At 43.1% G+C, this 55,953-nt stretch overlaps 1 long non-coding RNA gene and 3 pseudogenes across 1 annotated transcript; 3 read left to right on the top strand and 1 right to left on the bottom strand.

The window, feature by feature from the left end:
• The first annotated feature begins 7,480 nt into the window (after positions 1-7,480).
• LOC102397774 lies at positions 7,481-9,356 on the top strand (annotated as a pseudogene).
• Positions 9,357-28,143: 18,787 nt separating this feature from the next.
• On the bottom strand, positions 28,144-30,773 carry LOC102397449 (annotated as a pseudogene).
• A 449-nt stretch (positions 30,774-31,222) lies between these two features.
• LOC123329074 lies at positions 31,223-34,278 on the top strand. The gene is made up of 3 exons (XR_006544216.2): positions 31,223-31,384; positions 32,445-32,491; positions 32,826-34,278. It is a non-coding gene; the product is annotated as an uncharacterized LOC123329074 (long non-coding RNA).
• Positions 34,279-39,990: 5,712 nt separating this feature from the next.
• Positions 39,991-43,682, top strand: LOC123464864 (annotated as a pseudogene).
• Positions 43,683-55,953: the final 12,271 nt, after the last annotated feature.

Raw genomic sequence — 55,953 nt, forward strand, 5'->3', positions numbered from 1 at the left:
TCCAGAGCCTTCTCCCCCTCCTCAGGTGCCCCCCTACTCCACCCACAGATACCTGAAGCTCTGACTCTCAGTTTAACCCCAGAGGGTGGATGTACAGTCTCTGGAGGATTCTGACCAAGGGCAGGGGAGGAAGTTCACCTCCCCCCCATCACAAGAGGGTTATCTTTCAGAGGCTCCGGGCACAAGAGCCTGGCACCTGTCCCCATGGGAAGCAGCATGGAGCTACCACAGTGGGTGATCTGTCCCCAAGTTTGGACTTCTGGCTGAGAGAAATGCAGGGATGAGGTTAAAGACCGGGACACGACTTAGCAACTGAACAACAACAGATGGTTACCAAGAGGGAAAGGCAGGGAGGGATAAATTGAAAAATTGGGATTGACATATACACACTTCTGCTGCTGCTGCTGCTAAGTCGCTTCAGTCGTGTCCAACTCTGTGCGACCCCATAGGCGGCAGCCCACCAGGCTCCCCCGTCCCTGGGATTCTCCAGGCAAGAATACTGGAGTGGGTTGCCATTTCCTTCTCCAATGCATGAAAGTGAAAAGTGAAAGTGAAGTCGCTCAGTCGTGTCTGACCCTTAGCATGGACTGCAGCCTACCAGGCTCCTCCGTCCATGGGATTTTCCAGGCAAGAGTACTGGAGTGGGGTGCCATTGCCTTCTCCGATATACTACTATATTTAAATAAATAACTAATAAGGACCTACTGTATAGCACAGGGAACTCTACTCAATACTCTGTAATGACCTATCTGGGAAAATAATCTAAAAAAAAGAGTAGCTATATGTATTTGTATAACTGATTCACTTTACTATACAGCAGAAACTAACAACATTTTAAATCAACTATACTCCAATAAAAATGTTTTAATAAAATAAGATATTAAATAAATAAAAAACTTAAAAGAAAAAAAGCTTATGGGTCTAGAGATGGGAAGTGATCCTAGATTACCCTGTTGGACCCAGTGTAATCACAGGGGTTCCTGTAGTGAAGGAAGCAGTAGTGTCAGGAGTTACAAAAGGAGATGTAATGACAGAGGTCAGAGTCAGAGGGAGATTTAAAGACATGACAAGGTGGGCTTTGAAACAGGGGGAAGGGGCTATGAGTCAGGACATGCAGGTGGCCTCTAGAAGCTGGGGCATGCAAGAAAACAGCTTTTTCTCCTGTCACCTCCAGAAGGAATGCAGCCCTGCCAACCTCTTTTGGATTTTTGATCCAGAACTAGGAGAGAATACATTTCTGATATTTTAAGCTGCTGAGTTTGGGGTGACTTGTTAGAGCAGGAAAAGGAAGCTCATACAGACTGTGATACAGGGATGTCAGAGGCACAGTGTGCGGGCTTCCATTCCTGTATCAGCTCTGGTTGTTCAGTCGCCGAGTCATGTCCGACTCCTTGTGACCCTATGGACTGCACCATGCCAGGCTTCTCTGTTTTCACCATCTCCTGGAATTTGCTCAAATTCATGTCCTCTGAGTCAGTGATGCTATTTAACCATCTCATCCTCTGCCACCCTCTTCTTTTGCCTTCAGTCTTTCCCAGCATCAGGGTCTTCATCACTAATATATCCCAGAACTCTTTTTCCAAGTGGATTGAAGCCGTGGATTCTTCACTACCCAGCCCTCCAGGTAGTCAATACCTAATGACCCCGATTGGATTGCAAGAGTGGGTCAGATTCTTGGTTCTAAGTAACAAAACCCACTCTGGCTAATTTAAACAGAAGAGAAATTTACTAAATGATATTGGGTGGCTCACAACCTCTCTGGGGAGGTCAGAACATTGAGCTTAGAGGCCACACAACAGGAATGATGCCTGAGTTATGCTTCTGGGCAACCCCCTATGTGACCGACACTGGTCACACACCCAGTCCAGCAACTGGGGCATCCTATCCACTGGGCCTTTGAGAATGGGATGCTCCTTTTCCACATCAACAGAGTGAACTCCACACCTGGCTGGCTCTCCTAGCACAGCTTCTCCATCTATGTCTGCAAATGATTCGATCACTTTCCTCCCTACTCAGTATAGTCCAGGGGCCAGCAGCATCAGCATTGCCTGGGTGATTCAGATGCACAGCAAAGGTTGAGAAGCTGTAGTCTGAGAGCATCTGTCCTGGTGTGAGACAACTCAGTGGCATAGTCCCCGCCCTGCAATGTCATCAGAGTACTGTCCCTCCTCACCGAGAAACACAACACTCAGAACATAGGACTCAGGTGCTAAACAGGCAAAGGTAATGAGAGGAGGTGAGGAAAGTTAAGGGCACTTAATTCTATGATTGAAGAAAATAGTATAACTCCAAAGTGCTAAGGCTGATTTTTTTCAACCAAAAATATAGAGAGATTTTGTCTGTATACCATGGAGGGCTTTAATTCATCATATCTTGTCCTTTAACCAGAAGAATTGGGAACAACATGGATCTTTTGTTTTTCTACCCTCAGAAAACTGCTTTTTATGCTTAATTTGACTCAGTTGCTACAATTGTCAACTAACCATAGGGAAATGGACTTGGAGAAGCAAAATTTTACCCTAAGTTTCCAAAAGAGATTTCAGCAGAGAGCAAAGAAAGAATGTTCTTTTTAAAAAAGTGAGTGAAAGTGAAGTCACTCAGTCGTGTCCGACTCTTTGTGACCCCATCGACTGTAGCCTACCAGGCTTCTCCGTCCATGGGATTTTCCAGACAAGAGTACCAGAGTGGGTTGCCATTTCCTTCTTCAAGGTCTTTTTAAAAACCACACACAAAAAAAGTATCTCGATCTGTTCCTTGCACTGAAGTGTTCAGAAAACAAAATAACTCACTCTCTATTCATAAGATCTTGAAATTCAAGAGAGTAAGAGGAAGAGGTTTGTGTTTCATTGTTTTGATTGTTCTTACTTTACCACTTTTATACCGAATTTTAATACAGAAGAATTTATAGTTGGGTTTTTTTTGTTGCTTTTTGTTTATTTTTTGAAGTATAGTTGGTTTGTAATATTGTATTAGTTTCAGGTGTACAGCAAAGTGATTCAATTATATATTTTTTCAGATTATTTTCCAGTATAGGTCATTATAAGATATTGAAGATCGTTTGATGTGCTACATAGTAAATCCATGTTGCTTATCCATTTTAGGTATAATGCTATGCTATGCTATGCTAAGTCACTTCAGTCGTGTCCGACTCTGTGCGACCCCATAGACGGCAGCCCACCAGGCTCCCCCGTCCCTGGGATTCTCCAGGCAAGAACACTGGAGTGGGCTGCCATTTCCTTCTCCAATGCATGAAAGTGAAAAGTGAAAGTGAAGTCGCTCAGTCATGTCCGACTCTTAGCGACCCCACGGATTGCAGCCTAACAGGCTCCTCCATCCATGGGATTTTTAGTATCTGTTAATCTGTATCTGTATCTGTTGATCTGTATCTGTATACAGTATCTGTATCTATATCTGTATCCAGTATCAGTATCTGTATCTGTATACAGTATCTGTATCTGTTGATCTCATACTCCTAATTTATCCCTCCCTGCTCCCTTTATGCTTTGGTAACCATAAGTTTGTTTTTTTGTTTGTGAATCTGTTTCTGTTTTGTAGAGTCATTTGTATTATTTTTTAGATTCTACATTTAGGAAATATCTTATAATATTTGTCTCTCTCTTACCGACTGACTTCACTTAGTATGATGATCTCTAGGTCTAGTCACATTCTGCAAATGATAATATTTTGTTCCTTTTGATGGCTGAGTGATATTCTGTTGTATATAAACATCTTCTTAAGCCAGTCATCTGTTGTTGGGCACTTGGATTGTTTCCATGTTTTTACTATTGTAAATAGTGTTGCTATGAACACTAGGGTGAGTGTATATTTTCAAATTAGAGTTTTCATCTTTTCCAGATACATGCCCAGGCGGGAGTGAGATTGCTGGATCATACTGTCACTCTATTTTTAGTTTTTTAAGGATCCTCCACTTTGTTTTCCATAGAGTTGGCTGGTTCAGTTTACATTTTCACCTACAGCTATTGGTTTTGTTTGTTTGTTTTAGAATTTGAAACATGAGAAAGTCAGAAAATGGAGGGTTTTGTGATCCAAAAGTTAAACACAGCCTCGATGAGCATATTTTTTACTGTCACATAGAGATAGAAAGTAGATTAGCAGTTGTTAGAGACTGAGGGAAGTAGCAAACGAGGAGTGACTGCTAATGGGGATGAAGTGATAAAAATGTCCTGGAATTAGATAGTGGTGTTGGCTGGGCAACTTCGTGAAGATGCCAAACAAACAAACAAAAACCCACTGAATTGTATATTTCAAAATCATGAATTTTCTGGTACCTATAGCTCAATTTTAAAAAGGTAAAGCAAAATTTACAGGCATAAAAATATTAGGAACCTTGAATATAAGTAAAAATAAATCTTAGGGGATTCCCTGACATTCCAATGGTTGAGATACTGCACTTCCACTGCAGGGGCTGTGGGTTCAATCCCTGATGAGGAAACTAAGGTCCCATATGCTGTGTGGTATGGACAAAAACAAAATAAAAATAAAATAAATAAGTAAATCTTAAAAGCAGTTGTGTAATAAAAGTTTCTTCAAGTCATGGGATTCAAATATTTGGACAAATATATGATATTGCTTATGCATGGAATCTAAAAAAATGGGTGCAAATGAACTTATTTACAAAATAGAAGTAGAGTCACAGAAGTAGAAAACAAACTACAGTTTAAGTTTAAAAGTAGCTGTGTCTGTGCTACTCCCCCAGGAAAGCGGAGAGTAGAGCTTAGAGGAGACCAAATCAACACTCTCTAGGCATGAGGGTGCCGGGTCCCTCCTGCTCACTCTCAACAATGCTCATAAACAGAGAACAGAAGCAGAGAAAGATGGTCAGTGCTCAGCCCAGGCCAAACACAGAGCAGGGCAAAAATCTAGTAGTCTGATCTTTACAGGTAAGATGCTGCTGCTGCTGCTAAGTCGCTGCAGTCGTGCCCGACTCTGTGCGACCCCATAGATGGCAGCCCACCAGGCTCCCCCGTCCCTGGGATTCTCCAGGCAAGAACACTGGAGCGGGTTGCCATTTCCTTCTCCAATGCATGAAAGTGAAAAGTGAAAGTGAAGTCACTCAGTCATGTCCGACCCTTCGCGACACCATGAACTGCAGCCCACCAGGCTCCTCCGTCCATGGGATTCTCCAGGCAAGAGTACTGGAGTGGGGTGCCATTGCCTTCTCCCACAGGTAAGATGAAGGCCCCTGAAATCACAGACAGGACAGTATAAATACACCTCTGGATGTGACCTTGGGGGTGAGGAAGAGAAACCTCCACAAAGATTAGGACTGTGTTTTCTGCAAGCTGGAACATGAGAGGCTTAGCATCAGAAATGAAGTCACTTTGCTGAAAATCAGTAGAAGTATTTCTCATGCCCCTCAGTTCACAGAATGAGATACACACTCAGCTGCATTTCTTTTTATTTTAGTAGAAACTGAAAATGATGAGACTATCCACAATCACTGGAAATGCACGAGAGTGTTCTTCTCCCAACACCCTCTGCTGAATTTGATATCTTTTCCACCCTTGTCAATCTGAAGTTTGATTTGCATTTCTTGGATTCCCCAGAAGACTGAATATCTTTTCATTAGTTTATTAGCCACTTGCACTTCCTCTTCAGTGAATTCCTATCCCTGTTTTTTGCCCTGTGTTCTAAGAGGTAAATCATCTCTTTCTTATTAATGTGAGAGTATTCTTTGTATTGAAGAGACAGTAATCTTTGCCTATGGAAAGTCTTTTCTTCCTGTTTGTCTTCTGACTTTGGTGACATTTTCACACTTAATTACTGGTTGCCTTTTTTTTTTTCTTTAAAAAAAAAAAACCCACTTTTTATTTTGTGTTGAGATATAGCCGATTAACAATGTTGTGATATTTTCAGGTGGACAGCAAAGGGATGCAGTCATCTATGTACATGTAGCCTTTCTCCTCCAAACTCCTCTCCCATCCAGTTTGCCACATGTGACTGAGCAGTTCCTTGTACTTTACAGTAGGTCCTTGTTGGTTATCCATTTAAAATATAGCAGTGGGTACCTGTCCATCCCAAATTCCCTAACTATCCCTTCCCCCATCTGGTTGTCTATCTTAAGACCTCTCCACCCCCACAGTTTCATAAGTATTCTAAGTTATCTTCTATTTCATATGCACATTTCTTCTATCTAATACACACACAGTCACACTCACATACATAGTTAGCTGATAGTTGGATAATCAGAACATCAGTCTATCTGTAATTGATATGCAGGTACTGGGCCAGGAGGGCCGGGGAAGCAGACTCATTGTATCCAGAGTTTACATCATCCTCCTGTCCAGCATCACATCTGACATGAACTAAGTATCAGTCAGCTGCTAAATTCTGCCTTCTATTGGGTTGGCCACAAAGTTCATTCAGGTTTTTCCATTAGATGTACAGAAAACCTGAATGAACTTTTTGGCCAACCAATACATTTTCCATCTCTGGTCTTCCTGTTACTTAAGAAGGAAGCAGAGGTGTTCCCTGAGCTGTCCCAATCCATCACGCTCACATCTCCAGAACCCACCACCCAAGCATCTCTGTCCACTCCTTCCATGGCCCTGTGGCCACCTCCTTGCTTCAGGCCACCATCATCTCACTGTGAATCTCTGCAGCCCTGGCCCCCCAGGCTCCTGACTCCTCCTCTCCTGAGGCAGTCCCCATCAGGCAATGAGGAATCTTTCTAAATTGCAAACCCCACCTCCTCTCTTCCACAGCCCCCTGTTGGCTTCTGGATACAGTCAAAAACTCCCACACTCAGCTGAGACTGCCCTTCAGGATCCTGGCCTTTCTCTACTTACGAAAAGCAAAAAACTGCAGGCTCACTTCTCAAATTATGTCTCCTGGCTCCACACTCTGGCCAGAGAAAACTAAAGTCCTTCAGAAGCACCAAGCTTTCTTTTCCAGAGATCTCAACCTTCTTGGCTATGTCCTCCCTCACCTGCTAAAAAGTGAAGACACACCTATCCACCTCCTGCCTCTGGGTGATTCTGATTCAGGAGGTCAGATGCGATCCCCGTGACCACATCCTACAGGCGACTTCTTCATCCAGGGTGCAGAAACACTGCTTTTAGCCTGCAGGCTGTAAGCATGTTATTCCCTCTGCCAGGAATCCTCTTCTACCTCCTTCAACCCCAGCCCCCGCCTCACCACTGGGCATCCCCTCTGTTCTTTGAAGTCATAGCTGAGAGGCTTCTTCCTCCAGGAACTTCCCTTGACCTCTCAGGTGAGGGGGTCCCCTCTGAACTCCCCCAGCCCCTGGCATTCCCCGATTCAAGTATGTATCCCCCTATAATAAAACCACTGGATTTCTTCCACCCCAGTCTCTTCCACCCCAGACTCTGAGTTTGGAAGAAACAAGGATGTTCCTGCACGGGGTAGAAACTCGACACATGGTAGGCATTTAGTAAATGTTTGCTATAAAAAAAAAAAAAAAGAATGAGCAAATAAATGGATGAAAAGATGGCTGTGGCCCTTTTCAAGACAGGAACTGCTCAGCCCAGCCAATGGGGAGATGAGCAGTCTGGCCTGTAGAGGGCACCAGGCTGCTTTTGAATCTCCAGGTTCAGGCCCTGGGAGTCGGCACTGCTGTCAGTCAGAGAGGTGCCCAATGCTCACTGGTCATTTCGCAGCACTGAAGATTAAGTAGGAGGTGTTTGCCTCCAGCCAATGTATATAAACTGTGTGTTCACCCCTCACTCCTAACAGGTACCACATTCCATGACTTACAATGAAAACTGCCGTAACTGTACCAGCCATTGGCTGGGTTTCTGTTCCCAGATGGGGATGTGAGAGGGGAAAAGAGAGAGAGATGGAAGGAAGGTAAGAAGGGAGAGAGGGAAGAGTTTCTATTAAAACTGCTCATCTTGGAGAAGCAGAGGAAAGTACTCTGTATGTCTCCAAGCTGACTTTTTGCTCTCTCTCCCTATCGTTCTCTTTCTCTCTCTCCCTCTCTCCAACCTTTTATTCTGGGGAAGAACAAAATCTAAGAGTGCACTGGAAAAGCATCTAAAAGAAGGATATGGAAGGAATTTTTTTCTTTCCTGGAATCAGCAGCAACTGCAGCCTCGGGACCCTGCTGGAGCCCCTGCTCCGATCAGCCAGCCATCTGTGAGCAATGAATACTTTGTGCTATCTGCACTCTGCTCAACCATCACGCCTACCAGCTCAGAGCATCTTGCAGCCCCTAACTTCAGCAATCAGAGCATCAGCAGCTTCTGTGAACAGGTCTTCCTCAAGCCTGAGGTCTTCCTGGCCCTGGGCATCATCAGCCTTCTGGAAAATATCCTGGTCATCCTGGCTGTGGTCAGGAATGGCAAACTGCAATCCCTCATGTACATCTTTCTCTGCAGCCTGGCCATGGCTGACATGCTGGTGAGCGTGTCCAATGCCCTGGAGACTCTCATGATCCCCGTGGTCAACAGCGACTACCGGACCTTCAAGGACCAGTTCATCCAGCACATGGACGATGTCTTTGACTCCATGATCTGCATCTCCCTGGTGGCCCCCATCTGCAACCTCCTGGCCATTGCAGTCAACAGGTACACCACCATCTACATACTTCGCTACCACAGCATCATGACTGTGTTGTGGAAGGTGCTGGCCCTGATTGCGGCCATCTGGCTGGGCTGCAGGGTCTGCAGTGTGGTGTTTGTCATCTACTCCGAGAGCAAGATGGCCATCGTGTGCCTGATCACCATGTTCCTTGTCATGCTGCTGCTCATGGGCACCCTCTATGTGCACGTGCTCCTTTTCACCCTGCTTCACCTCGAGCACATCGCTGCACAGCTGCCTGCTGATGGGGTGGCCCATTGGCCAGCAGCACTTGTGTATGGAGGGGGCAATCGCCATCACCAGCCTGCTGGGGGTCTCCATCTTCTGCTGGGCCCCCTTCTTCCTCCACCTTGTCCTCATCATAACCTGCCCCACCAACCCCACTGCATCTGCTACACTGCCCACTCCAACTCCCACCTGGTCCTCATCATGTGCACCACCATCATCAACCTGGTGATCTATGCTTTCCGGAGCCTGGAGCTGCGCAACACCTTCAAGGAGATGCTCTGCAGCTGCAATGGCATGAATGTGGGATAAGACATGGGGCCATGGGAAGAGTACTCACTCTGGTCACCTTCGACCCTCCAGCCAGCCCAGGTGTTTAGCAGAAAGGGAGAAAACTACTTAAAAGACATAAAAAATGTGTTATTAGCCATGATCCTCTGTGTCTTTTGTTTTTAAGCCTGCAGAGAGCATTTTGAAAGAGAAACATGGATATAACAGGCTCTCTGAAAGGATGCCCATTGTGCGATTGTGTTAAGTCGCTTCAGTTGTGTCCGACTCTTTTGTGATCCTGTGGACTATAGCCCACCCGGCTTCTCTGTCCATGGGATTTTTCAGGCAAGAATACTGGAGTGGGTTGCCATTTCCTCCTCCAGGGGATCTTCCTGACCCAGGGATCTGACCTGTGTTTCCTGTGTCTCCTGCATTGCAGGCAGATTCTTTACCCACTTAACCATGGGTAAGTCACAAACTCTGATTTCTTGAATAGTCACTGGTAGGGGGGAGGACCTGTGGGGACCACTCGGGTGCTGTCTGAATTCATTTTCATGCATCCAGAGTCTGTGATGGTTCCCACTCACTCCTTCATGTTTCAGGTCAGACAGACTGAAGGATTTGCAGTAACAGTAAGAGTGGCTGGAATCTCCCTCAAGCAAACCTGTTACAGCTACCAACACCTAGCTGCTGGCTGCTCAAATGGTTTTGCCTTCATCTCTTAAGAGACTGAGTTTCTTGTCTATTACTCTATTTACAGTAACACAACTTCCTAAAAACAGCAACCTCTTTGTGGAAGAAGTAATACTATGCTGTTTGCCCCTCTTCTTGACTCCATCCGCGCCCCCCCGCCTCCCGCCAAATAGCATGGGAATGGAACCCACTTCTATTTTTGTGTTATTGTTTTTGTTGTTGTTGGGTTTATAATCATTCAACACAGGGCAGCTTGAAAGACTCTAATGAAAGAGAAACAAAGTGCTTTGGAGAATCAGAACATACCCATGTACAAATTATTTTGATATCTTGCTATTTTAAGGCATACATTTCCCTATTTCAAAAAGGCGATTTTTCTTATGATTCCTTTTCTGTCTTTAAAACAAGAGAGGGAATCATGGGTGAGAGGACATGTGTTTCAAGAAACTGCTGGACTGTAGTCTCAGGAAGTTAGACTCTGGGCTGCCTGTAGTTTTCTTGGAAGCTGTTTTGTTCATAAGAACTGAGTCTCTAGCACAGGTTTTCTATTTGCTGTGATCTATGAAGGAGGATGGTTTCTAATTCACAGTTCCTTTTGTTCGACATGGTGTTGAAGTTGGGTGACCCTGTTATCAAGGTCTGTACTGTATCAAGTAAAGTGATTCACTCCTGTGAACTCAGGGCAAGCTTTGCTGATGAACGCTGTCCAAAGCTGTGTGCTGCATGCATCCATCAGACCCCCTTCCACCCCAGGGGACTTTGGGCTGTACTTTCTGGATGTCCCCACATTCCCCTCTCCCATGAATTCTTACATTATGCTATGTCTTCAGTATACAGCTGTGCATTTTTCTTGTGCTGTAGTGTTTTGGGGTTTTTGTACTTTATCTGTGCTAATGTGAACAATATGATTTGTTTCTCGCTTTGGTTGTGATGTTTGGAAATAATGAAAGGCTTTTGTGGCTGATAAACGTGTGTCACATTGAACCATACCACCTGGAAGCATCCTCCTGGCTTCTGCTCGTGGCCATCGTTTGTGACATTGCAATTCTATGACTATTTTGTCAATGGTGCAAACATCCCATTGACCACACTGCTGATCTTTTCTAGGGTAATGCTTTTTAGCCAAACTACAAAACTCTCCCATTTAGTTTCCAAACATATGAGGCTGAAATTCCTGGGCCATTGCCACTCTGCACTACTGTAATCGAGGCACTAAATAATAGGTCTTTGCCACTCAGCAAATTAACGTGGAAAATGGGGAATTCAATTCTTTGAAAATGGTATTGACAGCCATAGGGATTATGATGCCTTTTTTCTATGTAAACAAGATAAAATAACATACTTTGCACTCTTTTATGTTAGTTTTCACATTAAAGTCTCCAACACAGGTGAGTCACCTCACAGATGAAGAAACTTCATCCCAGAGGGGTTATGTGACTGCCCCAAAATGCCCAGCTAAGTCAGGGTCACTGTATATTTTGTGCCCTGGTGCTGATGTCTTTTTGCACCAACATGATGCTGCCAACAGGTTTCCATAATCAAAACGGACCCAGATGCCATTTCTATGTACATTTTAGCTGAGAGCAGTGCTTCTGAACAGGAATGACTGCTGGAATCACCCTGGATCTTGTTCAAGTGCTGAAGCTCATTCAACGGGTTGGGAGTGGAGCCTAAGATTCTGAATTTCTTTTTTTATCCTTTATTTTTAATTGGAGTATAACTGCTATATGATGTTGTGTTAGTTTCTGCTGTACAACAACGTGAATCCGCTATAAGCATATTTATATCCTCCCTCTTGAGCCTCCCCCCATCCCCCCCATCCCAGCCCTCCAGGTCATCACAGAGCGCCATCCTTGTGCTAGACAGCAGCTTCCCACTAGCTATTGTACATGTGGTAGTGTATATACGTCAATGCTATTCTAGATTCTGAATTTCTGACTCTGACAAGCTCCCATAGGATATGGCTGCTCGTCTGGGGACCTCCTTTTAAATAGCAGGGACACAGAGCACTTATACGTGCACACAGTGCACAGCCAAAAATACACATCTGCATGCAGGGCTGACCCCATGCCAGGAACTGGGTCAAGTTCCTTGCAGGCACTCACTTCTTTGATCTCTGCATGACCTCTTGAGGCAAACACGAGGCTCATCCTTATTTTACAGATGAGGCATCTGAAACTCAGGAGTCTACAGAAACTCAGCTACAAGTGGAGAAGTGGAGATTCAAACTTGAGGCCAAGATGGCGGAGGAGTAGGACGGGGAGAACACTTTCTCCCCCACAAATTCATCAAAAGAGCATTTAAACATCGAGTAAATTCCACAAAACAACTTCTGAATGCCGGCAGAGGACATCAGGCACCCAGAAAAGCAACCCAACTCTTCGAAAGGAGGTAGGGAAAAATATAAAAGACAAAAAAAGAGACAAAAGAGGGAGGGACGGAGTTCCGTCCCGGTAAGGGAGTCTTAAAAAGAGAGGAGTTTCCAAACACCAGGAAACCTTCTCACTGCCGAATCTGTGCCGAACTTTGGAAGCACAGAGGGCAACATAAAAGGGAGAAAAAAAATAAATAAACAATTAAAAATCGCAGATTGTGAGCCCTACGGTAACTCCCCCAGCGGAGAAGCAGCGCAGACGCCTGCACATGGCAAGCGGGGGCTGGGCAGGGAAGCGCGGCGCGGGCTGTGTCCCTTAGAGTAAGAATCGGGCCGAATGTCCTGAGCACTATCTGAGCGAAATAATTTGGGCTAGCAAACCAGACTGTGGGATATCTACCACGCGAAAAGCCAGCCCTAACCTAAGACACCGCCAGGCCCGCGCACTGAACAAAGGACTGAACAGAGATAGCCGGCTGCAGACCTTCCCCCTCCGGTGACAGGCAGCCAGAGCCGGAAGGGGGCAATCGCAGCCCCAGAGAGACACTATCTATAAAACTGTAAGCAGGCTTCTTTGCTAACTAAAACTTCTTGGGGGTCTGGACGGTCAACATCTGCCTGAGAAGGTTCGCCGGTTTTACACCCAGATAACCGAGTGGTGGGGAGGCGATAAGTCGCAGCATTGGTGCTCGCCAAACACCTCATCACCTGAGTTGCTCAGACCTGGGAAGAGCACAAAACGCAGGCCCAACCGAGTCTGCACCTCTGAGGACTACCCGAGTGCCTGAACCTGAGCGGCTTGGACCTGGGAGCTCAGCCCAGGGCCAGCCTCTGATTGTTCCCGGCGGAACAACCTAGAGCCCGAGCAGTGTGGGCAGGGAGGCTACACGCACCGTGAGCGGGGGCAGACCCAGTGTGGCTGAGGCACTGCGAGCGCACGCCAGTGTTATCTGTTTGTAGCATCCCTCCCTCCCTCCCCACAGCGCGACTGAACAAGTGAGCCTAAAAAAAAAAAAAAAAAAAAAGTGTCCTCCACCGTCCCCTTTGTGTCAGGGCGGAAACCAGACACTGAAGAGACCAGCAAGCAGAAGAAGCTATAACAGAGGGAAAGGCCTTGGAAGCTACAGGCCATAGATTAAAACCCTGTGGTTACTACAGACTACATAGGAAGGGGCCTATAGATCTTGAGAAATATAAGTCGGACCAAGGAACTAGCCAAAAATGAACTGAACCCACAATACTCACAACAAAACCAGAGAAAGACCTAGATATATTTTTTTACTATTTTTATGATCAATCTTTCTTTCTTTTTTTTTTAAATTCTTAAAAAAAAAATTTAAGTCCTCTATTGTCCTTTAATTTTCACTTTTATAACTATTACTTTGCAAAAAAAAAAAGACCCTATTTTTTTTTCTTCTTCAGCAAACTTCATATATATATTTTATAATTTTTTGACCATGTTTTGTTTTTTTTTCTTTTTCTTCTTTTCTTTAACATTGTATTTTTGAAATTCCAAACTCTACTCTAGATTTTTAATTTTAGCCTTTTGGTATATGTTATCAATCTTGTACCTATAGTTTTTTTCATAATTTCTGTGACTTTTTTTTTCTCTGTTTCTTTCTCTTCTTCTTTTATATAACATCGTATATCTGCAATTCCAAACTCTACTCAAGATTTTTAATTTATGCTTTTTTGGTATTTGATATCAATTTTGTACCTGTATTTTCTTTATAATTTTTGCGACATTGTTTTTGTTGGTTTGTTTGTTTTCTCTCTTTATTTTTCTTCTTCTTTTTTTTAACATTGTATTTTTGAAATTCCAAACTCTACTCTAGATTTTTAATTTTTACTTTTTGGTATTAGTTATCAATTTTGTACCTGTAGTTTCTTTATAATTTTCGCGACCTTGTTTGTTTTTCTTTGTTCATTTTTTCTCTCTTTCTTTTCCTTCTTCTTTTCATTAACATCGCATTTTTGAAATTCCAAACTCTACTCTAGATTTTTAATTTTTGCTTTTATGTATTTGTTACCAATTTTGTACCTTTAAGAACCCAATCTTCAGGATGCATTTTTCACTAGGGAACGAGATTACTGGCTTGACTGCTCTCTCTCCCTTTGGACTCTCCGTTTTCTCCACCAGGTTGCCTGTATCTCCTCCCTAACCCCTCTCTACTCTACCCAACTCTGTGAATTTCTGTGTGTTCCGGACGGTGGAGAACACTTAGGGAACTGATTACTGGCTGGATCTGTCTCCCTCCTTTTCATTTCCCCCTTTTATCCTTCTGGCCACCTCTGTCTCCTGCCTCCTTCTTCTCTTCTCTGTATAACTCTGTGAACATCTCTGAGCGGTCCAGTTGTGGAGTGCACATAAGGAAGTGACTACTGGCTAGCCCACTCTCTCCACTATTGATTCTACCTCATCTCACTTGGGTCACCTCTAACTCCCTCCTCCCTCTTCTCTTCTCCATGTAATTCTGTGAACCTCTCTGAGTGACCCTCACAGTAGAGAAACTTTTCATCTTTAATGTAGATGTTTTATCAATGGTGCTGTATAGAAGGAGAAGTTTTGAAACTACTGTAAAAATAAGACCGATAACTGGAAGCAGGAGGCTTAAGTCCAAACCCTGACTCCAGGGAACTCCTGACTCCAAGGAACATTAATTGACAGGAGCTCATCAAATGCCTCCATACCGACACTGAAACCAAGCACCACACAAGGGCCAACAAGTTCCAGGGCAAGACATACCAAGCAAATTCTCCAGCAACAAAGGAACACAGCCCTGAGCTTCAAGATACAGGCTGCCCAAAGTCACCCCAAAACCATAGACATCTCATAACTCATTACTGGACATTTCATACACTCCAGAGAGAAGAAATACAGCTCCATCCACCAGAACATTGACACAAGCTTCCCTAACCAGGAAACCTTGACAAGCCACCTGTACAAACCCACACACAGCGAGGAAACGCCACAATAAAGAGAACTCCACAAACTGCCAGAATACAGAAAGGACACCCCAAACTCAGCAATTTAGACAAGATGAAAAGACAGAGGAATACCCAGCAGATAAAGGAACAGGATAAATGCCCACCAAACCAAACAAAAGAGGAAGAGATAGGGAATCTACCTGATAAAGAATTCCAAATAATGATAGTGAAATTGATCCAAAATCTTGAAATTAAAATGGAATCACAAATAAATAGCCTGGAGACAAGGATTGAGAAGATGCAAGAAAGGTTTAACAAGGACTTAGAAGAAATAAAAAAGAGTCAATATATAATGAATAATGCAATAAGTGAAATTAAAAACACTCTGGAGGCAACAAATAGTAGAATAACAGAGGCAGAAGATAGGATTAGTGAATTAGAAGATAGAATGGTAGAAATAAATGAATCAGAGAGGATAAAAGAAAAACGAATTAAAAGAAATGAGGACAATCTCAGAGACCTCCAGGACAATATTAAACGCTACAACATTTGAATCATAGGGGTCCCAGAAGAAGAAGACAAAAAGAAAGACCATGAGAAAATACTTGAGGAGATAATAGTTGAAAACTTCCCTAAAATGGGGAAGGAAATAATCACCCAAGTCCAAGAAACCCAGAGAGTCCCAAACAGGATAAACCCAAGGCGAAACACCCCAAGACACATATTAATCAAATTAACAAAGATCAACCACAAAGAACAAATATTAAAAGCAGCAAGGGAAAAACAACAAATAACACACAAGGGAATACCCATAAGGATAACAGCTGATCTTTCAATAGAAACTCTTCAAGCCAGGAGGGAATGGCAAGACATACTTAAAATGATGAAAGAAAATAACCTACAGCCCAGATTATTGTACCCAGCAAGGATCTCATTCAAATATGAAGGAGAAATCAAAAGCTTTTCAGACAAGCAAAAGCTGAGAGAATTCTGCACCACCAAACCAGCTCTCCAACAAATACTAAAGGATATTCTCTAGACAGGAAACACAAAAACAGTGTATAAATTCAAACCCAAAACAATAAAGTAAATGGCAACGGGCTCATACTTACCAGTAATTACCTTAAACATAAATGGGTTGAATGCCCCAACCAAAAGACAAAGACTGGCTGAATGGATACAAAAACAAGACCCCTACATATGTTGTCTACAAGAGACCCACCTCAAAACAGGGGACACATACAGACTGAAAGTGAAGGGCTAAAAAAGATTTTCCATGCAAATAGGGACCAAAAGAAAGCAGGAGTAGCAATACTCATATCAGATAAAATAGACTTTAAAACAAAGGCTGTGAAAAGAGACAAAGATGGTCACTACATAATGATCAAAGGATCAATCCAAGAAGAAGATATAACAATTATAAATATATATGCACCCAACACGGGAGCACCGCAGTATGTAAGACAAATGCTAACAAGTATGAAAGGAGAAATTAACAATAACACAATAATAGTGGGAGACTTTAATACCCCACTCACACCTATGGATAGATCAACTCAACAGAAAATTAACAAGGAAACACAAACTTTAAATGACACAATAGACCAGTTAGACCTAATTGATATCTATAGGACATTTCATCCCAAAACAATGAATTTCACCTTTTTCTCAAGTGCACATGGAACCTTCTCCAGGATAGATCACATCCTGGGCCATAAAGCTAGCCTTGGTAAATTCAAAAAAATAGAAATCATTCCAAGCATCTTTTCTGACCACAATACAGTAAGATTAGATCTCAATTACAAGAGAAAAACTATTAAAAATTCCAACATATGGAGGCTGAACAACACGCTGCTGAATAACCAACAAATCACAGAAGAAATCAAAAAAGAAATCAAAATTTGCATAGAAACGAATGAAAATGAAAACACAACAACCCAAACCTGTGGGACACGGTAAAAGCAGTCCTAAGGGGAAAGTTCATAGCAATACAGGCACACCTCAAGAAACAAGAAAAAAGCCAAATAAATAACCTAACTCTACACCTAAAGCAACTAGAAAAGGAAGAAATGAAGAACCCCAGGGTTAGTAGAAGGAAAGAAATCTTAAAACTTAGAGCAGAAATAAATGCAAAAGAAACAAAAGAGATCATAGCAAAAATCAACAAAACCAAAAGCTGGTTTTTTGAAAGGATAAATAAAATTGACAAACCATTAGCCAGACTCATCAAGAAACAAAGGGAGAAAAATCAAATCAATAAAATTAGAAATGAAAATGGAGAGATCACAACAGACAACACAGAAATACAAAGGATCATAAGAGACTACTATCAACAATTATATGCCAATAAAATGGACAACGTGGAAGAAATGGACAAATTCTTAGAAAAGTACGACTTTCCAAAACTCGACCAGGAAGAAATAGAAAATCTTAACAGACCCATCACAAGCACGGAAATTGAAACTGTAATCAAAAATCTTTGAGCAAACAAAAGCCCAGGCCCAGACGGCTTCACAGATGAATTCTACCAAAAATTTAGAGAAGAGCTAACACCTATCCTGCTCAAACTCTTCCAGAAAATTGCAGAGGATGGTAAACTTCCAAACTCATTCTATGAGGCCACCATCACCCTAATACCAAAACCTGACAAAGATCCCACAAAAAAAGAAAACTACAGGCCAATATCACTGATGAACATAGATGCAAAAATCCTTAACAAAATTCTAGCAATCAGAATCCAACAACACATTAAAAAGATCATACACCATGACCAAGTGGGCTTTATCCCAGGGATGCAAGGATTCTTCAATATCCGCAAATCAATCAACGTAATACACCACATTAACAAATTGAAAAATAAAAACCATATGATTATCTCAATAGATGCAGAGAAAGCCTTTGACAACATTCAACATCCATTTATGATAAAAACTCTCCAGAAAGCAGGAATAGAAGGAACATACCTCAACATAATAAAAGCTATATATGACAAACCCACAGCAAACATTATCCTCAATGGTGAAAAATTGAAAGCATTTCCTCTAAAGTCAGGAACAAGACAAGGGTGCCCACTTTCACCATTACTATTCAACATAGTTTTGGAAGTTTTGGCCACAGCAATCAGAGCAGAAAAAGAAATAAAAGGAATCCAAATTGGAAAAGAAGAAGTAAAGCTCTCACTATTTGCAGATGACATGATCCTCTACATAGAAAACCCTAAAGACTCCACCAGAAAATTACTAGAACTAATCAATGACTATAGTAAAGTTGCAGGATATAAAATCAACACACAGAAATCACTTGCATTCCTATACACTAATAATGAGAAAACAGAAAGAGAAATTAAGGAAACAATTCCATTCACCATTGCAACGGAAAGAATAAAATACTTAGGAATATATCTACCTAAAGAAACTAAAGACCTATATATAGAAAACTATAAAACACTGGTGAAAGAAATCAAAGAGGACACTAAGAGATGGAGAAATATACCATGTTCATGGATTGGAAGAATCAATATAGTGAAAATGAGTATACTACCCAAAGCAATCTATAGATTCAATGCAATCCCTATCAAGCTACCAACAGCATTCTTCACAGAGCTAGAACAAATAATTTCACAATTTGTATGGAAATACAAAAAACCTCGATTAGCCAAAGCGATCTTGAGAAAGAAGAATGGAACTGGAGGAATCAACCTACCTGACTTCAGGCTCTACTACAAAGCCACAGTCATCAAGACAGTATGGTACTGGCACAAAGACAGAAATATAGATCAATGGAACAAAATAGAAAGCCCAGAGATAAATCCATGCACATATGGACACCTTATCTTTGACAAAGGAGGCAAGAATATACAATGGATTAAAGACAATCTCTTTAACAAGTGGTGCTGGTAAAACTGGTCAACCACTTGTAAAAGAATGAAACTAGAACACTTTCTAACACCATACACAAAAATAAACTCAAAATGGATTAAAGATCTAAACGTAAGACCAGAAACTATAAAACTCCTAGAGGAGAACATAGGCAAAACACTCTCTGACATACATCACAGCAGGATCCTCTATGACCCACCTCCCAGAATATTGGAAATAAAAGCAAAAATAAACAAATGGGACCTAATTAACCTTAAAAGCTTCTGCACATCAAAGGAAACTATTAGCAAGGTGAAAAGACAGCCTTCAGAATGGGAGAAGTTAATAGCAAATGAAGCAACTGACAAACAACTAATCTCGAGACTATACAAGCAACTCCTACAGCTCAACTCCAGAAAAATAAATGACCCAATCAAAAAATGGGCCAAAGAACTAAATAGACATTTCTCCAAAGAAGACATACAGATGGCTAACAAACACATGAAAAGATGCTCAACATCACTCATGATCAGAGAAATGCAAATCAAAACCACTATGAGGTACCATTTCACACCAGTCAGAATGGCTGCGATGCAAAAGTCTACAAGTAATAAATGCTGGAGACGGTGTGGAGAAAAGGGAACCCTCTTACACTGTTGGTGGGAATGCAAACTAGTTCAGCCACTATGGAGAATAGTGTGGAGATTCCTTAAAAAACTGGAAATAGAACTGCCTTATGATCCAGCAATCCCACTGCTGGGCATACACACTGAGAAAACCAGAAGGGAAAGAGACACGAGTACCCCAATGTTCATCACAGCACTGTTTATAATAGCCAGGACATGGAAGCAACCTAGATGTCCATCAGCAGATGAATGGATAAGAAAGCAGTGGTACATATACACAATGGAGTATTACTCAGCCATTAAAAAGAATACATTTGAATCAGTTCTAATGAGGTGGATGAAACTGGAGCCTATTATACAGAGTGAAGTAAGCCAGAAAGAAAAACACCAATACAGTATACTAACGCATATATATGGAATTTAGAAAGATGGTAACAATAACCCTGTGTACGAGACAGCAAAAGAGACACTGATGTATAGAACAGTCTTATGGACTCTGTGGGAGAGGGAGAGGGTGGGAAGATTTGGGAGAATGGCATTGAAACATGTAAAATATCATGTATGAAACAAGTTGCCAGTCCAGGTTCGATGCACGATACTGGATGCTTGGGGCTGGTGCACTGGGAGGACCCAGAGGGATGGAATGGGGAGGGAGGAGGGAGGAGGGTTCAGGATGGGGAACACATGTATACCTGTGGCGGATTCATTTTGATATTTGGCAAAACTAATACAATTATGTAAAGTTTAAAAAAAAAAAGATTCAAACTTGAGGTGCCTACCCACATCCCCCAGTCCAACCTGGACACCCTAGCACCTCTCCTGAAAACAGCATCATTGAACTGTGGCCCAATGGCCCCAGAGGGTCATTGCTGCTGTGGAGGGAGGCTTTAAGGACTATTTCTACAACTAGGAGTCCATATGTTCATAACAGAGCTTCCATCAAGCTGTCATAAAAACCAAGAAAACAATTCATCATTTTACTTGCTCTGCTCTTCCAAAGTCTGTGGGTAGCCCTGGGAGTGCAACTTTTTCTGGAGTGAATGACCCTGGACATCATGCTGCCACTGTCTCCTCCATGACCACTTTCCCAGACCTTCATGAGGAAATCCACTGTGCATTTTAAACAAGGGGACAGTCAGGTTCAAAAAATGCTTAATTTTTGGAAATAAAAGTACATTGTGATTTTCATTCATTTGTTGGGCTCACTTTCACCCTCTTTTGCCAAGGCAGAATCACAGCAGGTGTTGACTTATGGCACCCCTAGAAATCATCACCTGTGGTCCTTATTTAAGTTGAACTTTCCAGCTTAATTGTGTTGACTTTCTATAGGGCTTGGGGTTGCAAAGAGTCAGACATGACTTAATGACTAAACAACAGCAACAACATCCCAGAACCAATATAAATCTAGAAACTGGAAAGAAACAGTTGACAAAACGCAGAAAACAAGCAAACCCTTCAAATGAAGAACTCAACCTTTCTCACATAAGAACATTTAAGTGAGAATCAAATAAGTGACAATAATAATAAAATGCCTTACCTGACATTATTATGTGCCAGACATTGGACTAAGCACTTAGGTATATTAATTCATTGAATTCTCATGAAAACCCTATGAGGTAATAAGAACCATTAAAATCTTGTCCTGTAGAAAAAGAAACTTATTAAAAAGTAGGTTAATCATCCAGACTCGAGCTACTCAGAATTCGAGGAGCAGAGCTGGGACTCAGCCCACAGTCAGGCTCCTAGGTCCATGGGTTGCCCAGGTACCCGTTGTGTGATGAAGCATGTGGCCTGTGGTGATACTCTTCAGGTTTGAAGGGATGCCAGCAGCTCTCAGACCCAATAGAGAACTTTGTGTACTTTCTAATTGAAGTATTAATAATGAATATACAGAAAAATCCTTACAATTTCTCCTTTTTGCCATCTTTTCATCAGGTGACACAGAAAGCCTCTTTACCCCTAGAGCCAGCAGTTGAGTGGAAGTGGGAAGCAGCTAACGATGTGAGTTGCTCAAGCCAAAGAAATGCATTTCCCGTGAAACACCTGGATAATTGGCTCATTTCCCTGAATGTTATATAGAGCACAGGTCTGACCTGAAAAATAGATACTGAGAAACAAAAAGAAAGGAAGATTCTTTCTTAGTTTCTAATTGCAGGAGGGACAGAATCCTTCCCTATGTGTATTCCGTTCATGTGGTGACATGCGCTGGGTTTTAAAAGGTTGGCACTTTCATGTATCCTCAGAGGGAACAGAATAGCAATGTCACTGATGGTCCCTTAGGATGGATGCCACAAGAGGTGCTTTGAAGATCTCTGTTTATCAGGAAATAAAATGGTTTGTCCGTCTCTGAAAACACTGGGGGTGTCAGTGGAGGAAACGGAGCTGGAATTCAGTGCTTGGGACCCAGTGTGTCTCTAGTCTGGTGTGGCTGTGAGCAAGTCTGTCACCGTCTCTGGGCTTCAGTCATGTATCCCTGAAGCTAGCAGAACTGGACTCGATGGGAGGTTTTCAGCTTTGTCCCTGTCCATGGCGGTCTCAGGTGACTGCTGCCTCAGGACTGCGAATCAGGTGACTCAGACCCCTCTCAAAATCAGCCACAGGGAGGTGCCTGGTCCATTAGTCCTCCACATCTGGGGAACAGCAGCCACATGTGACCCAAAGCAGCCCAGGGAGACTCTCAGAACTTGAACTACTGAGAAAGAGCGGTCCCCCTTCCCATGGACCACTGGGTACCAAGTTGTGCGGGGCTGTAGGAGTGGTATCTGAGGATGAAGGCACCATCAGAGAAAGCAGGAGGCAGACGAAAGAGACAGGATGACAGCTGTTCTCATTTGCGCACCTGCCTCCAGCTATGCCTGAAGCTAGTCCTATGCTAGTCCTATGCCTGGACTTTCTGTTAGGAGCTACTGTCATTTGTAAACAATATCATTGTGACAAATACAGAGGCCCATGTGGGTTGGGTAGAACAGGAGGGGGAGGCAGGTGAGGGAAGGGGAGAAAAGAGGGGAAGAGACTGAGAAGAGAGAAGGGCTCTGAGCTCAGGGAGACAGATTCTCCTATGATCTGACTTACATATTGGGTTTACATATAAGATGTGATGTTAACATCAAAAAGAATTAGCTAGAAGTGAAAACAAAAACCACTAGAGGAGATAATTCAAGGGAACTTGAGATTTGCCTTCCTGTTCTACTGAGGATAAGGCAAGCAGAACTCCCTGGAAATGTTTCTTAATTAGGGTATGAAAAGAAGCAGAAATCTAGACAACGAAATCAACATTTCCAGTGCTGTGTGTCGCTCACCCCCTCCTTGACCCCTTGATCTTTAGATGAACCCAGATTGAGCACTTTGGTCTGATTCCATAACTAGAGAATGCAAGGATGCTAACACAATATGGATTTTCTGGGCAGCCTCGTCCAGAGGGAAAGATGTGCCTTTGTCAGCGGATGATGGGCAGCTAGATGTAGGCCATGCAGCACAGCCCACAATAAACAAATAAAATTAATTTTAAAAAAGATGTTAGGCCTCAAATATCCCACTCAGCACACAAAATATGTACTTGCTTCAAAGTCTACCTTTTCTTCTTCACATCTCACTTCCTCAGTCTTCTCTTCTGTCATCACAAGTATCTGTCCAGTGTTTAATGTAGACCAGGTACTGTATGCCAGGGGCAGGGGAGGCCACGTCCTCAGGAAGCCTAGGGGGCAGGTGAAGAGACTGCCCTGGACAAGCAAGGTCTGATCTCCATTCAAAGTGAGAGACTGCAGGGAAACAAACAGACTGCAGGGAAAGAAACAGAGAGCTCTGGGCAGGTTGATCTTTTCAGTGTGTCTCCTTGATCTAATTATTTCACTATCCCAAGCCACAGTTTTTCTCATCTGTGTTACAGGAGTGGGTCTTGTTCTTATCAGCTTCCATGAGGGGGTAAGGAACTCTTCACCAAGTAGATTTTAAATTGCTCAGACTCCCATCCCAACCTCAGATCACCTCTTCAGCAGAGGAAGAGAGAAGGAAGCAAAGATCCAGGGAAAAGACAAACAAACCTCTCCCAGTGTTCAAAGACTCAGCCAGAAAACACTTGAACAAATAAGAATCTGCTTCACCTCTCTTAGGAACAAGAGACAGCTTGTTACTCTCGTGTTTTTAAATCGAATTCTGATGACCTCAATGTATTCCAAGCAAGAGGAGAGGCAGGACTGAATTGCTGACAAAAAAAACCCATCTCTAACTGGCTTTTTTTAAAAAAGAGGGAAGAATTTATTAATATTTGTCCTCCTACATCCGGGAACTGAAGAGGTACCATCAGAAATCTCTGTCTCATGAGACTAATTTCCTCACCTTTGGCTTCTTTCTTGGGCAGCTTTTTTTTTTTTTTTTCTTCCACAGTGTGGACCCAATAACACCAGACTTCTATCAAATCACTGACTCCAGTAGAAAACCGGCTTCTTTGTCCCAATCCTCTCCCTATCCATGCGCCACCACTCAAAAGAGAAAAACTTCAGACCAGCTAAATTAAATCATAGGCCCACCCCATCTCTAAGCTAATCACTGTGGCAACTGCATGTGCTCAGGCTTGGATGAAACTCCCACCTGGGAGCTGGGGCAGGGCCATCAGCTGTGTAGGGCGTGAGAGTGTGGGAGGAGGTCCCACACTGGACGCCTGAGTGCTGTTTCCAAAATCAGGCACTGTCCACTCCCCACTCACCCTCCAGCCCTGTCCCCAGTACTTTTGTAGGCTTGATTTGCAGAATCCACTCATTCTTGCCAGTTTCCTGGATTCTTGTCCTTCCCTTAAGACACACTTGACAGAGATTTTCCTGGTGGTCCAGTGGCTGGGGTTCCACACTCCCATTGTAGGAATCTTGGGTTCAAACCCTGGTTAAGGAACTGGATCCCACATGCTGCAGCTAAGAGTCCCCATGCTACAAATAAAGATCCTGCATGCCACAACTAAGACCTAGCACAGCCAAATAAATGTTTTAAATATATACATACTTGATAATTTCTAGGTAACTCAATACATATCTGGGCTTCACAGGTGCCTATATGCCTGCCTGCTTAGTTGACTACTCAGTCATGTCCAACTCTTTGTGACCTCATAGACTGTAGCCCACTAGGCTCCTCTGTCTATGGGATTCTCCAGGCAAGACTACCGGAGTCGGTTGCCATTCCCAGGTGGCTCAGTGGTAAAGAGTCCACTTGCAATGTAGGAGATGCAGGTTCAACCCCTGGGTCAGGAAGGTCCCCTGGAGAAGGAAATGGCCCTTCTCCAATATTGATGCTTGGGAAATCCCATGGGCAGAGGAGCCTGGTGGGCTACAGTTGATGGGGCCACAAAAGAGTCTGACACGACTTAGTGACTAAACAACAGCAACATATTTTCAAGTGACTCTTAGCACATTCATTCTAAACTTCTCAAATATCCTTAAAAGACCCTATGCAAAAACACAAATATACATGCCAGAAAAGAGACTTCATTTTGTATCAGGCCAACCTACAGTTTGCTTTTTCTAGTCCTTTGCTTCTAACATTCAGGGCTTGCATAAGCTAATTTGCTGAATTGCTTGTCTCTTATCCCTAGTCTTGTCTTTGGTTTTGCAATACCAAGAGGGGGCAGCTTTAAATTTTCTGGGCCATGGCCCTCCTAAGAACTAACGGAGTGGATGAGTATTATGAATCAGACAGAAATATATGTAAATAGCATCTTAACACTTAAAACAGTAGTATGAACTGACACATCAAGCAGAGCAAGCCAAGTCGGCACTCAGGGACAACCCAGAGGGATAGGGTAGGGAGGGAAGTGAGAGAGGGGCTCACGATAGGGGGGACACATATATACCTGTGGCTGATTCATGCTGATATTTTGCAAAAACTGTCACAATATTGTAAAGTAATGATTCTCCTGTCAGGGAATGTTTAACAGGAGGATTCCTGTGTGCTGTTATCTGTCTCTCACAAATCCTCTGTTCCTTATCAGTTCCTGGTAACAGGAATGAGTGGAGCTGCATGCTGCTCCCAGGACTGAGGTCATGGGATGGAATGCATGCATGGATTTCCTTCAGTAAACTTCTCCTTATGACAAAACTGCCTAGTCACGACCCTCTTTCCTGAGGTATGGATTGTCTTCTGACCTTATGACCATTGTTAATTCCTTGGTAGCGGTTGCTGTATGTTTGGTTTTCTGATCTCTATCATTGTCAAAAGAAATTCCTTGTACAACAGCCTATATATACGTACAGAAAGATCATTAAAGTGCCCTTGCTCCACCAGAGACTTGGGTCCCAGTGTCATTCTTTCTCTCTTTCTCTCTCTCTCTCACCCTCTGGCTAATTCTCTGGAGCATGGAAGCCTGCTGAGCTCACTTTCCTGCCCGGGCTTTCAAGACCTCTTCAAGAGGACGCCCCTGTGCCTACGTGAGCAGTACAAGCCCTGTCCTAGGGCTTTATTGGTTCTCTGCGTAACCCAGGGAATATTAGCCTCTTTCTCTCTTTTGCTTTCTTATTGTCAACTCCGGACCACCAGGTTCTGGTCCATTAAAGGACCACAACATTCTCCAATTAAAATAATTGAAAAAAAAAAACAAAGAATCATGACCTAAATATCACTTTCATTTGAAACTTTTCTCCTCTGTACAGATTATTATTATTAAAAATAAATATTATTCATGTAAATATTCTAGCAGCATTGTTTGGTGTAGCCCAAAAGTGGAAAAGAACCAATTAGAATCCTGTATGGAACAACTAATTACTTCAAGATTGAGAAAGGAGTATAACAGGGCTGTCTGTTGTCACCCTGTTTGTTTAATCTATATGCTGAGTATATCATGAGAAATGCTGGGCTGAATGAGTTATAAGCTAGAATCAAGGTAGGCAGGAGAAACATCAACAACCTCAGTTATGTGTATGATATCACTCTAATGGCAGAAAGCGAAGAGGAACTAAAGAGCCTCTTGATGAGGGTGAAGGAGGAGAGTGAAAGAGCTGGCTTAAAACTAAATATTAAAAAAAAAACTAATATCATGGCATCCAGTCCCATTACCTCATGGCAAATAGAGGGGGGAAAGTAGAAGTAATGACAGGTTTTCTCTTCTTGGGCTCTAAAATCACTGCAGATGGTGACTGTAGTCATGAAATCAGAAGACATTTGCCTCTTGGTAGGAAAGCTATAACAAACCTAGACAGTGTGTTGAAAAGCAGTGACATTACTCTGCTGACAAAGATCTGTATAGTCAAGGCTATGGTCTTCCCAGTGGTCATGTACGGTTGTGAAAGCTGGACCATAAAGAAGGTAGAGTGCCAAAGAATTGATGCCTTCAAACTGTGGTGCTGGAGAGTCCCTGGGACAGCAAGGAGCTCAAACAAGTCAGTCTCTGGATTCAGTCAACTGTGAATACTCTCTGGAAGAACTGATGCTGGACCTGAAACTCTAGTATTTTGATCATATGATTCGAATAGCTGATTCACTGGATAAGTCCCTGATGCTGGGAAAGATCAAGGGCAGAAGGAGAAAAGGGCATCAGAGGAAGAGGTGGCTGGATGGCATTACTGATGCAATGGACATGAACTTGGGCAAACTTTGGGAGATGGTGAGGGACAGAGAGGCCTGGCTTGCTGCAGTCCATAGGGTCAAAAAGAGTTGGACATTGACTGGGGGACTGAATAACAACAAAAAGTGGAAAAACCCAAATGTCCATCAACTGATAGAGGGATAAACAAAAACGCAGCCCATTCATACAATGAAATACTAACCATAAAAAGGGATGAACTACATTTATAACATGGACGACCTCAAAAATAGTATACCAAGTGAAAGAAGCCAGACACAAAAGATGAGATTTTTGTATTACTCCATTAATACAAGAATATCTAGAAAAGACAAATTCATAGAGATGGAAAGTAGATCCATGGTTACCTGGAGCTGGAGCTAGGGATGAGGATTAACTGTAAAAGACACAAGAGATCTCACTGGGGTGACAGAAATACCTGAACCCTGGATTGTGGTGTTACTGGATATGATATAAGAAATCAATATTTGGTCTTTGTCCCTGGTTCCTGGGACATGATTCCTAAAATCCTTGGGGTCTCTGGGGTGATGAGTGGTCTAGATGGCTTTAGGAAGGAGGCTAGTAAGCATGACCAGAGGGTTGTGCTGACCTCCAGAGAGGACAGAGGAGCTAACAGTGAGTTAATTAGTATTGGCTATTGATTTACTCAATCAGAACTATGTAATGGATGCTCCATAAAACTCCAAATGTCAAGGCTCAGGGAGCTTCCAGACTGGTGAAAACACCAAGGTGTTGAGAGAGTGACATGCCCAGAGAGAGGTTGGGAACTCAGCACCCCTCCTGCATACCTTGCCCCTATGCCCACGTGATTGCTCCTGAGTTGCACCCTTTACCATAAACCAGTCATAGTAAGTATTTTCCTGTGTTCTCTGAATCCCTCTAGTGAGTTATCACACCTGAGGGGGGGATGTTGCAGGAAGTCCCAAAGTATAGCTTGTCAGTGGGAAGTACAAGTGACAACCTGAGATTTGAGACTGGTGTCTGACATCAAGACTGTCTGTGGGGCTGAGCCCTGGCATCTGTGGGATCTGCACAAACTCTTACAAAAAAATTTTTTTTTCTCAGATCCATGTAGTCTTTATTCCATGACCAACCACTGTGTTGCATCCAGGCAACACAACACAAACAGGCAGTCACCCGCAACCCAGCTGTACAACAATCGGAGGCTTACAGTACATTTAAGGCTTTTAGATTTGGGGAAAAAAAAAAAAAGGTTTTTAAATAAAACCGAAGAACTCTCAAACCCAAATCCCCAACCAACAGAAGTAGTGTAACAATTTTAAGCATCTTACGTTTCTGTTGGTGCAACCCCAGTGTCAAAACCCAAATAACTCCTAAATTAAAAAGATTAGTTTTGTGAAATTTTAATTACGTACATTTTTCAAAGCATAAACTTGTCATTTTTTTGTCTTGGAAATGTTATAAAAAATTTAATAGCAAAACATAGGAATAAAAACATATTAACAAAATGTATTCAATCACTTACATTACAAACAAGGAATCTGCAGTCATTTCTGTGGCCTGACAGAAGAAAATTACTGAATAGGAATCTGTGCACAATGTGATTGCAAATATGTACAGTACTTTTAAAAAGCCTACAAAGAGGAAAGTTGGCTAGGTTCTTTGTTAGACCAACCAGACAATCCAAATATTAAAACTCTGTGGACTAGTGTAATAAATTTACACTTTAAAAAAGTTTCATTTTGTTTAAGAATATTCCAGTTATATTTATATGGTTCCAGTTGATGAAGCCAATCACCATAGTTTCAGTAAATTACCCTTTAATTGATTTGTTTGGGGGAAAAGATTGGCATGTCAATAAAAATGAAGGAATTTTCATCACAATGGTTTCCAGTTAAACTAATCACAGCTTCACAAATAGACTGAACCCATGAATCCAGTGGCTGAAAGAGAGCTGCAGGTCAAATACTGAGAACACAGGAGGAGAGAGGTTGAAAGTGAAAAAGTGAAGTCGCTCAGTCGTGTCCGACTCTTTGCGACCCCGTGGACTGTAGCCTGCCAGGCTCTTCTGTCCATGGGATTCTCCAGGCAAGAATACTGGAGTGGGTTGCCATTTCCTTCTCCAGGGGATATTCCCAACTCAGGGATCGAACCCGGGTCTCTTGCATTACAGGCAGATGCTTTATCCTCTGAGCCACCAGGGAGAACCACCAAGGAAACCCACCAGGGAGAGAGGTTGAGTCCTGCGTAAATGAATCCTACGTGACGGGTAAGGTGGAGAAAGGGATGTGAGCATCCTTTCCTACAGCATGAGAAAGTGGTCCCCCAACTCAGCTCTCATTCCCGCCCTGCAAGGCAATGAAGCTGGAAGTTACAACTATTCCGTTTAACATGATGTGTGAGTCGGTAGAATCTCTGGATACAAAAGACCGAGAAGTCCTCGGCTGTCTGATGAGGATGCCGGAAAAGCTGGGTGCTTCCTTGTGGTGATCACGCCATGACCGCCGTCCAGTGAAAGCATGTGTAACATGGAGGACTTGTGCTCACAGTCAATGAGGTAATGTTAAGTCGTCGTCTTCAGGAATTGGGAAGTTCGTGAGAAATGTTTTAGTCTCCCTAGGTACTGTGCGTAAAGCTCTATGTCATTATGCCCGGCCCGTTCGACCCCGGGCGGCTCCACGGCCTGGGGACAGAGCTCGTACATGGCCAGGCCGTGGGAGAAGTCAATGACCTCGTCCTCTGTGCCGTGAATAACTAACACGGGAGAGGTGACTTTGGAGATCTTTTCAATGCTGGGGAAGGGGTCAAAGCAGTACGTTTTCCTGCTGTCGGGAAAAGCCACACGCCATGCAGAGGCGAATGGAGAATCACGGCAGCACACTCGTACCTGGAGGCCAGGTCTACCGTGGGGGCCGTCCCAACGCTCTGGCCGTACAAGATGACGTTCTCGGGACTTAACGCCGTATATGGCAATCCATGCTCCAAAGATGGTAAGATACCAGAGCACACCAGGAAAAGCTAGTGTCTGCAGCTAGCTCATCACAGGCTGATACAGATAGCAAGAAGATGTTGCTGGGAGGCAGACAGCTAAGTTTTGTGCATTTCAATGATGCAGATTTTTCCGGGTGCGCAGCGCCTGCCACGCGGCGTTGATGTCGGCATAAAGGTTCTTCTTCGGGGGGCTTGACGAAGCTGACGCCGTAGCCGGAGTAGGTCGTAGGAGATGTTGCAGTTGATGCACGAGCCCAGACCGATGTAGAAGTTGCACATCTGGCTCACGTCCACGGCGTTGCCGTGCGAGAAGAGCAGCGTGTAGTGGCTGGAGAGCTAGCAGCGCACGAACATGCAGCGTAGCTGGTTGTTCCCGGCGGTGCACGAGAAGACCTCGACCGCTTCCAGCTAGCGCTGCGAGCAGTCGGCTGGCTTGCTCAGGTGCAGGCTGCACGCGCCGGACCCCGCGCCCTCCTTCTCGGACTGCTGCCCGCGGCAGAGGTGGAGGATTGGGAGCGCCGGGGCCGCGCTGCTCTGGCGCCAGCACAGTGTAGGTGGGCTCGGGCGGCAGGAAGGCCAGCTTGGCGGCGATGGGGCTCGGGCAGGGCGGGCAGCAGAAGAGCCAGCACAGCTAGCCCAGCGAGAAGCCGTTCATTCTAGGGCCTGGCTCCGGCATTGGGGCGGCTGGAGCGCGCCGCCGCCGCCGCCTGCATAGCAGGCAGGCAGGCAGGCCAGCAGGCCCAGCTGGGGAGCGAGGGAGGCCGGGAGCGCGGCTGGAGGAGGCGGGGGCAGGCCCCGGGGCGGGCGGTGGGGTGCGGGGAGGCGGGGCTGGCCCAGTGGGCGTGGCGCTGGGAGCCGGGGTAGGTCAGCGGCGGCCCAGCCGGCCGGGCCAGGCACCAAACTACAAATTGAATTGATTTGCAGGACACCCTATTGGCGCTGAGCGCCGAAGGATTGATGCTTTTGAACTGTGGTGCTGGAGAAGACTCTTGAGAGTCCCTTGGACTGCAAGGAGATCCAACCAGTCCATCCTAAAGGAAATCAGTCCTGAATATTCATTGGAAGGACTGATGCTGAAGCTGAAACTCCAATACTTTGGCCAGCTGATGTGAAGAACTGACTCATTTGAAAAGATTCTGATGCTGGGAAAGATTGAAGGCAGGAGGGGAAGGGGACGACAGAGGATGAAATGGTTGGATGGCATCACCGACTCAGTGGACGTGACTTTGAGTAAACTCCGGAGTTGGTGATGGACAGGGAGGCCTGGTGTGCTGCAGTCCATGGAGTAGCAAAGAGTCCACCGACACGACTAAGCCACTGAACTGATTGGTTTCTAGTAAGTGGGAGAACTGATTGGTGTGGGGAGAAAACCCACGTATCTGTTAGAAGTAAAAACAGCTCATTGCACAACTCAGCAAAATGACTAAAACTCAGTGACCCACTTAGAATGGGTGAATTTTATGGTATGTAGATTTTATCTAGATAAAATTGTTAAAACTGGTTTCCCTGATGGCTCAGCAGTAAAGAATCTGCCTGCCAATGCAAGAGATGTGGGTTCAGTCCCTGGGTGGGGAAGATCCCCTGGAGAGGGAAATGGCAATCCACTCCAGTATTCTTGCCTGGGAAATTCCATGCACAGAGAAGCCTGGTGGGCTACAGTCCATGGGGTTGCAAAGAGTCGGACATGACTTAGTGACTAAACAACAACAAAGTTGTTGAAAAAGGGAAGCCTGCAAAAAGAATAGACGTGTAAATAAGGTGTGATGCACACTGTCCCAGGGGCACTGCTCAATGACCCAGCTACCTGGATGAGCAAGAGTCTAAAGCACCCCCAGAAGACACTGGAGCACCTACACTTTCACTGATGTCAGGGACAGAGGACCAGTTTCACTTAAACCCATCTCCAAGAACGCTTTCAGTTGGCAAGTTTTGCTTCCGGCAGCTTTTCAGGCACCTGACAAGAGGTGGAAGCTGCAGATTCCAAGTGATAAAAGGACCATGTGTTTCAGATTTAGCATCTTTACTCATAAAGGGCTCACTTGCTCCATTGGTTTGTACGCTCCTGAGGTTCATTCCCTGCATAGTGTGTACAGGACGTGGCAGAAGAAGGTGCCAGGTGCTCAGAGTAGCTTTTGAAATGGATCAAACACTGAAGGCAGAACTTCTCTGGCTTAATGTTAAGCTAATGACCCAGGCGATGGCTTCACAGTGTAGGACAGCCTGACCTTTTTTTTGGGTGGAGAATGTATAATTACCGGAATTTTTCCCCCAGAGAGCAACAATCATGTCTTGTCCCATTTAATTTCATTAGTTAAGTTTTTGGTGTACTGAGCATCTAATTATTATCCAGTCATAGAAATGTACACTCAGACAGACTTTGGTCTTTTTCTTTTCAGAAAAAGAAGTTTGGATTTTCAGATGTTTGGATTTTTCCATTAAAGAGGTATGCCCATCTTATCAAAATCTATTCTTAAACGTTTTAGACTTTGAGGATTGGTAATTTTCTTCTTTTTTTTTTTTTAATGTTAGCTTTTCCTTTGGAAATGGCTTAAACTTTAAAATCCTTAACAGATTATTTTTATTATAAAATGATCATTTTTTATTATGAGGTGATTGAGATACCACAAGCAAGTGCTTGAATAAATTATGACATATCAATGCTATGAAATGCCCATAGCCATTAATAAGAAATGTGAACTAACACAGAAAGAACTACAAGATAAGCAAAAATAAATAAATTGCCAAATAATCCACCTTCTCTGATTTTTCCCAAGAAGACTTTGAAAGGACCAAATAGAAGGCATTGGCAACATTTACAGAAGTGGCCATGAATTTTACCTGGGGCAGCAGGGACTGAACAGATGGCTGACCACAGGGGCACGATGCTGGGGACTTACAGACCCTACTCACCACTGAGCACCAGGACAGCAAACCAAGGACTTTCCTGGTGATCCAGTGGTTAGAACTCCATGCAGGGGGCACAGGTTCGATCCCTGGTCGGGGGAACTAACATCCTGCAAGTCAAGTGGCTCATCCAAAAAACAAACAAACAAAAAGACAGCAAACCAGATGTGATCTGTAAGTTGAAACAAGGAGGAAAGCTATGGACAAAGGAGGGAGAAATGTGAGGTAGGTGCTAACTGGCAGGTTCCCTCCCAGAACCTGAGAGGGAAAAGATTTGTATGTGAGATTTCTGTAATATAAAGAGCTCACCTTATGGCAAAACTAAGGAGCCCACCTTCTGGTAAAAACATTTGTGAAGATGTGTCTATTCCTTCATAATATTGAAAGACTCATAAGGAACAGCTTATGACTTTTTTTGAAAAGATGATGACTTGACAGACTGACAATAGAACAGGTGAGCTTTCCACCCCAGACATGTTCTCTTACAGGAAAATCCAGACCAAGGTGAGAATGCTGGAAAACATGTTGGTGTGAGGGCTTCCCTGGTGGCTCAGTTAGTAAAGAATCTGCCTGCAATGCAAGAGATGCAGGTTCAATTCCTGGGTTGGGAAGATCCCCTGAAGAGAGGCATAGTAATCCATTCCAGTATTCTTGCCTGGAGAATCCCATGGACTGAGGAGCCTGGAAGGCTACAGTCCATAGGTGTCGGGAGCGGCGTTAGGCATTACTGACAAAATAGAGGCACGGCCCTAAACCCCCTCCCTTTGTTCTGTAGGCATGGACCCAGAATGAAGGAGTTAGGCTTTGTGATTCTGACTTGTTTTTCCCTTTCCTCGGCTGAGTTGACTGAAGAGAATATTAAGGTGCTTATTGTTTTTGAGAGGAGCATGAGAAGGCATAAAGCCTTCTGCAGCTGTGCTCAAAGAATAATTCATAAAGTTAATCACTGCCATTTGTTCAAGGACTTTTACAAAAAAGTATTCCAGGGTGAGCACACAGGCTGCAGCTTGAGGCCATGGGAGGGATTGTTATCTGAAGCCCATTTGTGAGAAAAGTTTATGGCAAAGGAGTTTGCTGAATTTAGGGCTTAGGAATAATTAAAATAGTTAGAAGCTAAAGATTTAAGGATTGCTGTAGTGTTAGCATATTCTACTATAGCTTATAGAAATTAGGGACTTTAGAGATATTATTAGGTAGAAGCCCTCTCTAAGAAATAGTGAGCTTAGGATACTAGGGGCAAACAGGACTTAGAAAGATAAGAATTAAACTGAAGAATGTGATATGCAGCCCAGACATTAGCATGAGTTACAGTGTATTCACAAGGACACATGAGAAAAAGTAGATAAGAGAATCGCTGAGGAAGGAACTCCTTTTGAGGGGCAACAATGATTTTTGGAGAAAAATAAATCTGGGTCCATGGGAACTAAAATATCAAACCTCTGACCTAATGCTTTTGTAAAAGTATAAAAGAGAATCATAAGCTTGAAATAAACAGGCAGTCCAAGAAAACTGAGAGGCTGCCTCAGTTTCTCTCTCGCAGACACCGCTCACCCCTTCAGGTTGAATCCCTGGCTGCTGGAGCTGAACTCTGGCATATAGGGTTGTAAAGAGTCAGACACAACTGAAGTGACTGAGCACACATGCATGCACCTGTTGGTTTAACCTCCATACTTACTTCTCTAAAAAATAAATCCCCCATCAATGTGATGCACTTAGAATGAATTTGAATCATAATCTAGATGTGGTGGATCATGAGGCAAATTATACATGGATGAAGTCATCTGCTTGTAACAAAGATGAAAGATGGTTCTGTCCTGGTTCATTCATGTTGAATTAAAACCCTGAATATAACCACTGAGTGAGAGCTTCCAGTCAAAATTCAAACTTCATCATACACCTTGGAATTCCCTGTGAAGACATCTGCTCTGAAAGTAATGAATCTGGGGTTGGGGAGGAATCAATGGTAGCTCACCTCTTAACCAAACAAGGATCCATACCAGAATGAGAAGTCCTGTGAACACCATCAAAGTGGGAAGCCTAGAGCCAGAAGTCACATCTCATGAGTGTCATAGCATTCATACAGGGCAGAAACCTTATGAATGTAATCATCATGGACAACCTTTTTCAAAAAAAAAGTTATACACCTCATGGTATATCAGAGATTTTATATTGGAAAAAATTCTTTTGAATGTAATCAACATGGAGAAACCTTTAACTACAATTCAACTCTCAATAGATACCACCATGAATTTCACACAGAATAGAAATTCAGTGAATGTTTTGAATGTGAGCAATTCTCCTTTCTTAATGTACATCAGAGCCAGCGTGGATGTTTATTATTTGCAACTGAGTCAGACTCCAGCAGAAAACAGAGGGACTTCTCAAATCAAGATGACTCAAATATCAATAGGAGGTACTTGAAAAGGTTTTATTCAAAAGTGTAGATGTGAGGAAAGCACAGGGGACGGTGCAGTAACTTAAGACCCTAAACCCAAGAGGCGATGAGATTCAAATGGTTAAAAGTGCAGAAATTAGAGAAAGATGATTTAGAAGGAGCTGTGGCTTTCTGGGGGGTGGGAGGCAGTCCAGAAGAATCCAAACCTCCAACCTCACTCATCTCCCTGTCTCTGAGCTCTCCCCAGTGGGCCGGAGGCTGAGTCCAACAAGATGCCAGACAGCAAGGGAGCCTGTGATGTGGTCAGCCTTTCAGAACAGATAGAGAGGTGAAGATGGATCTGGAGGGGAAATGGAAGATACCCAGCCCAGCGAACAGGAACCCTAGCTGACACACCTCCAAGAATCAACCTGGGTGCCCTGTTCCCACTGTAGCCGAGAGCCTGGTAAAGAGCCTGGTCTAGAACAGGCATTCGATAGAAATTGTTGAAATTAATAAAGGACCAGCAGAACAAAGGCAGATTCTTATTCAGCAGGAGAAAACTCAGAACTCCTCTGCCTGACCATCTTTTCCAAGGCCCCTGTGGAGCATAGGAAGGAGATGCTTTTGTAACATACATTTCCTGTTACCAGACAATAACAGAGCAGAAGACTAGGAATTCAGCAAGAGCTGATGACCTTAAAGAAAAGAGGGAAAGGTAAAAGGAAAGCTGGGGGCACTGGACTGGAAGCTTTAAGTGTAATACCTGTAACAGGAAGAATCTTTGTATTCTATTGCAAGTTAATCATTAAAGGAATGTGGTCTATAAGCTTAAATTATGCATAATGGCACATCTCTGGGAACCCTGCCTCCAAAGGAATGAGCATTAAGCTAAAATACCTTTGTTTAACTCACAGAAAACATCTTGACCAGGCCTACCTGTGAATAGCTACAGGAAGGAAGAAATTAACACAGCCCAAATGGCTACCCACTGCAGTATTCTTGCGTGGAGAACTCCACGGACAGAGAGGCCTGGCAGGCTACAGTCCACGGGTTGCAAGGAGTCAGACACAACTTAGCAACTAACACACACACACACACACACACACACAGAGGAGGTAACTGGAACCCAGAAATTTTCAACTTTGCTCCCTCCCCTCTGAGTATAAAAGAAGGCTGAATTCTAACTCAGACAAGATAGTTCTTTGGGATAGGAGTCTGCCCTCTCCTTGATCTGCTGGCTTTCTAAATAAAGTTGCTATTCCTTGCCCCAGTACTCATCTGTTTATTGGCCTGCCATTCAGACAGGGAAGGATGAGAAATGATATGGCTGGATAGCATCACCAACTCAACAGATATGAACTTGAGATAACTCTGGGAGATAGTAGAAGACAGAGGAACCTGGGTGTGCTGCAGTCCATGGGGTCACAAGAGTCAGATACAACTTAGTGACTGAACAACATGCAGTGAGCGGTATGAACTTGGACTCTGTAACATATCTTAGCAAACCCTCATAATTCTTCATGATAGTTGTTACTTCTTACACTCAGTAGTTAAGAAAACTGAGGCTCAGAGAGCTTAGGTAAGTTTCCCAAGGCCACACAGTAACTTGGAGACAGGATTTGAATCTGGATCTATCTGCAACCTAAGCCTGTGGTTTTTCCACCCAGCAGGGCACAGAGTAAACTCCCCCATGGGTGTCAGCTCTAAAGAATAACTTCATGGCTTAAAGGCAAAAATGCCTCCACTCTGCTGATGTATCACAAATAGTTATTAACATGTTTTCTTTTATGACATCCTGAAGTCAGTAAAGGCTTTATTTCATCAAATAAAAAAATGAAGTTTGTCAGGGAGCTAGGAAAAGCCAAACAACTTTCTTGGATTTCCGATAGTGAAGAAGGAATTCTTAGGGCCTGGACTCCATCTTAGGCCTGTTCATGCTGATCATGCTCGGCCACCTTTCCAATGGACTCTGAACTCTGTGTTTAGTGCCTATGAAAACAACAACAGAAGGAAGGATAAGACCCCCTCCAGACAGGGGAACCTTGAAGATCGTATGTAGGTTACTCATTGCCTAAGAGAAAACATACATTAATCACCCCTTCCTCCAGACAGGCCATAAATTTTTCTGTATCAATCGGAGTGTAACCTCAGGTTTATTGATTATTGGCTAATTGTTTGACTGTTTGAGCACATGAGCACATAGCACGTGAATGATGGGGTTATTGGGACTGTATTTTCCTTGGTTTATGTAAGTCTCAAGGAATTTGGAGTGGTGGGTTCAGATACGTACACATGGGGTATAAAAGATTTTCACAAATGCTGGTCGGGGTCCTTGGCTAAGAGGACACTCTGCCTTGGGCCCACGGGTGTAATAAACTGCACTCCACTATCTGCATTGTCCTTCTGAGTGAGTTTGTTTCCCGGAACACGTGGCTACAACATTTGGTGCATTGGTCGGGAAACTCCTCACTTTGAGGAGACAGGTCTCATTTGTGGCTTGAATCTCCTAGAGGGGGGAAGGCGCCTCGCCCCTCTGGAAGAATTCAGCCTTTCAACGTCCAGTTTCTTCACTTTGGCAGGTAGTGAATGGCAGCAAGGGACCTGAGCATTCAGGTGGGGAGGAACCCACCCGGCAGGGCGGAAGCGGGGGCCTGATCACCCCCCTGGGAGGGACTAGAAGGGGCACGGACCCACAGGGGCCTGGAATAGGCAGGCAGCAGCGATTGCTTGGTACACAGGTCGACGAGTGTGCTACGGTTTAGAAAGGAAATTTGTGAAGGTCATTTAGGTGTGTCCACGCTGTCTCAGGGAAAATTATTACCAGCGATCACCAGGGGATTTTTAGCATAGGAAACTGGTCCTTATATGCTCGTATTCTTCCCTCCCCCAGGAGGTGTCCCGTCTGCTGTGAAATTCTTGACCCCCTCGGAATTGTTAGGCTAGAAGGAAGGGGATATATGAATGAGTATGCATCGGCTTTCCCAGAGATGGCCTGGGACATGGGATATTTAACCCATCTGTGTTTTCATCCGCACCTGATCAAGCCCACCAAGGCAGAATGGACTTTAAGGGAGAAACAGTCTTGGACCACGCGGTTTCTGGTTTGGCTGTGCTCACTGGCAGGTGAAGCCATGCCGATCCCCCTTCTCCCTCTGGGATCTGGCAGGTAAGGCTCTTCTCACCCCAATTAGGAAGGAGGCAGAATGGCAATTTAAGTGTCATTGAGTGGAAATATCAGAAGTACATAGGCTACTGAGAACTTGGTAGACAGAACAAAAAGGAAAAGTAGAAGAAGGTCCGAGAAGGTAAGGAAGATGGGAAGAAGTGAATCTAAGGCAACTGTATTGGAGGGCATGATTAAAAATTTTAAGAAGGGATTAGGAGGAGACTATGGGGTGAAGATGAAACCTAACCGCCTCCACATACTCTGTGAGGTCTAATGGCCACCTATGGGAGTAGGATGGCCATCAGAGAACACCATGAACTTAAAAATAGTGGAACCAGTCTATACAGTAGGAGAGCGGGGACACCTGGATCAATATCCATATGTTGACTCATGGCTAGGGTTAGCTCAAGACCCTCCTACTTGGACAAGGTTTTGTATCCAGAAGGGAAAGGGAAAAATATTAATGGCACAGAAATTGACTGATGATAAAAAAGGAAATTCTACAGGATTTGGTCGGGTTGACCTGACCCCTCCTCCATACTGGATAATGACGCTCCTGCCTCAGTGCTCCACCAGGATTGGAGGCCGCCTTAATGCCCGATCCAGGGCCAGGTGAAGTCCTGCAGCAGCCGCTGCTCCTCCGCCAGCTCTTCCCGAGGTCATAGAGCTGTCACCTCGGCAGGCTCCGATCCCGGTGACAGAAGCCTCTTGCCAGCACTTCCAGGATCCAGCTCCAGCCTAACCGCCCAAGCTATACCGGTCTCTCCCGGTGAGTACTGACAAGAAGGGGAGGGAGACGTTGGAATTAAGCAGAGACTGCCCTCTGCCAGAAAGCTGGAGGGAACGAAAGAGAACAGACAAGAGATTTGCAATGCTAGCTGCTGCTCTGGGAAAGTCTATCTCGGGCCCTCTGGAAAACCTCCTTTGCCCCAGGGACAGGAAAGTCCTTCAACCGGTCCCAGCGGAGGCCCCTGGCCCTGTTACAGTCAAACCAGTGCGCTGGTGCCGAGCTTTTGGCCACTGGAAGAATGAATGCCCTATGGCACGGAAGGAAGAGGAAGCTCCCGCAGTTGTGGGGCTTGCTGACTTGGAAATTAAATAGGGCTGCCAGGGCGCAGAGATATCAGGTCCCTGAGAGCCCATCATAACCTTAAAAGTGGGGGACCAAAGCATTGACTTCATGGTGGATACAGGAGCAGAACTGTTGGTAGTAACAAAACCTGTGGCACCGCTGTCCAAAAAGACTACTGCTGTAACTGGGGTATTGGGAGAAGAGATGATTAAATCGTTTTGCCAGCCCAGAAAATGTCAGATGGGGGGGGGGGGCACCAAGTGATTCATGAGTTCATCTACATTCCTGAGTGCCCAGTACCCCTGTTGGGAGGAGACTTGCTCTCCAAACTAGGAGCACAAGTGACTTTCTCCCCTGAGGAGAGGCCCACCTTCCGGATGGACATTATGACTTATTTGCTCTCTCTCTCAATACCACCCCAAGATGAGTGGAGGTGGCATGAACCTCCGAAGGAAGAACCAGGTGGGCCGGAAGAGCGTGAGAGAGAGCTAACTCAATTTTCCCTGAGGTCTGGGTGAAAGACAAACCCCCCTCCCCTCCAGGCTGGCTAGACATCAAGCCCCAGTGATAATAGAACTCAAACCAGGCACCATCCCGGTTAGAAAGTGCCAGTACCTGCTACTGATAGAGGCCTGGGCTGGCATACTGCCCCGCATCAATAGATTGAAACATGCAGGCATTCTAGTAGAGTACCAGTCGGCTTGGAATATGCCGATCCTGCCAGTCAAAAAGGAAGGAGGATAGGACTATAGGCCTGTACAGGATCTCAGGCTAGTCAACCAGGCTACTGTGACTTTACACCGCACTGTTCCAAACCCCTATACCTTACTTAGCCTCCTCCCGCCGAGGACTAAAGTTTATACTCGCCTAGATCTCAAGGATGCCTTCTTCTGTGTACGCCTTGCCCCAGCGTCACAGCCCATCTTTGCCTTTGAATTGGAAGATCCAGTCGGGGGCACCAAGCAACAGCACATCTGGACTCCCCCTTAATGGTTTAAGAACTCCCCAGCCATCTTTGGGGAAGCCTTGGCTTCTTGGTTTTTGGCTTCTGACCTGAATTCATTCCATCTGGAAGAGTATGGATGTTGGCTCCTACAATATGGGGATGACCTGCTGCTGGCTGCCGAGACCAAGGAAAAATGCTGGGAAGGGACAAAAGCACTGTTCCAGCTGCTGATGGAAGCAGGTTACCAGGTGTCGAAGAAGAAGGCACAGATCTGCAAGGAGGAGGTAAGGTATCTGGGGTTTGTTTTAAAGAAGGACACAAGGTTCCAGACCCTAGTTGGGTCCTATATACTGATGGCACTAGCCTGATAAAACAAGGACAATGGCTGTCAGGTTAGCCAAAATGGAAGGGGCCATCAAGACTTAAAAGGGATGGTGGGAATTGCCAAGTGGCAAATTATTGGTACCGGAGGAGCTGGCACACAATCTGGTAAGCCAAACACACCAAGCGACCCACCTAGGCATGCTGCCTGCTCACAGGTTAATGCTGCCTCTCAGGTATTCAGACAAAAACTTCTGGGTATTCAGCTGAAAGGCATGCTGCCCTTTGAACACCTGGGAGTGGACTTCACTGAAATGAAACCTCACCGACACTACCGTTACCTGCTGGTCATGGTATGTATGTTCTCGGGATGGGTAGGAGATTTTCCTACCTGAACTGAAATAGCATCAGAAGTAGCCCGGTGCCTGCTTAGGGAAATAGTTCCCAGATTCGGACTTCCTACCAGCATTGGTTCAGACAATGACCCGGCTTTTACAACAAGTAAGCAAAACTTAAAACATCAAATGGAAACTGCACACTGCATATAGGCCCAGAGTTCTGAGATGGTGGAATGAACCAACCAGACATTAAAGAGACTCTCCAAGTGGATCATAGAGACTGACTGCTCCTGGGTGGACTTGCTTCCGACGGCTCTGCTCAGACTCAAGATGACCCCACAGTCCCAAGGCTATTCTCCATACGAAATTGTGAATGGGAGGCCCCCCTCCCATAATAAAACAGGTGTCAAAAAATTTGCCTCAGGTAAGGGGGAATAGGATTTCACAGTGGATGGAACTGGGTAAAGTAATAAATCGGGTAACTAAGTTTGTACAAGAAAAGGGTGCTGTTCCCCCTTGGGGAACAGATTCATGAGTTTACACTTGGTGACCAAGTATGGGTCAAAGATTGGAAACATGATTTGCTAGCCCCTTAGTGAAAGGGCCCTTATGTTATTCTAACTACCCCTACTGCAGGTAAAGTTGCAGGTATTGTCCCTTGGATCCATCATACGAAGGTGAAGAGAACATATCACGCAGACCCAAAAAACACTGAGTGGACTGCACAGAGGGACCCCGCTGACCCTCGGGAGACTAAGACCATCCTTAAGAAGAAGGAAAAGAAGATCCTGGATGAGCCCCTTCAGGATGAAGCTGCACAATCAACTCCTGCTGCTTGGCCTCATCAACGTGATTTTTAATTTAACTTCCGTTTCAACTCAGGACAATGTTTTCATCTCATGGGCACATTCCTACGCAGACTTCGACAACACTTCCAACTGCTGGATATGTAGGGCTATGCCTCTGTCAGTGATGGATGGACTTCCTTGGTGGGTGTCACCACTCTGCCAAGGAGATTTTATTTTATTTTTTTGGCTTAGGTCAGTTTTTAATAATAATTTTAATAAAACAAGTTGTTTTCAGTTACATAGTCTTTGCTCTTATAATGTCTGAATAGTCTTGTCCATTCTCACGCCTCCTATCGCCTTTCTTCTTTCTCAGAGCTGCCATTTTGGGGCTAGAATCTATTATGTCATACCATGAACATTTTATCCTACTTGAGTTCTCTCTTTTCTCACAGTGTTTCTGAAAGTGAGTTTCACCAGCTGTCACCTAACTGCATTTCCTAAAATACAGATTTCATTTCATTAGTCTACTCCTCCAAACAAAATAGGACTCTTCACAATCTGGTTTTAAAAGTAAGTAAGTAAACTACTTACCAGCCTAATTGAAACTCTGCTGGTTAAACAGTAGAGTATATCTTCCATTCTCTGGACTTTTCAACTTTCCCCAAATCAAGCTCTGGTATGAGGTCTTCCATCTGTCACATGACCTTGGTTCTTTGAGGAGCTAAATCCTAACTTAACTCTTCTCAGGATGTTTCAGATTTTTTGTTCACAACGAAAAATCTATAGTTTTTCCTAGACTGACTTTTTGCTCTCCAGTCTAGAAAAATCTGTTAATTACCCAGAGCACTTATCATTGGTATCATTTATTTAGAAATCACAGATATACTGATTTATGGCATATCTTCTGAGCTATTTTTTAGCTATGAGCCAAGGAGATTTTTAAACCACTCTGCTCTTTTCTGGAATGACAAAAAGAGACTTTCCTCTCTCTTGCCAATCATAACCTCTCCTTGCTCTCTTGGTGTAAGACCTACAGTCAATAGACTTGGGTCATGGGGTTACATTTGATATAAAGCCAGTGTAACAAAAGCCTAACCTACTTCTTGTAAATCTACCCCAGTAGCCCCGGTAAATCTACCTTATTTACATGCTAGGTGGACAAGATCCGTGTTTCAATGGTATGAGTATATTGCTGCCTTATTCGTACCCTCTATAGGGACAACAGATATCATGATTAAAGTAGAGGCCTTGACTAATTTCACAAAACAGGCCCTCCTAGATAGAACAAAAGCCATCCAAGCCTTAAATGAAGAGCAAATCCAAATGAGAAAAGCGGTAATTCATAATAGAATGGCTTTGGACATACTCACAGCTGCTCAAGGAGGGACCTGTGCTATAATTAAGGCTGAATGTTGTGTATACATCCCTGACTTGTCTGGCAATGTATCGACTGCTTTAGATGACATGAAAAACCAGGTAAAAGCAATGCCAAATGAAAACATTCCTTTCTGGACTTCGGTCCTATCTTGGGTGAAGGGCGATTGGTGGAAAACTATATTTACCACTGTTGTAGTTGTCTTGATAATTCTGCTTTGTGGACCCTAAATTTTACAATATATTATGAATTCTGTAACCCAAAGGTTGATGTCATTCTCCCAAATTGGTGGTCAGAGAGCCAGGGTGCAATATATCCCTATGAATGATGCTCATAATATGAGTTAAGAGTATCAAGAGGGGAGAATGAAGAAGGAATTCATAGGGCCTGGACTCCATCTTAGGCCTGTTCATGCTGATCATGCTCGGCCACCTTTCCAATGGACTCTGAACACTGTGTTTAGTGCCTATGAAAACAACGACAGAAGGAAGGATAAGACCCCCTCCAGACAGGGGAACCTTGAAGATCGTATGTAGGTTACTCATTGCCTAAGAGAAAACATACACTAATCACCCCTTCCTCCAGACAGGCCATAAATTTTTCTGTGTCAATCGGAGGGTAACCTCGGGTTTATTGATTATTGGCTAACTGTTTGACTGAGCACATGAGCACATAGCACGTGAATGATGGGGTTATTGGGATTGTATTTTCCTTGGTTTATGTAAGTCTCAAGGAATTTGGAGTGGTGTGTTCAGACACGTACACATTCGTACCGACTCCAAGTTTCATTGCAAAAGATTTTCACAAATGCTGGTCGGGGTCCTTGGCTAAGAGGAGACTCTGCCTTGGGCCTGCCGGTGTAATAAACTGCACTCCACTATCTGCATTGTCCTTCTGAGTGAGTTTGTTTCCCAGAACGCGTGGCTACAACAATAGCCCTGACTATTTAATCACAGCCATTTTTTACTGATTCTAAATTCCCTGATTTAGGAACAGACTGTGGCCATGTTTCAAGGACATCAGCATAGCAAAAGACTGACAAAGAGGGGTTAATGTTTGTAGAAGCAGAATGAGTTTTATCTGTGCCATAGTATTCATAGATCATTATGAAATGATATTTATTTTACCAAACAAAAGATTTAAAAAAACAAATAGAAATCACTTAAAGGCAAAGAAATTCACATAGTCTGTTATCAAAAGCTGCATTCCAAGAAAATTTTGTTCTCTTAACAAAGAGAGAAAACCAAATTCCAGTCTGTTACAAGCTTATATTCACAGTGAAATAGTAGTTATTTGCAATAAAAATATTCAAAGGCAGTTCAATGTCTTAGAAAACTTTTCTCAGGGTCCACATTCCACAAACTTTTTTTTTTCACTTTCTGTATCCACCACTTTGTCCATTCAGAAACAGCCACCTGTGAGACTTACTTCCTTTTCCCTTAATAAAATGTAACTCCATTTCTTATACCTCTTTATTAAAAACATACATCTTACTTTCCTTAAGCAAACATGAACTGTCCTTTATGCCAGCACTCTGTAGATTGGTAAACAAAAATCACCCAAAGTTCTTATCTCATTTACATTTTCTTTCTTTAAAAGTTGCTTCACATTGAGTTACTTCCTTTGCTGACAAATTTGTAACAGATATAATAAGATCATATTTAGTCTACATTAAACCTAAGCACAATAAAAGTATTACTCAATATTGATGAACCTTAAGACATGTCTATATTAATTAGATTAACAGACAAGCATTAATACCAGGTATTAATTTAATACTGATTATTTCCCAGTTCATGTGAACCTGAAATTCATTTAGTTTAATTTCTCTTGAATTTAGAATTGTTTGATTTGCAAGTGCTTACTTTTCTTTAGGTCAATTAAATTAGAGCTTTTAACCTTAGCAGTAGTATCCAAAGACAAAGACACACGCTGAGACATATATAAATCCGGATAGACAGATATCATGTAGTTTTCCACTTGAGATTTAAAATGTCCCTTTGTTTTTATTTTTTGTTTCTTGGCTTGAAGTTCTACCAATTTGCCCAAGGCTGAAGTCTCGGGCAGAGTGGGTTGTGTATCTCAAGGATACTATGAGTCAATTTCAGGCTATTTCCTAGTCCAGAAAAGAATTTAACAAGTCAGCTTTTTCTAACTGCACATGCAAAAAGAACAGGTTTTGCAATTTTAAAAGGATTTCATTTTTACCAGTTTTCTCCCGAATCTAAAGAGCGTCATGGCCATCCAGTGTCAAATAATTCATCTCCCTTTTTTATATTCATGGTTCTATAGCTAAAATATAGACCAAATAGTGCTCAAATTGGCTTTGATGACAAGGACAGACTGACCGATAAGATGTTGTCCCAACAGAGATTGTCCCTTGCGGGAACTGAGGTCTTAGTTTGATCAGAAGAATCTGAAGGAATAAGGGAACTTGCAGAAGTTGGGGAAGCTTGGTTTCCTTCCCATTTTCTATCCCTCTACCTCTCTGAGAGATAGGGAAGTTAGAAGGGGATTTTTTAGAATGTTTAGGAGAGTTTTTTCAGGCTTTTGATTACAGGAAAAAGTCCTGGGCCAAAGGGATGAAGGAGAGGGAGAAAGAAAGAGGGTTGAGGGGATAGGGTGGCAATAGAAAGACACAGGCAATGTGAGTCCCTCAGATTCGGATTCTGACCGAGTGTCATAGGGTTTGAGCATAAGGAATGACAAAAGAAATCAAGTTGGAGGATTGTGTTGTAATTTAAGAGTCCATTTTTCTTGGTTCCCCAATTCGTACCAACTCCAAGTTTCATTGCAAAAGACTACAAGTCTCTTCTTTTTAAGACTTTCAGGGTCAATTTTTTTCCAGTTCCTGAGAATACAGCCTAGAGGGGGGAGCCTGAGGGAGGTTCTTGAGATGTACCTAAGCCCATTCTTAGGATGGGGGTACTGAGAGTTCACTGGCCACAGAAGACGTCCCAACTGTCCCAATATACCCTCTGTGCGCAACTGAGACCCTGTACGTCTAATGGCACAAATGGCCAACTGTCCCAACAGTCACATCCGACGTGAGAGGTGCTGCCTGAGCATACTACAGAGAGCGGCACAAACTAGACTAGGCACACACCTAGGCACAAACAGTGTGAAAATGCATCTGGGGGGTAGGGCAGGCAAGGACAGAAAAGAGGTTCCCAGACCAACGTGACTTGGTGTATGGTGATTTCCTGAAATGTGGAAGGCACTCTTTGCGATGACTCAGAAACAACTCCTAGGCTAAATTTGGAATGAGGAAGGCAAAGTGAAAGTAGCAGGGAAGACAGGCTGAGGAATCTGCCTTGTAGTCCTACCTGGAAGGCAGTGGCCAAGGGAAGTGGGCTCAGTGCTTGCTTGAACCAATATGCGTCTGACATTGCACAGAAGTTTTCTTGCTAGTAACAGAACTTCTAATAGCCTGGTCCATTCCATAATCCCCTTATCCTGTCATGGGATAAGTGGTGGTCACCCTAACGGCTTTTAAGTTCCTGACAACTTCTTTGGTGGCTCAGCTGGTAAAGAATCCACCTACAATGTGGGAGAACTGGTTTTGATCCCTGGGGCGGGATGATCCCCTGGAGGAGGGCCTGGCAATCCACTCCAGTATTCTTGCCTGGAGAATTCCCATGGACAGAGGAGCCTGGTGGGCTACAGTCCATGAAGCTGCAGAGAGTTAGACACGACTGAGCATAGCACAGTACAATGAACATGCAATTTTAATTGTTCTGGTCCTCAGCTTAAAAGACAAGGGGGAAAGGCACCCTCATCCACTTGGGTGCCAGTTATTGGGGTGCAGTGTGATGTAGGGTCTTTGCAACATGCCAGAGAGTAACCCTGGCCAGAGTTTCTCAATTGGTTCCATAATCACTTGCCTGTTCACAGAGAGTTAGAGGAAAAAGAAGCAAGAGAGGAAAAGAGCGAGAGGGAGAGCCCCATAAGAGTCCCTGAATGGACCACCAAATGTTGAGGCTGTTCGAGTGCCAGCTGGAAAAGAATTGCCAGACACAGAGCTTTTCAGATGGGAATGAGTTTAGTAAGAGCAAAAAGTAGAGACAATGTAGGTGCTGTGAGTGTAGAAGGCCAACCTCTTGACAGATCAGGGAGAGTCAACAGTTTTTGTGGATTAGTAGCCAGGAAATGGCAACCCACTCCAGTGTTCTTGCCTGGAGAACCCCAGGGACGGGGGAGCCTGGTGGGCTGCCGTCTCTGGGGTCACACAGAGTCGGACACGACTGAAGCAACTTAGCAGCAGCAGCAGCAGCAGCCAATTTTTATAGTCTCAAGACAAGAAAATTCCTGCTGAAATGTTGGCACTAGATGATTGGTTAGGGCACTATTAAGTGACTACTGAAGGAACATTTTTGCCTAATTTGGGTCAGGAAGCCTGCTGGTGATTATCAGGAGGATTTTGGTAATGGTTACAAAGGATTTCAGTCAGCTTCAGAGGTGACCTTGGTTCTGGGTTCTACTTCTGTGGCCTTTGTACTAGACCTCACATTTGTGGCCTTGGGGCAGGACTTAAAATCTATGGAGGAATTTCTCCTGACAGATTTCTCAAACTTGGTGCATTTGTATTCTATTGCTGAATAATGTATTACCACAAACATAGGGGATTAAAAAAAAAACAAAACACCAAGTCTGTTATTTCAAACTTTATGCATGAATCAGGAGTTAAGGCACAGCTTAATTTAGCTGTCATTCACAGAAAGAAGATGGTGTGAAGACACAGGAGAATGCCATCTACAATCCAAGGAATATTTGAGGTATCAGGAGTTGGGAGAGAGGCCTGGAAAAGATTCTCCTGAAGTTCATAGCACCTTTATTTATTCTTGCAAAAACTTGAAAACAACCACAATGACCTTCAGTAGGTGAACTGGAAAAGAAACTGCTAGATGCAGATAGTCAAATACTGTTCAAAACTAAAATGAAATGAGCTCTCAAGCCCTGAGAAAATGTGGAGGAATCTTAAATGCTACTAATAATTGAAAGCAAACATCTACATGCTGCATAATTCCGACTATGTGACATTCTGGGAAAAGGCTCTACCCTCATGACCTGATTTCTTCCCAAAGACCCGCCTCCAAATATCATCACTTCAGAGATTAAACTTGAACAGATGAAGGTTGGAGGGACGCAAACATTCATTCCACAACAGACTTCCTTAAGTTTTATACAAAGTTCTTGTCCTTTCCAAGATCCCACGCAGGATACTGCGTACATTTACTTGCCATGTCTCCTAAGGCTCCTCTCAGCTGTGAATCTTCTCTGACTTTCCTTGCTTTTGATGATTTCAACAAATTTGATGAATACCAGTATATTTTAGTATGTCCCTAGATTACAGTTTTTCTGATGCTCTTCCAGTAACTAAACTGAAGTTATGGGTATTTTGGGAAAAATGGTCTTAGAGGGAAAGTTCCATGTTCATCAAATCAACAGAATAATTTATGCCTAATAATGTTGGTCTATGGTTATTGAAAAAGTGGCTCACTTGTATTTGTCAGGTTTCTCCACTGTAAAGTTACTCTCTTTTCCTTCTTCCATTTTGTCCTCTCTGGAAGGGGGTCACAATGTGCAGCCCTTAGTTCAGGAGTGTTGAACTGGGTTTCCCCTTCTTTAGAGTGAACTGTCTATACAAATTATTTGGAACTTTCCCGTACAAAAGATATTTACATATTCTCCTCCATTTATTAATGTATTCAGTTATCTGTTTACATCAATAGGGAGTCATAGATATTTATTTTATTTGAGGTTATAATCTGTCTTGGTCTATTTGGGATGCTATAACAAAATATCACACACTAGGTGACTTGGAAATTTATTGCTCACAGTTCTGGAGGCTTGAATTCCACTATGACTGTGGCGGCCTGACGGCGTGAGGGTCTTGTTTTGGATTGCAAATTTCTTATTGTAATCTCACATGGCAGAAGGAACTAGGAAGATCTTGGGGTTCTCTTTTGCAAGGGTACTAATCCCATTCATAACAGAGAATTCCTCAAGAACTAGTAGTGTTCCAAATGCTCCAACTTCTAACATGGTCATCTTGAGCATTAATATTCTGAAATGTGAATTTTGAAGGAACAAAAACATTCAGAAATATATGTACATATGTGTGTGTGTGTATAAAAATATATCTCTAACATTTGATATATTTGTTGCTCAAATTGTTTCAGCTTTCTCCATTGGGAGATCTTTCTGTTGGTTCCTGAGCCTCTTTGACAAACTCCTATCAATGGTTTTCGCTTTTTCATTTTGTTTTCTTTTAGTTTTTCACTTCCTTATTTTCTGAAGGATATTGAATTTTTGATAGGATTTCTAAACATGAAGAAGAGAGATTAGCCTTTAATGAAAGGCCTTTAGAACAGAAGAGCCAGGTGATTGAATTAAATCATTTTTATTTTGAAATAAAGCATTTAGTAAAGACAAATTCACTCACTGATTAAATTAAACATTAATGGCCTGATATGTGGCAGTAAGTGATCTGGCAACTGAGGATTCAGCCTCTTCTCATAGAACTGATAGAATTTGCATCTTGTTTGAGGAAGAGACAACACGTACATCGGGGTTCGTTTTTCATGATGCAAGACTTTCAGTCTAGTTAAATAACATCAGTCTTCCAACACACAGTTCAGATTTCAATTACCACAGAAAACTGAATAATTGCATAAAGTATGACTAATAATTGCATAAAGCTGCTTACTCTACTTCAGCCCACAAATCACTGTGTAATAACAGATGCTCATCATGATCAATAAACATTCATATCAATTCTCTGAAAGTCTATAGTTTGGTCACTGTGACTCTGTTACTCAGTTTAGGCAGAAACAGCAGGATGTGTAGTTGTGTTGTCTCCTTTCTTCCAGTGATGAACCCACATGACATTTACAAAATGAGTAATTATAATAGGGAATTGGCATCAAGGATGAAAGTGCATTGGGAAACAATGATGGGACTGGAAGTTATATTCAAGAGGAAAATAAATGGATTACAGAAGAAATAGCTGACCATGGAGTGGTAACTTGATACTGTTGGAAAGATTCCAGATATACAGTCAGAAGAACTTAGTGAAGGCAAACTTATAACATAAATGAGGAAAGTGGTGGTGAGGAAAAGGGTGAAGTTTTCTCAAAAGAAGTGACAGCAGCAGATACTTCAAATTAAAGAAAGTTTTAAAAGATTTCACAACATTGAGAGTACAAGGCATAAAATGTTGGAAACTGATCCAAAGGAGCATAAGTCACCGGGTTGTAAAAAAGATACTCTTATATTGTAAATTAATCTGCCTTTTTAACATACAGCTTGTACACCTGGAAGTCCTCGGTTCACATACTGCTGAAGCCTAGCTTGAGGGATTTTGAGCATAATCTTGCTAGTATGTGAAATGAGTGCAATTGCATGGTAATTTGAACATTCTTTGACATTGCCTTTCTTTGGGATTGGAACGAAAACTGAACTTTTCCAGGCCTGTGGCCACTGCGGAGTTTTCCAAATTTGCTGCCATATTGAGTGCAGCACTTTAACACCGTCATCTTTTAGGATTTGAAATAGCTCAGCTGGAATTCCATCACCTCCTCTAGCTTTGTTCATAGTACTGCTTCCTAAGGCCCACTTGACTTCACAATCCAGGATATCTGGATCTAAGTGAGTAACCACACCATCATGGTCATCTGGATCATTAAGAGCTTTTTTGTACAGTTTTTCTGTGTATTCTTGCCACTTCTTAACCTCTTCTGCTTCTGTTAGGTCCTTGCCATTTTTGTCCTTTATTGTGCCTATCTTTGCATGAAATGTTCCCTTGGTATCTTTAATTTTCTTGAAGAGATATCTAGTCTTTCCCATTCTATTGTTTTCCTCTGTTTCTTTGCACTGTTCATTTAAGAGAGCTGTTTTTTCTCCCCATGCTATTCTCTGCAACTCTGCATTCAGTTGGGTATACCTTTCCCTTTCTCCTTTGCCTTTCACTTCTCTTGTTTTCTCAGTTATTTGTAAGGCCTCCTCAGACAACCATTTTGCCTTCTTGAATTTTAAATTGCCAACATACACTGGATCATAGAAAAACCAAGGGAACTGAAAAAAAAAAAAAAAAACAAAAAACCCCACACATCTACTTCTGCTTCCTTGAATATGCTAAAGCCTTTGACTGTGTGGATCACAAAAAACTGTGGAAAATTCTTAAAGAGATGGGAATATTGAACCACATTACCTGTCTCCTGAGAATCCTGTATGTAGGGCAAGAAGCAACATTTAGAACTGGACAAGGAACAACGGACTGATTCAAAATTGGGAAGGCAGTACGTTAAGGTTGTGTATTGTCACCCTATTAATTTAACTTACATGCATGAAATGCTGGGATGGATGACCTAGAAGCTGGAATCAATTTTGCCAGGGGAAATATCAGCAACTTCAGATATGCAGATGATACCAATTTAATGGCAGAATGTGCAGAGGAACTAAAGAGCCTCTTGATGAAGGTGAAAGAGGAAAGTGAAACTCAGCATTCAAAAAACAAAGATCATGGCATCTGGTTCCATCACCTCATGATGAATAGATGGGGGAAAAATGGAAACAGTGACAGACTTTATTTTCTTGGGCTCCTAAATCAACGCAGACAGTGACTATAGCCACAAAATTAAAAGGCACTTGCTCCTTGAAAGAAAAGGTATGACTGTTGGGTAAGGGAGTTGGAGATAGCGAGGTTTGGAAAAAGAACGAGACTGGCACTTTACAGGAACAGAACACCCTTAATGAGGTGAGAAAGGGTAGCAATCAGATTAGTGAGCTGCTGCACTAAACCAAGAAAAGAGTAAGTATATACAGGCATGTATGTGGAAAGTTATTGTCTGAAGGGGGCCTGTTCTTCTCCAAGGTTGTTTGGAGTAGTTATCTCTTAAATGGCTGGGGCAAGGAATTCTGGAGATCGGCCAGAGGTTGGACTGCCTGGGAACTGGGTGTAATCAACATCAAAAAGTAAAAAAATCCAGTTCTTTTTTTTTTTTTCCTTTGGGTGAGAGAGTTCTTTGTTTTGCGTAGAATGGTGGGGAGGACCTGGAGGGGAGTTTTAACTCCAGGCTATTTTCAGCCACATAACTTTCTTTCAATGACAAACCCAGACAGTGTATTAAAAAGCAGAGACATCACTTTGCCTACAAAGGCCATATAGTCAAAGCTATGGTTTTTCCAGTAGTCATGTATAGATGTGAGAGTTGGACCATAAAGAAGGCTGAGCCCCAAAGAATTGATGCTTTCAACCTGTGGTGTTGGAAAAGACTCTTGAGAGTCCCTTGGACAGCAAGGAGATCAAACCAGTCAATCCTAAAGGAAATAAATCCTGAATATTGATTGGATAGACTGATGCTGCAGCTGAAGCTCCAATACTTTGGCCACATGATGGGAAGAGCCAACTCATTGGGAGAGACCCTGATGCTGAAAACCCTGATGCTGGGAAAGATTGAAGGCAGGATGAGAAGGGAGTGACAAAGACTGAGATAGTTTGATGGCATCACTAACTCAGTGGACATGAGCTTAAGCAAACGCCAGGAGATAGTGAAGGACAGAGAAGTCTGGCATGCTGCCTTCAAGGGGTTGAAAAGAGCTGGACACAAATAGCAACTGAACAACAGCAACAATGTTGTAAATTATACAAGAAGAATGTAAGTAGGGTGCTAGCATTTTTTATATGTTTTTACAAAGAAATGTTAATAAATTACTTAAATTCTCAATGTTTCTAATTTGTCAAAGTACAAGTAGTAATAGCTGACAGGGAGTTTATAATGTTTTGAAACAAATTTAAAACATCATAGAATGAACATTATCTTTCCTATTGATTACTGAGCTCACTGTCAGTTTATTTACTAATTTTTATAGTCCTTTTCTACCATGCAAAGTGAGGAGTGCGTACGCTTTGTATGTCGGATGGTCATATGCAGAGAGCCATATACCAGTATTGCAGGTGGGAGGCCTTGTACCAAAGCCACAGATGCAGAACCCAGCACAAAAGTCATGTCCAGAACTGACTGACCCCGTTGCCAACCTTTACCATGACTCCCATCCCCACTCCTGATCTAAACTGGCCTTCTCCCTGACCTCACATTAGGTAAAAATACCTATCTTAACCAATCACCTACTGCCATCCTTTCAGCAGGAATTTTATTTTCCCTGAGGCTGTTAAAAGTTGATTACTGACCCATGAAAGGCATGGCTCTCCCTTGAGCCGGCCCACTGTTTTAACAGTCATCTCTCTGTGGTCTGTCAGGAAGTTGACCCCTTTGCTTCCAGTGTTCTCATTATCTCTGATCTTTATTCTTAGTCAACTCACTCCTTTCTGAAATATTCTGTGTTTAGAAATTCTTTTCCAACTTGTGTACTGACCATCAAGACAATAAGTACTTAGGAAACAAATTAACCAGGTTAAGGGCTCATGGAATGCCAGGGTAAGAGAACAACTGACATTTTATACAAGGTAGTGTATGAAAGGTGCCTTGGATAAAGTGACATTTGAGCAGAGGTTGGAAAGAAGAGAGAGAGAGGTGCATATGTGTGGGGATGGGGAGCAGAGGAGTGGTAGGATTTGACTGACATTCCCCAAAATTCATTGTAACTGAAACAGAAAAGCCAGTTAGAGATCATAGCAATGGTACAGGAAGAGTTGATGGTGGCTGAGACGAGGGAGTGGTGGTGGGGATGAGAATGTGGACATTATGGAAAGAGTCCAGTGGTGTGCTGGAAGAGGCTTGGACTGGCTCATGAGAATTGATATTTTGAGGAATTTTGCAAGCAAGTTGTTAAACTGGTGGTAACCTAAAATTGACCACATTGCGGGTATTTATAGAAAGAATTGGCATGTACTACCAATCAGGCTTTTCTTTTTTTTCTTTTTTTTTTTGAGTCAGTTGTTGGGTGGGATTATTTGAGAGAGTAGCATTGAAACATGTATATTATCATATGTGAAATAGATCACCAGTCCAGATTTGATGCATGAGACAGGGTGCTCAGGGCCGGAGCACTGGGATGACCCTGAGGGATGGGATGGGGAGGGAGGTGGGAGGGGGTTCAGGAGGGGGAACACATGTATACTCATGGCTGATTCATGTCAATGTATGGCAAAAAACACTACAATATTGTAAAGTAATTAGCTTCCTATTAAAATAAATTAATTAATTAAAAAAAAAGAATCAGTTGTTAAAGGTTTACTATCTCACCACTGGACTTAACTGTTTTGAAGGCAGAATTGAATATGAGTTATAAACTGTGGAAAATTCTTAACGAGATGTAAATACCACACCATATTACCTACCTCCTGAGAAATCTGTATGCAGGTCAAGAAGCAACAGTTAGAACTGGACATGGAACAACAGACTGGTTCCAAACTGGGAAAGGAGTACATTAAAGCTGTATATTGTTACCTTGCTTATTTAACTTATAAGCAGAGAAAAATCATGTGAAATGGCTGAAGCACTAGCTGGAATCAAAATTGCCGAGAGAAATATCAACAACCTCAGATATGCAGATGACACCACCCTAATGGCAGAAAGTAAAGAGGAACTAAGAAGCCTCCTGATGAAGGTGAAAGAGGAAAGTGAAAGCTCTGACTTAAAACTCAACATTTAAAAAATGAAGATCATGGCATCCGGTCACATCACTGCATGGCAAATAGATGGGATAAAAATGGAAACAGTGGCAGACTTTATTTTTTTGGGCTCCAAAATCAATGTGGACAGAGACTGCAATCAGGAAATTAAAAGATTCTTGCTCCTTGGAAGAAAAGCTATAACCAACCTAGACAGCATATTAAGAAGCGGAGACATCTCTTTTCCAGCAAAGATCCGACTAGTCAAACCTATGGCTTTTCCAGTAGTCATGTACCAATGTGAGAGCTGGACCATAAAGAAGGCTTAGTGCCGAAGAATTGATGCTTTGAGCTGTGGTGCTGGAGAAGACTCTTGAGAGTCCCTTGGACAGCGAAGAGATCAAACCAGTCATTCCTAAAAGAAATCAACCCTAATTATTAATTGGAAGGACTGTGCTGTTGCTGAAGCTCCAAAACTTTGACTACCTAACTGGGGGAGCTGACTCATTGGAAAAGACCCTGATGCAGGAAAAGATTAAGGGCAGCTGGAGAAGGGGGTGACAGAGGATGAGTTGGTTGACATCATCAAATCAATGGACACGAGTTTGAGCAAACTCTGGGAGACAGTGAAGGACAGGGATGCCTGGCATGCTGCAGTCCATGGGGTTGGAAAGAGTCAGATATGATTGAATGATTGAACAACAACAACAGCATAAAAGAAAGAGAAATCAGGGGTGAATTCAAAACTTCTGGACACAGCATATTTCCCATGAGCAATTCATAAGGATTGTGAAAGATTCAAGTTGATGGAAAACTACTGTTTCCATTGCAGAAAGAGAACAAAACACTAATTTCTGGGTTTGAGAAGTAGGCTATTTAGATGAATGGAGAAGGAGAAAATTTTTTCTTAAAACCAAGATGGCACTTGGTTTAAAACTAAAGAGGCACTTCAATGGTGGGGAGTTAAGTGAAGGCAAGAATCCAGAAGACAGAATAACTTCTCCACAGGATATCAGTGTATAGTCTGTGGCTAAGTCCAAGGT

This window comes from Bubalus bubalis, chromosome 14 (assembly GCF_019923935.1).
Source record: "Bubalus bubalis isolate 160015118507 breed Murrah chromosome 14, NDDB_SH_1, whole genome shotgun sequence".
NCBI classification, from domain to species: domain Eukaryota; kingdom Metazoa; phylum Chordata; class Mammalia; order Artiodactyla; family Bovidae; genus Bubalus; species Bubalus bubalis.